The sequence below is a fragment of the Gossypium raimondii genome, chromosome 6 (assembly GCF_025698545.1).
Source record: "Gossypium raimondii isolate GPD5lz chromosome 6, ASM2569854v1, whole genome shotgun sequence".
NCBI classification, from domain to species: domain Eukaryota; kingdom Viridiplantae; phylum Streptophyta; class Magnoliopsida; order Malvales; family Malvaceae; genus Gossypium; species Gossypium raimondii.
Window position 1 is genome coordinate 35,058,177 of NC_068570.1, and position 72,089 is coordinate 35,130,265.

The 72,089-nt window shown below is 34.9% G+C and overlaps 4 protein-coding genes and 1 long non-coding RNA gene across 7 annotated transcripts; 2 read left to right on the top strand and 3 right to left on the bottom strand.

The window, feature by feature from the left end:
- The first annotated feature begins 6,227 nt into the window (after nucleotides 1-6,227).
- LOC105773661 (pre-mRNA-splicing factor SPF27 homolog) lies at nucleotides 6,228-13,416 on the top strand. 3 transcript variants are annotated; one of them, XM_012595732.2, is made up of 7 exons: nucleotides 6,228-6,563; nucleotides 6,652-6,830; nucleotides 7,184-7,267; nucleotides 10,686-10,758; nucleotides 10,851-10,984; nucleotides 11,066-11,124; nucleotides 11,266-13,135. In XM_012595732.2, the coding sequence occupies exons 1-6, from the start codon at nucleotides 6,324-6,326 to the stop codon at nucleotides 11,118-11,120; spliced, it is 765 nt and encodes a 254-aa protein (XP_012451186.1). In that variant the 5' UTR covers nucleotides 6,228-6,323; the 3' UTR covers nucleotides 11,121-11,124; nucleotides 11,266-13,135. The 3 variants fall into 3 exon arrangements, with proteins under 3 accessions (XP_012451186.1, XP_012451185.1, XP_012451188.1); XM_012595731.2 differs by lacking the exon at nucleotides 11,266-13,135 and adding an exon at nucleotides 13,142-13,416 and having other exon boundaries at nucleotides 6,229-6,563; XM_012595734.2 differs by lacking the exon at nucleotides 11,266-13,135 and adding an exon at nucleotides 13,142-13,416 and having other exon boundaries at nucleotides 6,229-6,563; nucleotides 10,689-10,758.
- A 6,755-nt stretch (nucleotides 13,417-20,171) lies between these two features.
- Nucleotides 20,172-40,441, bottom strand: LOC128041727 (uncharacterized). The gene is made up of 4 exons (XM_052632028.1): nucleotides 40,324-40,441; nucleotides 39,973-40,164; nucleotides 39,413-39,846; nucleotides 20,172-20,237 (listed from the first exon to the last, which is right to left on the bottom strand). The coding sequence occupies exons 1-4, from the start codon at nucleotides 40,439-40,441 to the stop codon at nucleotides 20,172-20,174; spliced, it is 810 nt and encodes a 269-aa protein (XP_052487988.1).
- A 6,086-nt stretch (nucleotides 40,442-46,527) lies between these two features.
- On the bottom strand, nucleotides 46,528-47,574 carry LOC105771923 (uncharacterized). The gene has a single exon (XM_012593301.1). It carries the CDS (start codon nucleotides 47,572-47,574, stop codon nucleotides 46,528-46,530), a length of 1,047 nt encoding a protein of 348 aa, XP_012448755.1.
- A 2,474-nt stretch (nucleotides 47,575-50,048) lies between these two features.
- On the top strand, nucleotides 50,049-50,812 carry LOC105771525 (uncharacterized). The gene is made up of 2 exons (XR_001126543.2): nucleotides 50,049-50,207; nucleotides 50,522-50,812. It is a non-coding gene; the product is annotated as an uncharacterized LOC105771525 (long non-coding RNA).
- A 1,970-nt stretch (nucleotides 50,813-52,782) lies between these two features.
- On the bottom strand, nucleotides 52,783-56,249 carry LOC105772901 (endoglucanase 25). Its single transcript, XM_012594391.2, has 6 exons — nucleotides 55,770-56,249; nucleotides 55,193-55,503; nucleotides 54,598-55,059; nucleotides 53,879-54,014; nucleotides 53,612-53,784; nucleotides 52,783-53,515 (listed from the first exon to the last, which is right to left on the bottom strand). The coding sequence occupies exons 1-6, from the start codon at nucleotides 56,143-56,145 to the stop codon at nucleotides 53,114-53,116; spliced, it is 1,860 nt and encodes a 619-aa protein (XP_012449845.1). The 5' UTR covers nucleotides 56,146-56,249; the 3' UTR covers nucleotides 52,783-53,113.
- Nucleotides 56,250-72,089: the final 15,840 nt, after the last annotated feature.

The window sequence follows — 72,089 nt, forward strand, 5'->3', positions numbered from 1 at the left end:
GTTTAGGCTGTGTTTTGATGCAAGAAGGTAAAGTAATAACCTATGCTTCTAGACAGCTTAAACTACATGAAAAGAATTACTCGATACATGATTTAGAATTGGCAGCTATTGTATTTGCATTGAAAATTTGGCGACACTACTTATTCGGTGAAAAGTGTCATATATTTACCGATCATAAAAGCTTAAAGCATCTGATATCGCCGAGAGATTTGAATTTGAGACAACTTAGGTGGCTTGAATTATTGAAAGATATGATTTTGGTAATTGATTATCATCCGGGAAAAGCAAATGTAGTTGCTAATGCTTTGAGTAGAAAGTCTGTGTTTACCTTACGAGCAATGGATACCCGATTGTCATTGTCTGATGATGGTTCAATCTTAACTGAGCTAAAAGCTAAACTGATGTTTCTATAGTAGATCTGCAAAGCTCAAAAAAGTGACAATGAGTTGCAAGCTAAGCGAGTACAGTGTGAATCGAATTCTGATTCAGAATTTCAAATAAGACTTGATAATTGTCTGTTATTTAGAGGCAGAGTTTGTGTACCAAAGAATTTAGAGCTTGTATAGAAAATTTTACACGAAGCTCACAGTGGTATTATATCTATTCATCCGGGGAGTAATAAAATGTACAATGACTTGAAACAGATGTGCTGCTGGTTGGGAATGAAACGTGATATTTCTGAATTTGTATCTAGATGTTTGATATGTCAGCAAGTTAAAGCTGAACATCAAGTACCTTCAAGATTGTTATAGCCAATGACGATACAGGAATGGAAATGTGAAAGAGTTATTATGGACTTTGTATCAGGGTTACCCAAATGACGATGCCATTTGGGTAATCATCGACCATTTAACGAAGTCTGCACATTTTATTCCAGTACTTATGGATTTCTCACTTGACAGATTGGTTGAATTATATGTTTCTAAGATTGTCAGACTGTATGGACTGCCAGTCTATATTATTTCTGATAGAGATCCGCAGTTTACATCCTAATTCTGGAATAAGTTACAAGAAGCTCTGGGTACACAGTTACATTTTAGTACCGCATTTCATCCTCAAACGGATGGTCAATCTGAATGTGTGATTTAGATTCTTAAAGATATGCTTTGGTGCTGTGTGCTAGAATTCGAAGGCAATTGGGAAAAATATTTGTTGTTAGTCGAATTCGCATATAATAACAGTTTCCAGTCAAGTATTAAAATGACATCGTATGAGGTTCTGTATGGTCGTAAATGTAGAACTCCATTGTATTGGACTGAGCTCAGTGAGAAAAAGATACATGGAGTTGATTTGATCCGTGAGACTGAAGAAAAGGTGAAAGTGATCCGAGATAGCTTGAAAACAACTTCTAATTGTCAGAAATCATATGTGGATCTTAAACGTAAAGAGATAGAATTTCAAGTTGGCGATAAAGTATTCTTAAAAGTTTTGCCTTGGAAAAAAGTCCTTCGGTTTGGCCGTAAAGGAAAATTGAGTCCACAATTTATTGGGCCATATAAGATTACTGAAAGAATTGGACCTGTTCCGTACTGATTAGCCCTACCACCAAAGCTTGATAGAATTCACAATATTTTTCATGTGTCTATGTTACGACGATACCGGTCAGATCCTTCACACGTTATTTCTCCGGCAGATGTTGAAATTCAGCCTGACATGACTTGCAGTAAAGAACCAATCCGAATTCTAGCATGTGAGACAAAGGAATAAAGAAATAAAAGGTAGCTTTAGTAAAAGTCCTCTGGCAACGACACGGAATAGAAAAAGCTACTTAAGAGTCTAAGGAAACAATGAGAAAGCAATATCTGAACCTCTTTACTGGTAAGATTTTCGAGGACGAAAATTCTTTAAGGGGGCGAGTTGTAACAGCCCGTTTTCAGTGAAATTGGAACAATAGTTTTGGGACCACAAATCCGAGTCTAGAAAAAAATTATTTTAATAGTATTTCATGGTCTGCATTCTGATAGAAATGTTGTGTGAAATTTTTGTAAAGAAATTTTTACCGATTACATGTTTAATTTGATGAGAAGGACCAAATTGCATAAAGTACAAAAGTTGAATTCTAGTAGCTAAAGGGATCAAATAGCTATGGAATTAAAAATTTGAGGTCCTTATATAGAAAATAGACCATTTAGAGGAGTTAGTAGATAAGTATGATTAGTCATCAATGAAAAATTTGATAAAGAAAAGGATGAAATTGGAAAGTAAAAGATAAAAAGATGATAAATAATAAATAAAATAAAATATCATCATTTTCATCATCTTTCCTAAATTAAAAAGATGGAAACCCTAGCCATGGAAACCTAAGCTCAAGCCAACTTATTTTGCTTAATTAGGTATGTATTCTTGTCCCGTTTTTAATAATTTTTATGTTTTCGAGATTGTAATAGCTTAATCTAGCTATCTCGGAATCAATTTGCAAAGTTATCAAAGTACTAGGGTTTTTCCATGGATGAGTATGCATGAATTATGAAGTTTTATGGTAGAAAATGAAAGGTTGTTGATAGATAAACAACTTTTGTTAAGGTAATTTTGATGAAATTATGATTTAGGGACTAAATTGAAAAGATGTAAAATTCATGGATAAATTTTGAATTTTGTGAAATACATGGGCTGTTATTGTTACATGTAAAAATCGGCTAGGCTTGGAATAAGGATTAAATTGCATGAAATTCAATTTTCGAGCCTAAAGACGAAATTGTAATTAATAAAAAAATATAGGGGCAAAATGGTAATTTTTCATAAGATGTGAATTGGATTGAATTGAATATGAATTATATTAAATTGAGCTAAATTTACTCATATAGATCCAGATAGACCAAATACGGAGTTAGATCAAGGAAAAGAGAAAGTGTCGAATTAGTAGCTTTTATGTACACGAACGCTCGTCAAGGTAAGTTCGTGTAACTAAATTGTATATTTATATGTTTAAAATTGAATGTTATGTATTTTAAATGTATATGTGCCATGTATATGATAGTAATCACATATCTACCGATGACTGATAAGTATTAAATCCCATTTGAATAAATGAAATTCGATGGATACAGGGTTCTCGAATTGGTTGTGGTCCTACATGTGTTGTGGACACACAACAGCTCGAAAGAGTGTCCAGCTATTAGCTCTCATGAGCATCCCGATATTTGGCTCTCACGAGCTTCCTGTTATATGGTTCTTGCGAGCTTCCCGTTAATAGCTCTTCGAAGCATCCCGATTAGTTGTGATCCTGCATGTGTTGTGGACACACCACAGCTCTTATGAGCATCCCGATATATGGCTCTCCAGAGCTTCAAGAATATGGCTCTTATGAGCTTTTCGTTATATGGCTCACATGAGCTTCCCGTTATATGGCTTGAAAGAGAGCTTCCCGTTGTATGGCTCGAAAGAGAGCTTCCCGTTTATGTGCTCGTATTAGCATTCCTAAATATAAATTGACGGATGATACATGGATTGACGGATTATAGTTTTGTACACTTCATGTGTACTACCCGTGTATCCATTGATATTTTAAATGGTTCAACGGGCAAACTTCTGATATGAAGTAACATGAGTTCAAAGTGAACTATTACGTGTGTGTATCTGAATTATATGGAAATGATTTTATTTGATATATATTGAAGTACGATATGCCTGACACAAGTATGTGAAACATGATAAATGACTAAGTTCATCCATGATTATGATTTATTACTTGTGATTACTTGGCTAATGTGATATGGATATGTGTTAGGCTATGGCCAAGTTGGTTTGGAATAAGTTGTATGCTTATCTTGTATGTGAAACAATGGCAAGTTAAATTCCATGTTATACGAACTTACAAAGCATTAAATGCTTACTCTATTTTATTTCCTTATTTTATAGTAACTCGGCAGCTCGTTAAGGTTGGAAGCTGGTCGGAGACACATCACACTATCCATCGGCTCAATTTGGTATATATAGTAACTTCATTTTGGTTATAATAGCATGTATAGGCAAAAATTTGGCCAATGATGGCATGTAAATGTTTAGTTGAAAATAGCCATTGGTATGGCTAATGTTGGTACATTTTAATGTACATATATATGTATGTGGTTTCATCAAATTGATGTGTGAGTATGGGTGAATGAATGAAAGTGAAAAGAGGATTATATATGCACTAGAGAATTTGGTAAGTAAGCAAGTATGTATACTTGGTTATATGTGATATTATATCACGTTTTAAACTTGATATTGGTTGGATTTGGATAAATTATTATGTCTTGATAATGTGCAAAAGTGTTGATGTAGGTTGAATATAAATTTGGGTGAGAAATGTGGCTAGAAAAATGACCTATTTCATCCACACGGGCAAAGACACGGGCCTGTGTCTCAGCCGTGTGTGACACACGGCCAAGCACATCCCTTGCATCTTAAAAATTTCAAAGCAACATGCTCAAAATTGATCACACGGGCTGGCACATGGGCACGTGTGACCCTTGCACCTTAATGATGTAAGTTAGTATGTTCACACGGCCTAGCACACGGTCGTGTGGCTTGGCCGTGTGACCCAATTTAGTAAGCTCCTAAATTTGGACACGGGCTGGGACACGGCCAGTGTGCCATACTTCGAATGCCCACACAGCCTAAGACACGGGTAAGTCTCTTGACCGTGTGAGCCACACAGTTTGACCACACGGACGTGTGTCCCCTGCACTTTTGAAAAATTTTGAAATTTTGCGAAAAATTCTCTGAGTACTCGGTTTAGTCCGACTTGTTTCGAATACATATTTTGGGCCTCGAGGGCTCATATAAGAGACAATATGATTGATTATGATTAGTTTTTGATATGAATGTTAAATGATATTAAATGTCTATATTTGATCTGTAAATTTTGGTAATACTCCGTAACCCTGTTTCGACGACGGATATGGGTTAGGGGTGTTACACGTTTTTGTCCATGTCATTCCAAAAGTAATCTTTTCATCTTGTGCAAAGACGACCGCTTTGTATGTTTTGGGAAGGTTGCACAGTCGGTTCACTAACTTACTGCGTCAGAGGTTGTCCAGCCCAAAAGACGAAATGCAATCGCCATTGAGAAACGATTATCTAGTGTACGACGGTCCCACAAAAGTGACGGTTGGCTAGAGTCAAGTTTCTCTAGATCGTAAGACTATAACCTAAGTGGAGCTAGTGGTCGTAGGCATCCTCTTCAACTATAACTGGCTTATTTGGTCATGAGAAGGATCACCTAAAAGGCTATGATTGAACCAAAGGAGGATCGAGATAACCGGAGGCCGGAATCCCTCAATCAAAAAACCTCTTTTTCTCAATTCTGCTTATTATCACAATTACGATTTCAATATATTTAATTTCAACTCAATCATATTTTTAATTCTGTTTTATTTTATTTTTTCCAGGTCAGTTGTTTTTCTTTAGCACAACTGTGCCCGATATTTCAAGAAACAAGGAGATGTGGTGATCCAGTCCCTGAGGATTTGACCTTACTCCCTTATTACTATTTTTTTTCGTTATTTAGAGATAGGATATATTTGGTGCTTTTAATGACACACCAGTTTGGCAAATACTTACGTAGAATATAATACTATCAATTCATACTCAGTCATATCTTAATTTAATACCACACATATCCATACCGATAGATCATCACATAGACTACTCTGACGAATTTCATGACGTGATATATCAAAATCACATAAGTCAAAATAATATTAACTCGGTTCGTAAATTTTTAGAAAAATATAATATCCCACTTTTAATATTTACAAATTATTATAACGGATACCCTTCTTGACATACAAAATACACATATCTTTTTTATGGAAAACGTTAAGACTTAATCCTCGTAACCCGTAACATATAACCATATATTTATTACAAATATATTATATTTCAAATTATGTTTGCCTTTTCCATCTATCAAATTTTTATTTATATATTTATCACTTTATTTACCGTACTTTTATGGTAAATAAAATAATATTATTTTATAATTTTATATTTTAAAATATTTTAAAAAGAAAATTTAGTGAGAAAGGTAAATAATTTTAAAAATTAAATAAAAATAAAAATTAAATTATATATTTAAAAATTATAAAAATAAAAAATACGACACTTTTCGCAAATCGCAATATAGACTTTTTCACCTTGTTATATTATATTTTAATATATATGATTAGAGGCAAACCCCGTTTTTTAATTAACTTTAATTGATTTTTCTCAATTTTTTATTAGCGTTTTTAAGCCCTACCTTTTAAAATTTTAAGTGGCTTGGTCGGTAACAGCCACTACTAACCCTTAAACGGAAACAGTATCAGAGAGTTGAAGGGGAAAAGCTAGAGATATACACAATGGGCGGCAACGGCGAAGAGATCCTTATGTTGGAGGCACCGCCTGAAACTGCTCGGCCATGGGCCTCTGCTTCCGCTGCCCAGACTTTGGACGCATTACCCTACATTGACGACGACTACGGGAACCCAATGGTCAAGGAAGAGGTTGATCGATTGGTCGAAGAAGAGATGCGAAAGAGTATCAAGAAGCCGGCTGACTTCCTCAAGGATTTACCCCCTCTTCCCTCCTTCAATTTTCAGGTTATTATCCCCCCCAATTTGGGCTTTTCTTTGGAATACTTGAGGTTTTTCTTTATTGAAGTGTTAAAAATCCATGTTTGGATCTCAGCATCACCCAATGATTGGCAAAGAATATGAGCGCGTCAGAGCGGGTAGGCCACCCGTGACCCTTGATTTTTCTTCACGGTATCAAGTTGAATCACCGCCCATGAATAAGAGAAACGATGAAACTGCTTGGAAACAGGCACTTCAAAGAGCTCAGCGCTCATTGCAACATCAAGTAATTAGGTCAGTTTCTTCTCTTAGTTATTTGAATAAGCAAGAAAGAATAGATTAGGATATTTTATGAAATTACCTTTTCTTGCTTTCATGCTATTGTTATTCCATGCTTCTGTGAATCGTTGAGAAATTAATTACATGCTTCTCTTCTATTTTACTGTGTTATTTCGTTAAGGATTCTAGTTTCTTGGAAGTAGTTGCTTTTTATTTAAGTTGTGATGAATGAAAATCCCTCATCAGTTAAATTTGGGGAAGTTTGGGGGCCATTCCACCCAAAATTTTACACTGTATACATATAACTTCTGATGCTGTTTGCATGCAATGTTAAGGTTTTTGTCTTGTATATTGTTGCTTGGTTTCAGGTTGGAAAATTTGGAGTTGATGTTAAAATATGGCCCTGATGTTTGGAGACAGAGCAACCAACGACTGGAAGGGTTTTTGGCCAGGTTTTTCCCTAATATCTGCAACATTGATGTTATTTTCATGGCAAATTGAAAGTGGCTTTGATTCTTGTTTGAATTGGTAGATTTAAGCTAAGAGGCTTGTGGGAATATGAGACTTATGGCAGAAATGCACACTTTCTGATATGATGGATATAGTGCTCCCAGTTGGCATATATTGAAGTTCTCAATCTACAGGAATCTAATTTTAGTTGTTTTCCTTGGCTAAATTGACAGCCTTAGGCTAGATTTGGCAAGCATGTCTAGCATAAAAACCAACCTTGTTTGATTCCATAGGGCCTCAACAGGTTGGCAGTTTAGCATTTTTGTTGATTTCTACCTTTACAGTCCAAAGTTTTGGACTTGTGGAGTCAGATAAAAAGTGTCTAAAAATATGATATGGATATGTAGGATAACTAAAAAATATATTAGTACAATTTCTAATACGTCAAATTTATTTTCTTTAGATACTTAAATTATTTTTAATAGTTAAACTCTTACACGTTAAACTCATAACCTGAAGTTGGACTTCATACGTCAAGAAAGATATAAAGAAGGTCCAGGTACAATTCTTTTGTCCTTTTTGGGCTAGGTTAAGATTAATTATTTACTTAAGGTAATGATTGTAGGCCTAAAATTTTGAAGCCCAATTGCAATAGAAGAAAATCTTACTCTATCATACATTCTACCTAATTTTCTTCATTTTGACAGCAGGTGTAACTCTGTCTTTAAGATAGTGTACCCATTTTCTGTTTGTTTTCCTAAGCTACCATGTTACCAGAGTAGAGAAGCCCATCTTACATCGACAATTTGCACAACTACATTAGCAAGCAATCTTTTCATTTGATGTCTCTTCCTTAGCTTTGTTATTATTCTTTGTGAGAAGAAGAGTCAATTTTTTCAGAGGAGTGTCTGATGCATATCTTGTGTCAGTACCTGTGTCATATCATATTGACATGAGTATGGTGCTGTTATGCACCTTGGTGTAGGATCTAGTCACGGGTCTAGACGAGGAAGAATTCTTGCTTCGACCTATGGTTACTCAAAGAGGCAGATTCGTCCTTGATTTAAACCCCTCCAAAAATAACGTTTCTTTTTTATAGAATAATTGCTTAACTCTTTATTTCATATTGGCAGCTTTTTATAGACTGTTAATAACAAAGGAAAGAGTCCTAATTGACGTAAAATAGAATTCCTAACTTAGAGTTTATGAAGGAAATAAAAACCTAATATAATAGAGAAAATAAGTAAAACTAAAACTCTTAATAAAACCTGATATAGTAAAGAAAATAAATAAAACTAAAACTCTTATTGCAATAAAAGCATCCACATCATTACTCCCCCTCTCGGAGTTGAGCTTGTCCTCAAGCTCAAATTCAGAATAAGCTTCAAAACTTATCCAAATCTACCTCATCATCATCTTGCTTGCCTTCAACATCTGGTACTGATATCCAAAATAACCTTTTACATTTGTGTCCCATGGAATAAGACTTGTCACAATTATAACACAACCCTTTAGCCCTTCTTTCCGCCATTTTTGCTCGTGTCAATCTCTTAATAAATGGTGCAGAAGAACCTATTTGTCGTTGTTCCCTATTGGTTCCGTTGTTTGTCCCCCTCCTTTTGCGATGCTCTTAGTTGTTAAAATGTTTGAATTGCTGCTAATGTTTTGGAAAGTTGGCCAGTTCAGGATGGCTCGAGACGACAATTTGGAAGAGACCTTTTGTTTACATTCCAATGTGCGAGTCATATTCATTGCAACTCCAAGGTTTTCCGGTTGTTGCATCTCAATATCAATTCTAAGTTCCTCTACCAACTCGGCAGTAAAGAGGTTTACTTGTTGTCAAGGTTTAAGATCAGTAGTCCTGGCCAATAGTGATTGAAATTGGCGTTGATATTCCTCTACAGTCTCAGTTTGTCTCAGGTTGGCCAGTTCCTCCAAGGGATTATTACTCATAGGTGGCCCAAACCTCACATGACAACACTCTTTGAAGCGCCCCCAATCAAGATTTGCCTTCTCTTCTTCCATTTGATCAAACCACAATTGTGCCTCTCCTAAGAGATGGAATGAAGCTAAGCCTACTTTGTCTTCTTCGTTAGTCAGTTGATTGCCAAAAAAATTTCAGATCTTTTCAGCCACCATAAAGGATCTCCAACAACATCATAAGTGGGAAATTCTATCTTAGAGTATCGTGGCATATGCACCCACCTTGTTGCGAGTCTAAATTCCTTTTTCTGGCTTCGCTGCTGCCTTGTTCCTGACTATCTGAATACCCTTTCGTTGTCTTTTGGACCAAAAGAGATAACACTGCCATTTGCTCCTCTAATGCTTGTTGCCTTGTAGCCATTAGTGCCATGAAAGCCTCCAGTTTGGCTGCCAAAGTCTCTTCGTCACCCATGATAGAAGGCTCCAATACCAAGTTGTTATGCACCTTGGTGTAGGATCTAGTCATGGGTCTAGAGAAGGAAGAATTCTTGCTTTGACCTATGGTTACTCAAAGAGGCAGATTCGTCCTTGACTAAACCCCCTCCGAGAATAACTCTTCTTTTTGATAGAATAATTGCTTACCTTTTTATTTCATATTTGCAACCTTTTATAGACTTTAATAACAAAGGAAAGAGTCCTAATTGACATAAAATAGGATTCCTAACTTAGAGTTTATGAAGCAAATAAACCTAATATAATAGAGAAAATAGGTAAAACTAAAACTCTTAATAAAACCTGATATAAAAGCATCCACATCAGGTGCCCAAAGCGGTTAGTTGATGTTATGTGGACTGTACAGAAAAGAAAGTAAATTCAACTTTAAAAAGAGGAGGATATTTGGTGTCACGTTTGGTACCCATTGTTTTAGTGAAGAGGTCTAGTTTGTATGCGGAAACAGCTTTTCCATATATGGTAAACTGTTGCCTTTGGTTTTGTAACATGGAAATGGACTTGAGGATGTTGATGCACTGCTTATTTATTCAATTTTCCCCTTTTCTCTTTTTCATTGTTTTTTTTTTTTTTTGGTGGGGGAGTTCCGTGCTTGTTAATATGTGTTACATTCCTTTCCATGATTCAATATCAATTTGTGTTAGGTAAGATTATCGAACTTAGGAAGAAGAATGATCCCAGAAAATATGCTGATCATGGTAACTTATTTTGGCCATAGTATAAAGTCAAAAGTTCTTAGAGAACCATGGCTTATGTAGATAATGTATTAACTAAAGCATATATGGAGATAATGGAAAAAGGATAAAATGTTTTCCATGGGAAAGATGTTTATGTTATGGTAACTGAAGTTGTACTTAGAGCTGAAATTTGGTGAGGTTGAAACTCTATAGTGCTAGCCTCTGAGTCTCTGATCATTCTATCTGCATATTTTGTTGTTTATGTTCACGTACTCACTATATTCTTTCTTTTTCTTCCCTTGTTACTCAGCAGAATGCAAAAACTAGCTCAACAGCAAAATGAGAAAATTGAAACTGTAAACCGTGAAAGAAAATTTCATCAGGTGATTTTAATTTCAAACACCCCCATCCTACCTTGATTTTGTGCAGTCTTGTAATAAAGCTGATAAGCATATTAATTCATCTGACTGATCAGCAAAACTCTGCATATGAGCTCAATGCTTTGTCCACGCAATGGAAGGATCTTTGTCTGAAAAACATTGAAATTCATGCTGCTTGTTCTCATATTGAAAAGCATATAGCAGAACTGAGGAGAGAAGCTGCTGAGAGGTATCTACCTTTTTGAGTTGGTGTGCATTTTGCATACCAGGCTTTTTCTAGCATCGAGCCTAATTAATCTTACCATTGCAGAGGCTGGAACTTGGAAGCTAATTTGGAGAATGGTGCTTTGTCACCTTCAACATAGCAAGGTATGCTTCCTGTCATAGTAGTATTTAATTCAATTTTGATGCTTTGCTCGGTATTGGTGCAACGACTTAAGTTTTAAGCCAGAATTCTTTTATTCCTTGCTACTTTTTCTTAAGTTTATAAAACTTTTTCTTTTACATTAGGACACGACCAGGAGGAAAAGACAGGGGAAAGGTTAAACCTTACATCTTGACCTATTAGTGGTACGAGCCATAACAAGCTCTAGGTCAAACCTAAGATGCTGTAATATTTTATATTTCTGCGAGGGTGTTATAGAAGAATGTTTAGGGGTGTTCTCAGTGTGGATTCACCCAGATCTACCTATTATTAGTCCATTTATTATGGGTATTATTATTTATGTTGCCTAGGTTTGGGGTTTGCCTATCCATATGTGTCAAACATGGCTCGACAGGTGCTTAAGAAAAATAGAGTCCGGGTAACTTATGGTTGTTTTAGAAAAGTAAAATTGTATCATCTTCTTAGCGATCTGAAGATACTAACATGGTATGTTGAAAAATATGATATTTTATGATAGCTAAGCAATTTCTAAACCATTTGTTCATGATTAGACCTGTCCATGGGTTTGGCCAGGTTGCGGCTGGTTTACTATTCATAAATTAATAAATATTTATATTTATATATTTTAATAATTAAATTTTAAAAAAAATATTTTCATTTTATTTAAATTCAATCTAGGCAAGTCTGAAGTGAAAGAACTCATGTCCAAGCTTAGGTTGGGTCGGGATTATTGAGCTAGATGGGTCACCTGATCCGTGGACAGATCTTATTACGAGGTAGGAGAGTTCTATTGTCGAGAAATAAGATTCAGTTTTCACTAAAAAATGTGAAAAATTAAGATTTGAGTAAATTAAAAGAAGAATTTAGTGAGAACTGCATTATTCAAAATTTTAGCTAATGTGAATAAGTTGATGATCATGTTGTTACTTAGATATTTACCTGTTGATTTGTTGGATGCACCAAGTATTGGAACCATGAACTTTTTATCAAAATGCTTGAATAAAGCTACAAATTGCCTACTTTAGTGGATGCTGTTTTAGCAATAATCTCCCTAAAGTAGTAACACTAATGTACTTGAGTGAGAGAACTGGGAGTGGAGGTAAGGGCTCTTGTGTTGATATGGACATTTGAAAAACCACATCCCAAAACTTAGTTGTCGAGGTTGTAGAGCCTAGGATCTTATAAACCCTACCAAGGAAATCCCATACTTGTCTAGGTGGGATCCAAGTACTATACCTAGCAGTTGGGAACCTGTTAGTCCACTATGCTCTGCAATCTTGGTGCCTATGTGAGTTGGCAAACACTGCCGCATTGACGTCACCATCTGAGCTGTGGGTTGACTTTGCCTTAATGTTTTCCAAGCCTTGGGTGAGCACGGCAATATCAATGTCACCACTTGTGCCGCATGATTGCAACTAAGAGACATTATGGCTGCCTTTAATACCAATCAATATGGACTTTGGGAGAACCAAACTCCAAAAGCTAGTTATTGAGGTTGGAGAGTCTAGGTTCATACAGCCTACAAGAAAATTGCATACATAAGTTCCTATGCTTTCCTATGTGGGATACAAGTCTGGGCACATATCATGTGTCTTAATAATAGTTGTAGGATTGACATCATTCAAGCAGGTACAAAAGGATTTATGACATTTACCACCCCCTCCATATTAGGATCTAGTTGGGAGTTATTTGTATGTAATTTCTTGTGGCTTGGAATCGTTGATTTCTGCCGGGTAGCTTGATTGCTGTACTGCACTATCACTGCTACAAACATTATCATTCCTTGTAGCGAAACACGAATGAACTGCTGAAAGTCAATATCTCCACAACAGAAGCAGAATTATGACTCCTTGAGTCAATATTTTAAGATTACCATTGGAATATAATTATGACATTATATCGAAAATCTGGAGTAAGAATAGTATAAAGGATTTATATATGGGTTAACATGAGCATATATGGAAATCATGCCATTATTATTTAATGCTTTTTACGTGACAGGTTTCAAAAGATTTGACATATATATGGCGTAGTGAAGCTCAGAACTGCTGTAGCGTCCTCGAAGCCACCTTCCCTGATTGTGCTTGCACATGGATGGAATGTTGTAGCAGTTTTTAGCGGCCAGGATTACATCCTGCATCTACTTGTGAACTCATTTACCTGCTATAAATGCATTCAACTGAATTGAAGTTTTGTTTGTACTATGACTCATTAATGTGTCAGACTGGATAGATGTTCCTTAGTCCCCATAAGAACTATGATTTTCATTTGGAAAACTTTTATTATGCTCTTCTTGATATGTGCCCAATCATTTTGGTTGTAGATGGTCACAATTCTTAATATATATACTATTTATTAAATATTTTAAATATTTTACTGAGTTGGTGTCACCCTCAATTGAGTAACCAACTCGGTTAAAAATTACAGAAATGTCTATTTGTAATTAAAATAAGTTATACTATTTGAGGGTATTTGCCTTATTATTAACAAATTAACTAAAATATGCATATGGTGGGATTTGAATCTACACAAATTGGATTAATAAAATCTTAAATTTATCACTTAACTAATGTTTCATTTTAAATGTTTTATACAATTTTATTTTAATATGCACAAGTTATTATCTCTATTAATTGTATATGTTAATAATATTATTAATTGAGTTCGTGTCACAAATAAACTTGACACTAAAATTTTTTAATAAAATCATGATAAGTAATTTTGTTTAACTTATAATTCAATCTTTTTAATTTTACTATCGTATATATTTATATGTTATTATGATTAATTAGTTTTAAACTATATGTTTCATTATTTATTTCATGCTATTTTTAAACATAAATGTGTTCTAAACCCATGGTTTTCACACTGTATGTGAAAGGATTTCTAGTATTAATAATATTAATTGAGTTGGTGTCACAAGTTAACTTGACACTAATGACAAAATCATGATAAATAGTTTTAGTGTATTTTGTATTGTTTATTTAATATATATATGTTAAAATTTAATTCTACTCACAATTTAATTTATTTTTTATTTTAATGTTGTACACATTTCATGTTTTATTATGAGTAATTAGTTTCAAATTATACGTTTTATTCTTTATTATATATTATTTTTAAATACATATTTATATTTTGAATCCATGATTTTTACACATATACGAGTGTAATAAGATTTTTAGTAATATAATATGATGATTTACCTTATTGAATGGTGAGTAAGTGGCATGAAGGGCTTGACACATATTCTACTTATGCATTGTGAGAAATGTGGAGAAGAAGAGTGAATCAAATAATTTGGATGCTTATCCATTTTCATACGGTTTGTTAAAAGAATGAACAATTTTCTTTTTACAAGCTCTTCATTTTTGTAACATCCATAACCTGTATTCGTCACCGGAATAAGGTTACGGAGCATTACTGTAAATGTATAACTCAAATCATTCATTTCTAACATTTCATAGTCATTGCAAAATCCAATAAAACACATGCATGACGTCCATAATTCGAGACCTCGAGGCCTTAGAAACACTTTAGAAACGATTCGGAACTAAATCGAAAATATTTAGAACTTCATAGAAAAAGATAGAAAAATTCACACTACAAAGGTCACACGACTGTGTGGCCAGGCCGTGTAACTCACATGACTGAGACACACGCCCGTGGCTCAAGCTGTGTAACATTCAAAATAGGGACACACGGTCGTGTCCCTCCCGTGTCTGTACTCATATAACTCTCTGACTTAGCCAGGTAAGTTCGTATGAACTATATTATGTATAATGTAGATTAAATTGATGTTAATATATGATTCTATTGAAAATGGATCAATATATATGTTATTATACAATTTATCATTTCATGAAATGACGTAAATCCAACGACGTACGACGATTATCGAGCCGCGTTTGAACCTTAGGAATTTGTAGGATACAAATGGCATGTCATAAAGGTTTACCAAGTTTTGGGTGCTGGTCTTGAGTGTCCTACCAGTGGCTAAGTTCCAACATTTGTTGTGAATACTCAATAGCTTTAGGAGCAACACCATGTAGCTATGTTCAGATCGACAGCTTGTGTGAGTAGACCTAGGTTGCCATGTTTCGGGTGCTAGTCCTGGATGCCCTACCGGTGGCCGAGTTTCGACATTTGTTACGGATACTCAACAACTTTTAGAGCAACACCGTGTAGCTACGTTTCAACCGACAGCTCGTGTGAGTTTCGACCAACAGTTTCGATATTTTTTTCGGATTTGTGGTCCGAAAACCATTGTTCTAATTTCCACATCGAGACTTACATGGCCTGGCACACGAGCATGTGGCTTGGCCGTGTGAACCAAGTCAGAGAGTTCCACAGGCATGGACACGGGCTGGGACACGGTCGTGTGTCCCTGCTTTAAATGCCCACACTGCCTGAGACACGGGTGTGTGTCTCAACTGAGTGAGTCACACAGCTATGTGACCCCTATGTGCGAAAAAATTTTATCTTTTTCTATGAAGTTCTAAATGTTTTCGATTTAGTCTTGAATCATTTCTAAAGTTCTTATATGGCTTCGAAAGCTTGTAAAAGGGATATTGTGTATGGGTTTGATTGATAATTGTCATGATTTATGAAATGTTCGAAATCAAATGTTTTAAGCTTTAAGTTTTTTGTAATGCTCCGTAACCCTATTTCGGCGATGGATACGGGTTAAGGGTGTTAGATTTAATGGTATCATAGCTACAATTTAGTTGGTTCTCGGGCTGAAGGTAACATGTATAAAGTCAAGATATTCATGCCATTATATAACTATGTTAGTGTGATGCCTCCTAACTTTGATGAGATTTGTTTTAATTATAGACAGAGATGTTTTCCAACCGAGCTAATTTCGATAATGCTGAAAGTGATATTCACGTGTATAATTAAAAAGTTGCTAAGGATTAGTAGAAACTCATGAAGGTATGAATAAATGTTTATAATGTTATGTTAATGATGAATGTTATGTTATGTATATATATGAGAGTCAAATTTAGAGGCTTTACGACATTCACCCCCTCACCCTCAAAATCTTATACAACGGAATTCACAAGATTTATGTCAATTAAGTCTGCAAAAGAGAAGTTAAAGAATTCAGCGATTGAATTAGTAATAATGTGGTCAAAGTCGATAATTGGTTAGCAAGTAAAGACAGTTCTAGAAGAGATATCATATTTTTCTGAAGATCATTCGGGGTACGCAATGTCGTTGTTAAATAAGAGGTTAATCATGGGTAATCGACTTATTCAGATTTGGTATTTAAAAGAACGGGTTAATCAGGTTTTCTCTTGAATTGATTTCTTTAGTCAAGCAGGATAATGTGGAGTCATAAATGACTTTAGTAGTCAGTAGGATGGTGTTTAAACTGCAAATGTATCTGAATGCAACGGTTATGGCCGAGTAACTTATAACAATCTCTTCTGGGTATTTTATGGGTTCTTTTATCCTCAGAGGCATATGCAATTGTTTATCTTCATATGTGATTCTTATCATAAGAGAATGTTAGTTAATCATATCATTAGACTGAGGTATTGTTAGTCTGGTTGATTATGATCGACATTGTTTTATCTTTCATTGGCATTCTATTCTATTATGTTCGGTAGAAGATTCAATGGTAAGACTCATATGATGTTATTTTATTTCTTCTATTGGTTGATGCTCTGAAATATGTATGCAATTCATGTTGTCTCTGTCACAACTGATTCCAGCGCGTATGAGCGATATTTTTCTTCTGGATTTTCTCTAGGGTATCATTAATCTCTTTATCATTCAATATGGGTTGTATTCTTGGAAATTCAGTATAGCTCCACATCTTGGATTTCATTATCTCAGTTTTCTTCTAGTTCTTATTGTTTAATCTATTAAACATGGTTCATTGGTAAGGGATATTCATTGGCCAGAGATAATTACATCTATTACGGTTATAATTCCTGGTTCGATCATGGGAGCACGGTGATATAGATCTCATATTTTAGAAGTTGTACTACTGCAGTGGTTGTTACTAGAACTACATTTGGTTTTTCTCTTTTATTTCAGAGTATACTATTGATGTTGAGGTATTGTTCTATCTATACGGTTAAAACGTCGGTATTATTATAGCACTATGGTTTTAATCCATCTGATGGTTGTGGCTCCGGTATGGTTCAAAGCTTCGATGTTAATAATTGAAATAGTTTTATTATATATCCCCTTTCTAGCTTCGTGAAAGGGTAGGCATCGACAAAAGTGTAGACGGTGGAAGATTGAGCTTAAACTTGTATATCGGTTCTCATTCCTCTGGTAATCTCGATTTATGTCAATGAGTTAAAACGGGATGTTATGTTTCGTTTGAGTTAATACAGTTTTTAAAGATCTTTGATTAGTATTATGAGGGAATTATGATAGATTGTATGTCTGGGTTGTCTTAACAACAAGAAGAAGGGGTGTTTCTGAAATGTTATTATCCGATAGGTAAAATTGACTCAGTTGTTTTAATCAGATTATGTTATTCATTTGAAAAGTTAATTGAGTTATATGTATTTGAGTTTATCCCTAGATTCGGGAATAAATTTTGCGGATTAACGGCTAAATAGACAGACAGTCTGAATGAAGAATTTATATTCTAGAAGACATGATACAGAAATCTATCAATCAGATCAGTTATAATTGGGAAATGTCATCATGGGTTAGAATCATATTGATAGTAACAGTTATCACACTTGTATTCAAATAATATTGTTTGAAACTTTTCGTAAAAAGGAATGATTATCAGTTGAAAGTTACAGATGCAGATATATCAGAAACATCAGTCAGAGTTTGCTAATTTGGGTTTCTTGGTTATGTTTCGACAGATGATTACTGGGAATTTCTCGGTAGTCATACTACTAATGATAAAGTGATGACAGGAGAACATCATAGCTGCTCAGTTAAGTTTAGATATAGTATTAAGTTTTAATATGAGTTCTGATGCGAGTTTTGAATCGAGATACAAGTTCTGATGTGATGACTTTTCTCAGGTGAGAAATTTTGAGGACGAAATTTTCATAAGAGGGGAGAGTTGTAACAGCTCGTTTTTCAGTGGTGTCGAAAATAGTGGTTTCGGGGCCATAAAAAGGTTTTTGATTTGATAATTTATGTTATATAAGCAATTTATAAAGTTTAAGTGGTAAGACCTTAAGGTCAAGTGGTTTTAGAAAATGAGGTATCGGGACCTCATTTCTATAAACTGAGCCATAAATATTTTTATAAATACTTACAGAATGTCATTATGGTGGTATTAAAGTTTCATTAAAAAATTTGAACGTTTTGATAGTTAATTTAGCAAAAAGCACTAAATCATAAAAGTTGAAAAAGTCAATCGCTATTAGTTTAAATATGTTAATCTATTAAAGAATTATAATTTGAGCATCTTAATGGGTAAATTACACATTATTAGGTTGGTGGACAGTTAAAGCTTTATCTTCTTTTAATTTTATATGTGATTTATATATTATAATGTTATTATTATATTATAATGATAAAATAAAGAATAAAATGGTTAATAAATTAAAACAAAAGCCATCTTCTTCTTTAACACACCAAATGGCCATGGAAAAACAAATGGAGAAGCGTCAAGCTTCGGCCTTGCTTTGGACGATGCATGTAAGTCCATTTTAGCCCCGTTTTTAATAATTTTTATGTTTTTTCAGATCGTCACAATTAGGTCTAATTAGCTCGTACCTTCGATTTTGAAAGTGTTAAAGATATTGAATATTTCCATTGATGAACCTTGTGATTTTAGATGTTAAAAGATGAATTTAAGTGTTAGTTGCTATTTAAAATTATTTTGTTAAGTGATTTTTTATGAATTTACCGATGAGGAACTAAATTGTTAAAATAGTAAAAGTACAAGGACTTGATGTGAAATTATTACAAATGTGGGTTGTTTTGTGGTCCATGAATATTTGGTTGATGTTAATTTACATTACAAATGGTTAATTTGCATGTGTTAGGCTTAAGGACTGAATTGCATAAAGGTAAAATGTTAGGTGCAATTTTTTAAAAATGTCAAAATTGCTAAATTGCATAAAATAAGTTGTTCTACTATCTAAATTAATAAATTTAATGAAATTATTAATGTAGATCAAGATCGAGTGGAAAATCGAGGAGAATGGAAAATTATCAAAATGCCCCTATACTTTGACATTTTTGCAATTTAGCCAGGTAAGTTCGTATGAATTGTATATTGTGTATAATGTTGATTAAATTGAATGTTAATATACGATTCTATTGAAAATGAATCAATATATATGTTATTGTACAATTTATCATGTCATAAAACGACGTAAATCCAACGACGTACGACGATTATCGAGCCCCGTTTGAACCTTAGGAATTTGTAGGATACAAATGACATGTCATTATGGTTTACCATGTTTCGGGTGTTGGTCTTGAATGTCCTATCGGTGGCTATGTTCCGGCATTTGCTGCGGATACTTGACAGCTTGTGGAGCAGCACCATGCAGCTATATTTCGATCGACAGCTCATGTGAGCATATATGTAAAGGAAAGGACAGACTATGGTTATATGTTTAGCACACTTCGTTTGAGCTATCACGCGTATCCAATGGTATTCTAAACGGTTTAACGGACATGAAAAATGAAAGGAAAGACATGTGTTTAATATGAACCAAGATATGTATGTATGAAAGACTTTGAAATGGTGAGCTTTTGGAAAACAATAATTCAAATGGCATGAAAACTCATGACGAAAACATAACCATTTCAAACCATTCACCAACTTAACTTGCAAAATTACTTCACTTTGCAACCCTACTGTATCTAACTTATACTAGCTTAAAATCTTTACATCTAATGGCATCAAACATGACCCAAAACCTTGCGTCAAATAAGTAATATACCAAGCTTATCATGCAAGTTCAATATTAGCCAAAAATTCAACCATAACATCCACATCAAGCAAGTGACCAATTACAGCCAATTACAGAACCAAAGACTTTATATACATGCCACAATTCTAAGACTCAAAATGAGCATAATTCTACCGTCTTGATGATAGTGTGTGCTTCCCGCTGATCCGACTTGGTGAGTTTTGCAAGTTGATGATCTACAAGTACAAGAAACAGTTAGAGTAAGCATTTAAATGCTTAGTAAGTTCAAATGGAAATTAAATACTTACCTTAATCAAAACTGAGCATACTAGCTATATTAGTTTTGACATACTTTTGGCTAGAACATGGTGTTGGGACCGCCGATATGCCTCGTGGAGTAGTGGAAAAATTATTCCGGCGATCCACAACCAAGGATCCATGTACGAGGAACGAATCGAGTTAAAATAGGGTTGAAAATATACCTTCTTTATTGAAAACGTTGAAAGGATGTTGTTGATTCGATGTCGATTCCAAGCCACAATGAAAATGTTCAGGCCTCTACTTAGTCCACCCAGTAAAAAATGAACATACACTTTCTCTTGAACTTTTCAGAGAGAATTAAAAACAATTGCTAAACCTTTTAAATTGTTAAGTTGGTAACATTAACACCCTAAGGGATTATCATCCTTTTATCCTCTTTGATAACACATTAAAAAGGAAAACCATGATTATTCTCTTATTAATAGAGAAGGCAAATGGAAATTTAGAAAAATGAATTATATTCTTTCCAAAAGAATATATGATTATTCCTTTTAATAGAGAAGGAAAATGAAAGTTAGAAAATGAATTATATTCTTTCCAAAAGGATATAAGATTATTCCTTATTAATTTTGTAAAATATATACAATTAATATTTTGCATGAATAAAATTAATTTATTAATTATATTCTTTCCAAAAGAATATTAATTTCCATTTCTTTTATATTTTGATGAAATTAATTAATATAATTGTTTATATTAATAAATTCGTAAAATATATACAATTAATATTTTGTAGGAATCAAATTCATATATTTATATCTATGTTCTCTAATTGTGTACAACAAGTTTGTACATATAATGTGTTTAATATTTAACTATCAAATTAATTTAATTCAACAATTAATTTAATTCATGTGACAAATAAATACAATACCAAGTGTATTTGGATTCTATTCATTTCAAACTATAGGGTGTGACCCTGTAGGCTTATCTAACATTGGTAGTAATACTAGAACGTTTTTATCATTACAATCAATGAGTGACATCTGGCAATGCATCATTGCCACCCAAGTTAGAAGAAGTCGTGATTCAACATAACCTTTCTTTGATAATATTTTCATGTGTTATATCATTTTATCCTTAATATCTAGATTGGACACAAGTCATGGAATAGTCACACTTGTATAGTCCATTCTCATATTTCTTGATTTTCCGAGCAAACTACAATAAACAAATAAGTGTGATATCTCATATTAACTTATTCGAGCATGACCATGCATTTCTAGTCTCACTCTATCAAGAGGCCTAAGATATTGCTCTGATTATGTAGGAGGGATAAATCCTCTCTTAACAAACCACATCCCACTACATGGATTATGGTATATCCAACATCAATCTTTATAGTACAACCTGTTACGGTAGACGTTTTGACTACATCAAAATAGATGACTCATGATGTTGGGACAATGATGATCTCAAGTGTGAGGATCATATACATAGTTATCACAATGAGTAATATTGTGACTATACATAATAATCCAATAAATATACTCATAGCAAGTAAGTCCAATATGTTGTTCTCTAACACATACTCATGTATTGATTTTGACACCCCTATTTCAATGACAATTCTTTGTCATCAATCAGCTACACATTAGTCTCAATGCATTATTATTGTCCAAGCCCACAATAATACTTGACTAAGGACCTTTTTCAGAATAGTCATATTTTCTTAGGACTTTATTACAATTCAGTTTATATATATATATATATACACACAAAAAAAGAAACTGAAATAATAATGACAATGCCTTATATTAATAAACAACATAAAACGAGTATGTGATTACAATCATCTCATGATTGGTCTTTGTGCATACTCTAACAACTCCCACTAGCACTAAGACTAATCAATCATATATCTAATATCGAGTGACATAACGTGACAATCATCCTTTTGTTGTGTTAGAGGCTTTGTTAGTGGATCAGCGATGTTGTTATCTTTTGGTACTCTCTATATTTCCACATCTCCTCGACCAATGATTTCTCGAATGAGATGAAAGCGCCTAAGTATATGTTTGGATCACTGGTGACTTCTAGGTTCCTTTGCTTGTGCAATAGGTCTGTAACACCCCTAACCCGTATCTGTCGACATAATAGGGTTATGGAGCATTACTAAAAAATCAAAGCTTAAAACATTTGACTTCTAACATTTCATAAATTATGACAATTAGCAATCAAACTCATACATAATGTCCCTTATTCCAGCCCTCGAGGCCCTAGAAACACTTTAGAAACAATTCGGGACTAAATCAGAAACATATAAAATTTCATGGAAAAAGTTAAAAATTTTCACGCTACAGGGGTCACACGACCGTGTGACTCACACAACACACGCCCGTATGGACATTCGAATTAGGGACACATAGTCGTGTCCCAGCCCATGTTCATGCATGTATAACTCTTTGACTTGGGTCACACGGCCAAGCCAAACGCCCGTGTGCTAGGCCATGTAACTCTTGAAATGGCCTCAAACGCCCATGTGCCAGGCCATGTGCTAGGCCGTGTAACTGCCTGACTTGCAATCCTTTGAAACCTACAAAGGACACACGGCCATGTCGCATGGCCGTGTGTCACACACGGCTGAGACACACGCCCGTGTCTTAGGCCGCGTGGACAAGAAATAGACCATTTTTAAGCCATTTCTTTCACCAAAAACATGCTCACATTTACAAGCCATTTACACCTATTTAAAGCTTTCAAAATGTACCTAAAACATGCATAATCAAGCTAGATCATAATGGTATTTATTCATACAACCAATGTGCCCAAAAAGGCACCTCAATCACAACAACCAAACATGTTTAAACATTTGCATAATCTAGCCATTAACCAACCATACATTACTAATCTAATTTCTTTACCAACTTACCACATTGATCACATGCCAAAAGCACGACCTATTTTGGCAACGGTTATTGGTTAGGGGTATTATAGAAATTGCTTGAAAATGGTCTATTTCTTGTCCACAAGGCCTAAGACAGGCGTGTGGACATTCGAAGTAGGGACACACAGTCATGTCCCAGCCTGTTGTAACGCGTAGGTTTGTGTAAGTGTACACAGTCGTTATCAAGTAATAAGTAAGTATCGAGTTATCGTCTCTCCAGGGATTGTATTTGTGCTAAATCACTTAATTTGTAAAATTATATTAACAATTTGGTAAATAAAAATACAATATAGTTGAGAAGTGGTAATTAAAATATATTAAACTAAATGCAATGATCCCTAATGCAAATTATCCTAAGTATGCAAACTATATGAATGAAATAGATTTTAGTAAAATTAAACACAATTTGCAACAATTATAACATAAATAAACTAGGACAATTATTTTAATTAAACTCAATTTATTATCAATATGCTTAATAACATTCGGAAAAACATTCCATGGCAACTCGATCTTTCATGAGTTTGGAAACCACATTAGGTCCTTTCGGAATCCTTTACGTAGTAAATACGCATTTAACTGATCCCTATTTACTAAGGGTTTCTTAGCATTCGTTTGAGGTAACAAGGACTTGTCAGGTTTGAAACAATTTAACCACACAAATCTAAAAACTATGCAGATAACAGAGCTTGGTCAGAGTTGTTACGGAACCTCCAATTTAATCGGGTCAGGATCTAAATTGAGCATGCACATTTCAATTATGTGTCCATTAGTCGTCGTCTGGTCAGGATCGTTCAGCTAATTCAGGTGCTTTTCAATCACATATGAACGAAATATAGAGTTGATTTTAATTGAAAACATGATCTATTGAGGCACAAACATTATAAACATGAATCAAATAAATACTATTTAATCAAAGCAGTCATCCTAGCTTAAATAAAATTAAGCTAACATTGTTGTAAACAAGAACAAAGAACACATAGCAAACATCTTTATATTAAATTAAAGAAAAGGAAGATTAAACCCAATTCAGAGTGGTTGTCACCCAAGACTCTGACTGACGAGGCTCCTTCGTTCCTTTGCTTTGCTCCTTTGCTGATGGCTCTCCAAGGTGGCCAACCAAGGGTTCTTTAAGAGGCTTAATTGCTAAAATCTCTATTGAGAGATGATGCTAGGCGTGGGAATGGAAAAGGCTAAGAGAATTTGGAGAAAAGATAGAATGATGAATGATGAGAATGAATGAGGAATGATTGAGGGATGCTTGAGGGATGGTGAATGAAGGAATGAAAGGGTCTTATTTATAGGTGAGGAGAGGGGGATAGTTTGCTAAAAATAGTGGATGTTAACCTTTTCAAATCTCCTCAAATTGTGGCCGACCATGCTTAGTGGGTTTTCACTTGATTTTTTGCTTGATTTTTAAGCAATTTTGGATGTCACACAACTCAGGATTGAGACTCGGTCAATCGTAAATCTTCGAGCAAATCTCTAATTTCTTCAACACTGCAAGGACCTTGTGTAATTAAACCAAAGAATGGTTTAAATGGACAATCATGTGTAGCCGAATATTGGGTTGACTTGGTCTCCAATTTGGACTATTTTGTAATCCAGTAAAGCTATCAGACCTATCCAGAATAAATCAACAAGTTAGAGGACCAAAGAATAAAATTTATCCAATTTAATTAATTAATTAAAACCCAAAATATTTTAAAATGAATTATTAAATATAATTTTATAATTTATTATTTAATTTAATCATGCATGACCCACTTTATGTCTTAAAATATATATATTCAAATTAGTATAAAATAAGTCATTTATTGCATGAAAACTATATAATGAAGCATAAAATCACATTTTAATAATTTCTATATCCTAATTTCATATTTTCACATATTTTATTAATTTATTAAACAATTACTTAGTTTTAACAATAGATTTAAGTAAAAAAGTGATAAATTACATAGGAAAAATCCTATAAATTTTTCTATTTACACATGTGTCTGTGCTCATCCAACTCTTTGACTTGGGTCACACGGCCAAGCCACACGCTTATGTGCCAGGCCATCTAACTCTCGAAATTGCCTCACACGCCTATGTGCCAGGCCGTGTAACTGCCTGACTTGTAACCCTTTGAAACTTACAGGGGACAAATGGCCGTGTCATATGACCGTGTATCATACAGGGCTGAGACACACACCTGTGTCTTAGGCCATGTGGACAAGAAATAGACTATTTTCAAGCAATTTCTGTAACACCCCTAACCAATAATCGTCGCCGAAATAGGGTTATAGAGCATTACCGAAAACTTAAAGCTTAAAAACATTTGATTTCGAATATTTCATAAATCATGGCAATTGTCAATCAAACTCATACACAATGTCCCATTTACAAGCCCTCGAAGCCATAGAAGCGCTTTAGAAATGATTCGGGACTAAATTAGAAATATTTAGAACTTCATAGAAAAAGATAGAATTTTTCACACTACAGGGGTCACAGAGCCGTGTGACTCACACGGCTGAGACACACGCCCATGTCTCAGGCCGTGTGGGCATTCGGAGCAAGGACACACGGCCGTATCCCAGCCCGTGTCCATGCCCATATAACTCTCTGACTTGGTTTAGACGACCAAGCCATATGCCTGTTTGCCAAGTCGTGCAACTCTCAAAATGCAACCTTTTAAGAAATACGTCGTTTTCAACCCAATTCTCTCACCCAAAACAAGCTTACACATACAAGACATTTGCACCAATATTCAAGCATTCAAAATGTACTTAAAACATGCATAATAAAACTAGATCATTATGGTATTTGTTCATACAACCAATATGCCATAAAGACACCTCAAACACATACATTGAACATACCTAAAGTTGTACATATTTAACCATTTATCAATTGACTTGTTTCCATACCAAAACATACCACAATTGACACATACCAACCTTACCATATTAGGTTCATGCCATAGCAAATTAACTTTACCATGTGGACCACTTCTCTCATGTATCAAAACCATATAAATGACACGAAACTAGCCATTACCAAATGGTTCCAACATCCAATATATATACATACCAAAACATGCCTTAAATGATCACTTTGCTAACATGCCAATACGTACCACTTTGACCATAAAACCATGCATCAATTTGATCGTATAAACACCAACCATTAAGCATCAAAGCGCCAAAAGCACACCAACCACCAAGGTGTCAAAATAACATAAGTTTCATAAATTTAAAGCAACATTTCAGGCCAATATTACACACAAGAATACTAATTTGGCCATTCAAAACATATCATCACTAAACCATTTCAACATTAGTCATCAAGCCCAAAAATGCCAAAATGTCATCAATCATAAACCATATTTAAAAGCCAAATATAATGGCCATATCATCAAGCATAAAGCACCGATACATGCCATTATAACCATGACTTAAAAACATCAAAATCTACCGATAAATTTGATGGATAGTGTGATGGATCTCCGACTAGCTTCCAACCCGATCGAGCTTTCGGTATTCTATAAAGTAAGAGAAAGATAATCACATAAGCAATGAATGATTAGTAAACTCGTATAAATCATAAGCATAATATTAGATTTCAGTAATGAACATTATAGGTTAAATATAAACCTATACCAATGCCTCATGATCTATCAACCATAAACATCAACTCACAAATGAGTAAGTTCATTAATGTCGCATACATATTAACCATTCATATCATGATAGGATTTCATGAGACATAATATATAATCACCAATCTTTTATGAGCTTATATATCTTTCTATCTACTTACTTTCCATTTTGTCCCCAATGCTTATCATAATCCTAAACAACATTATTAATTCCTAACTCAGTGTATTTATCCATGATTCAAGTAGATTCATCTATAGCATAAGCAGTTTGCTCAAATATAAATACACCATTTATCACATTAAACCTTTTATAACATCATAATACATCCCAATTACGTACTGACCATTTCATTCTCTTTTCTTACCCGTTTCATATGCATAGTACAAGCATAATCACAAATATCAATCATATCCACAAGCTTGTCATAAGCCTAAGCACATCAACAACACATGTTAGTTCATTTAAACATAATTCATATGAATTTATCATGGATAACCATTATATTTAAGCACGATTCAATTGAATTTATCATCCATCTCAACATAACATATTTTCCAAAGTGTTATAGATTTTATTTGATATGGATTTGCATGATTTTGTTTCAGTAACATTGACATATTCATAGTAGAACTAAAAATGTGTTTGTAGGAAGTGTGAAATATGTACTAAATGTAATTCTTGCGAAAATAGAGGCAATGTCATGACCACAAGTCCCAAACATCGTGACATATATCGATAGTAATTGACATCGCGACGTTGAGATTTCTAAATTCGTAACGTAACTCACTAACTGATGATGTCGCGTAGACTTGTTCATGGGTCGGGCCACCCCGCCTAGCCCAAAGGCCCTACCGAAACGTAGAAGAGTTTGGGCAAAAATATAGGGCCAAAAAATGGGCTTGGACAAAAAAATAAGGCCCGTTTAAAAAATTGGCTGGGCCTCGTGTAAGGCATTTTTAGGCTAGGCTAGGCCCGGCCCGAATTCGCTAAAGGATAAAAAATCTATTTTTTTGTTTTTAATATTATTTTCTTATTATTTTCTCCCTATTTTGCTACCATTTTACTATTATGTTGCTACTATTTTGTTGTTATTGTTTGGATATTGTATAAAACTTATTTTATTGTTAATTTTGTTATTATTTTAGAGGCATTTGCTTGTTAAGTTGCATCTATCTTAATTTTATTTAAGTATACATATTTTTTAAAATTTATTTTCAATTTGTTGAGAAATATTTATTTTGATGTTTTTAGTATTTTTGATATAATATATATTTTAAAATTATATAAAAATTAATATAAAAATTAATATGGGCAGGTCGGGCCGGACTCGAGTTTTAACATTTTTATCCGGGTCGGGCTTGGGCAAAATTTTAGGCTCATTTTTCAGGCTGGGCCGGGCCCGGACCTAGCAAACGGGCCTAAATTTTTAGTTGAGGTCGGCCCATGCACACCTCTAATGTCGCGACATCAACTTGTAGATTTTGAAAACTTTTCAATCAAGTCCTTAATCGTGTTCGGGTTAGCTAAAAAGCTTTAGTAAGATCATATAAGACCCAAAATTGATTAAACAGCATATTGAAACATGTTTTATTCTAAAAAGCATGCTGAAATGGTTAAAATGTATTGAAATTTGTTGTAGTTGCTCCGGTAACCGATGTATCCTGTAGCTCAGGTCTAGTGATCGGGTCAAGCATGGGGTGTTACAAGTCTTATTATCAATCTCCTTATTATATTTATTTTCCACTTCTGGTGGTGAGAAAAATTATTATGGTCATCCTTTTTACGATTATTATGGAGTCATTTACTATGTCAATGTCCAATATTGCGTCTTTATATATTGCTACATTCGCTTTAGGGAATAGAGCAAATTTAATACGACGAGATTTCTAATTCTTCATTTAACAACTTGTTATTTTTTTCAACCTTAAGTAAACATGATATTAACTTAGAATATCTATTAAAAAAAATTCACAGAATCACTATCGCAGGAGCACATTTGAAGCATGAAAAGTTCAAAAAGTTCTCTAACAAGTTCTCATTAATAATATTCATTCACGATATTTTAATCGAGAACTTTATCCTAAATATTGTAAAGTTCTACTCACATTTTTAAATTTTCAATTTCAATTGAAAACTTTATCCTAAATACTACTGAGTTCTACTCACTCATAGTTTTAAAATCTTGCAACTTCAAATGCATTCAATCATAACAAGCTTTAGATAGAAGTTTTATATTTCTTTTAAATCATTCCACAACTCAAGTGGATCTTTCACAATCAAATATTATTCTATCAACCCTTCATGGGGATGATAGCAAAGGAAGATAATAGAGATAATCACAATCAATTCAACTTAATAACAAAATAATAAATAAATTTTAATAACTCAAGCTTTCTTTATCATTTTCAGAATAAAGATAGGTATTCAAGTATAACGCATAATATAATTCAATAACAAAAAATTTCTCTATCAAATGATGTAGATATTCACAACAAGAGTGTTTTATACTAAATATAATATTTTTCTCTTTCACAATGTAACATCCCGATTTAGGGCCTAGTCGAAACAGTGGTTTCGGGACCACAAATCCGATGAGGAAAAATTTATTTTTACTATATTTTTATGGCTTACAATTCCACCGAATGATTTCTTGAAATTTTCATTCAAAAATTTGGACGTTTGGACACTCAATTTAGTCAAAAGGTCTAAATTGTAAAAAGTGCAAAAGTTGAGTTCTACATGTTAGAGGTGTCCAATTGTTATGAAATTTTAAATTGGAGGTATTTATATGGTAATTAGACAATTGGTTAAGTTATGGACAAAAATGGACATGAGATAAGTGAAATAGGAAATTTTTAAGTTAGGGGCATTTTGGTAATTTGGTAATTAAAATGAATTAAAAGGGAAAAAGATGGCAAATTGTGCTCATCTTCTTCATTTGGCCGAAATAAGCAAGGGGGGAAGCCATAGTTAGGGTTTTCAAGTTTCCAAGCTCCATAGTAAGTGATCCCAAACACCATTTTTAATATTCTTTATGTTTTTGAAGCTCCGATAACTTGATTTAGCTTATTCTAGAAATAATTTAACCTAGAGTTCATATTTGGAAAAATACCCATAGGTTAAATGTGTTTATTTTGATGTTTTATGGTAGAATATGAAGTCTTAAATTATGTTAAACGATTTGTGCTAAGCGATTTTAAGTGAAAACGAGTAAAACGATATAATCGGTAAAAATACCTAATGTTCATAAGCAAGTGTTAGAATGGGAATTTGATGTTACCGTAGAAGGGAAAAATGTTCAGCATGTTATAAAACATAAGAATATGGGATGAATTTTAATTTCCAAGCTTTGGGGTAAAAGTGTAAATATGTAAAAGTTTAGGGGCAAAATCATAATTTTGCCAAAGTTAGAGTCGAGGGCTGTTTTGATAAATGTGAGTATTAAATCAACTAAATTTTATATTATAGATCAAGAAGAATGAAATCCAGGGTTAGACCGAGGAAAGAAAAAGGTTGAAGACTAAGTTGATAGATTTGGCCATATTTTGTACCGAGGTAAGTTTACGGTAAATAAATGCAATATTTCAATAATTATTATTAATGCTGCTATTTTCCAACAATTATGTATTTATTTTATGAAATTATTTAATGTTGACTCAAGTATGAGATGATAAAGAATTAGTGTTAAAAAGTCCCGTTGAAACATAAGAAATATATCGGATACAAATGTCATGACATTTGGGTAAAGAGATCCCATGTAAGACCATGTCTGGGACATGACATTGGCATCATTGAGGTTATGAGAGGTCCCATGTAAGACCATGTCTGGGACATGGCGTTGGCACCGAGATGAGAGGTCCCCCGTAAGACCATGTCTGGGACATGGCATTGGCACCAATATGAGAACTCCCATGTAAGACCATATCTGGGATATGTCATTGGCAGTACAAGAAACATCCTATGTAAGACCATGTCTGGGACATGGCTTTGGCACGTTATTATCAGAAAAGAGACCCAAGTATCCTTATTATTCCAATGTGGCTCAACGGGCTAGTAAACAAATTATGTTCCATGAAAGTTCAGGTAAAAGCATAAATAGAAAATTCATGTGAGTTATAAGAGTTAAGAAAATATTATGTTATCAAATGAGAACCAACATTTCAGCAAGAGAAGAGTAAGTTATAATCATGAGTTATCTAAGTAAACAAGTAAGTGAACGAGTAAGAGATTAAGTAAAGAGGAAATTAGAGATCATGACACTTGAGTATATTTATTTGTGTTAAATGTTGTTATTTATTTGCTTGTAAACTTACTAAGCCTTATGCTTACTTCTTTTATTTTCCTTCTTTTATAGTATTGCAAAGCTAATTCGGGGATCTTAAAGACATCGGAGAGCGCTCACAGTATCAACAACAACAACTCGGTATTTTATGATGATCAATGTTTGAGCTATGGCATATATAGGGACTTAGTCATTTTGAATGTATGTCCTTATGATATTGCTAAAGGATGATGTGAAAATATGTGATAATTTTTAGCTATTAAAATGGCTAAGTAAGAATAAGTTTGTTATTATGAATGCCTAGGTGATAGTATATACCTAGAAATTACGAAAGAGTAAAAGTTTGCAATGAAACAGTTTTGGGACAGCAGCAGTGACGTGACTTTGAAAAATCACCAAGGATAATATAAAATGAACTAGAGAGTGAATGATATATATAATTAAATCTTATCGAGTCTATTGTCATAGAAAAATAACAGTGTGGGTAAAGGAATTTTATATTCTGATATATTTGAATTTTGGTTAGACAGGGTCAGAAGGGTTTTTTGAGTCCCCTATTTTGAATTTAGAAAATCATTAAAAATTGTACAAAAATAATTATGAGTTATAATTTATATGTATAGATTCCTTAGTTAGTATATTTTCTGTATAAATAAGTAAGAACACCATATGAAAATCATATGATGAGAAAATTTATTTTTAGTGAATAAAGGTCATAACCTTCAGGCAGTGAAATATGGGAGAATTTAATGAATAAACTGTACTAATTGGTTAAACCAAAAATTCTGAAAATTTTATGGTAAGATAATATATGAGTCTAGTTTCAGGTAAAATTTACAAATCTAAATTTTGAGTTTCGTAACTCGAGTTATAGTTAAATTAGTGACTGCTGCGCAGGTGCACAACATTATGGTAAACGGTGAAATAAATTTTAAAAGCAAATTTTTATGCCCCGAACTAATAAGTTAAGTCAAGTAACGCCCCATGCTCAACTCCAGCAACGGTCTTGGGTAAGGGGTGTTACACACAATCTCAATATGATATACATTACAATGAATATGTTTTAAAACTAATGCATTAATCATCATAATATTTGTTCTTTTAGATATTAATACATTATCTCTTTTGGAGCTTTCAACTAATTGTGTACTACCAAATATTACATTAATATTGGTTTTTTCCAAAACTGAGACTGACTAAAATAGAATCCATTAATTATCACTTTGTTTCTCTAGATAACAATGTATCGCTCTTCTAGATCCTTGTACCACATAATCCATTAATTATCACTTTGTTTCTTTGGATAATAATGTATTAGCTCTTTTGGATCCTTGTACCACGAAAGATTAACATATTTCATTACCATATTAAACATAGGGTAACAATATATTAGCTCTCCTGAAGCTTTAAATTAAATTTGTACTAGCAAAGATTGGTTTATTTCATTACCAAACAGAAATATGTTTTTTATCCCTAAGGATAATATGCATTGTTGTATTATCTATGAGATATTTCTTTCCTTTTAAGAAATATTAATTAAGTAATAAGTTATTTAGGTACAATAGGTAAATAATCAATGATATTTCATATATTGAGAACATAAGTTGCCTCCCTTCTTTGAAGGGTTATATTGAGAACTCTGTTGTTCTCTTATATCTCTGCTTTTCACTTCTAATGGGTAATGATTATATCCTTTAAATTTTTTTATGATTGCATTCACTTTGGGGAATATAACAGATCTAGTAGGAAGGATTTCTAAATATCTCAATTGATTCTTTAGTTAAAGAGAACCAATATCACAATATTTGAGTCAACAATCAATATATATTTAAACAATAAAAGAATTTTTTTGAGATAATCCAAACAAAAATTACTAGATGAACTCGAATATAAAGTATGGTATTAATATATTTTCACCAAAACCCATATTTTTTAAATATTAAAAGAATATTACTATACAACATTAATATTTTTTCAAATATTATAAGACATTAAAAATATTTGAAAATAATATACTATAAAGGTTCATTAATGAACCTTATGAACTTATCAATGTTTAATAATCCAACTTAGTAATTTGATCATATTTAAAACAACTAATAATTATAGTGATACCTCAATTAAGAAAAGGCCGAACCTCCTTACCAATTTAAAATTTACCTGATAAAATCAAGATCGAGAACCAAATCAATTATGAGATCAAATCTTTCACCATCCTTGAAAACTAAAAATAAAATAAGTGTCGGAACCATCTTTTAAAATTGAAAAATGGGGATCGACTATGAAAATGGAAACGGGAGTCGCCATCGATCTTTTATTGAGATGTGATCGGATCACCTTGAAAATAATTTTAGGTCTGCGAATTTTGAGAAGGGAGTCGGTTACGCACGAGGAAGGGTTAGCACCCTCGTAACGCCCAAAATTGGTACCAAATTGATCATTTTATGTCTTAGTGTTAAAACTTTGGAAAACCTTATAAAATATGATCCTTCCCGTTTCTTACTAATTTCCTAAAAGATGCATGGATAAATCGATGCGAATACCAAAGACCTCCTTATCTTAGAGTAATAAAATGGCACACCCAATACGTTAGGGCACGACATTTTTAGTCCTCGGGAATAAGTTTGTCCTTTGCATTTCAAAATTTGCGAGGTGAGATTTAAAAGGATATTCAATTGCTTTAAGTCCAATGAAAACATTGAAACCCAATACATTAGGGCACGATTTCTCAAAGTTTCGAGCATTGAATATTGCCTTGATTATTTTCTTAAAAAAACCTTATTTCGAGAAATCGACGCATCACATCCAATACATTAGGACACGACTTATCGAATTCCCGAAAGCGAGTTTTATGTATATTGATTAAAGAAAACTTTTGATTATTTGGATTCAACTAGGAAAATTGGAACCGAATACATTAGGGCTCAATTTTCTCGAAGATCATAAATACTAGGCTTTTTTTTATATGAAATAGCATGACAAAGGTGCAAAGTTTGATAACGTAATGTAAAACGATGAATGATAATTCAAACATAAACTAAGATGTAGTCAAATGAGCAACAAATAAATACAAATACAATGGCAACAATAATTTACTCACATTATACAATATCTAAATATATAATTATGTCTAATCTACCACAATGCGTATTAATAAATGATAAAATTTAAAACCATATGGCAAATTAAAAGGGTATATATATATGTAAAAAATGAAATAATATTTAATGAGTTTAGGATGTATTTAAATATAATAATTTGAAGGGATTTAGGTATCATTTTTAAAATATATATGCATTAAAAGCAAATTTGAAAGTAGTATTAAGCTAAAATTTAAAATAATACTAGAAATAATGAATATAAAGTTGATTCATAAAAACTTTTGAAATCGAATTTTATTATGTAAAGACCCCTTTTTATAATTGAAAACAATAATTAATGGATTTTAAATCAAAATTTAAGTAAAATTAAAAAGATAAAAGAAAACAATAAACCCCAAATATTAATGCAAAACAATTTAAACATAAAATACAAGTTAAAATAATGATTTATTATATTTTAAACTATAATAAAATTAAACACTATTAAAATTAAAACAGTTATACGAAATGAAATCATTTTCAATCTTAAGGGACTCAATCAGCAATTTCACAAAACAATAGTATAATAGCAATCAAAGTAAAAGCGGTGTCGCTTTACTTTGGATCAACATGCAAACAAAATTAAATACGCAGATAAATTAAAAGAACTAAAGTAACCGAATTAAGACTAATTCAAACTAAGAGGTCTCGGGCATAAATAGGCCAAACGATTCCATGAAACGCGGATCCTTCCTTGATGGGTCACCACTTGGATCGGGTCTATGAACGGTGTCGTTTGATGCCATTGTATTGGCTCGAACAGCAGCGCTTTTGAAATCGAATACTTAAAATCTAAAACCTAAAACCTATCATTTAAAATAAGAAAACCTAAGCTAAAGAAGGGCTCTGCGCGCATCAAAATCAACAACCCCCATTCGTTTGAGCCGCTCGCGTACCAAGGGCTCATGGAGAGTCTCGATTCGACCTACTCTCCGATGACGACGGAGGAGGCCAAAATCCTCTGCCAGTACACTTTCCTCCTCTCTTTATCATTTTCTTGCTTTAAAAAAACTAAAGATTGAACGTAGAAGAGAAAAGAAAAAACGAAACCGAAATTGTAACGAGAAAAAACTGGGAAATCACCTTTTGGAACTTTTTTGATTTACGATATCAAAAAATCTGTATTGAATGCCTAACCCTTTTATAGTGTCCGAATAGCCTTCTTATACCGATTTACGAAAATGAAGAAAATTGTGAAAAAATATCAATCCCCAATTTTCCTATCTCATTATTTTCCTATTTGTTTGTTGTTTTCGTCTTCTTTGCAGTACAAAGGCCACTGGTGTATGGAGGTGGCCGTGCGGAGGCATGCGTCTGGGCAAGGTATCACTCAGCGTGAGGAGTGGCTCGAAAGAGAGCCCGTGCGTGGCGTGGCGATTGAAGGGTTCGAAACCCTAGTGATTTCTAGAATACTCTTTCCGGATGGGCTAATTAATTTGAATCGGGCTTGGTTAGGGTAGCGAATTTGGGCTTGAATTTTGGGTTTAATGATCTGGGTTTATATTTTTGTAAATGGACATTTTGGGATATTTAATTATTTTTTGGTCTTTATTTCTTAATGATTTTGGGCCCGGGGAAAGTGGGCCTATTACAGCTGCCCCTCTTTACTCGTTGTCGTGTAACGAGAATAGAGTAAAGACTAAAGAGGACCAATCTTGCCCGGTCGTGCTTGGACTTTGGTGCTCTTCTACAAGTAGCCTCATTCCATCCTACTGCATCTTCAGAGGTATAGGAATTGGTACTTCAATCCACTTCACTGTAATATCAGGGAGATAGGATTTGTAACTCGTAACTTTTGGAAAGTAAAATTCGCTATTGTGGCTTTTAATCTACAATATCGGGGAAGCATGTTTCGCTGTTGTGGCTTTAATCTGTTCCACTACATCGCTTGTGAGATAAGATCTGTGATTCCTCGGTCTATTTTACTGTAATCTCAGGGAGATAAGACCTGATGCGATCTACTCTGCTGTAACTTCAGAGAGATAAGATCCTTTATTTTAATTCGCTCCACTGTAATCTCAGTGAGATAGGATTATTAGATTCAATCTGCTCCGCTGTAATCTCAGGGAGATAAGATTTCTGGCTTCAATCTGATGCGATCTACTCTACTGTAACTTCAAAGAGATAAGATCCTCCATTTTAATCCGCTCCACTGTAATCTCAGGGAGATAGGATTACTAGCTTCAATCTGCTCCGCTGTAATCTCAGGGAGATAAGATTTCTAGCTTCCATCTGATGCGATCTACTCTATTGTAACTTCAGAGAGATAAGATCCTCCATTTTAATCCGTTCCACTGTAATCTCAGGGGGATAGGATTACTAGCTTCAATCTGTTCCGCTGTAATCTCAGGGAGATAAGATTTCTGGCTTCCATCTGATGCGATCTACTCTATTGTAACTTCAGAGAGATAAGATCCTCCATTTTAATCCGCTCCACTGTAATCTCAGGGAGATAGGATTACTAGCTTCAATCTGCTCCGCTGTAATCCTAGGGAGATAAGATTTCTGGCTTCCATCTGATGCGATCTACTCTGTTGTAACTTCAGAGAGATAAGATCCTCCATTTTAATCCGCTCCACTGTAATATCAGGGAGATAGGATTGCTAGCTTCAATCTGCTCCGCTGTAATCTCAGGGAGATAAGACTTGTGGCTTAAATCTACTTCCTTACACTTGAAGATAAGATTTGCCGTCTTTGATCTGCTCCGTTATTGCTTAGGGAGATACGATCTGTAATTTCCCAGATCTGTTCTCTAGGGAACATGACCTGTATGCCTAATGATTAGGATGACATGATCAAAATGAATCAAATGCTCCTAACTAGACATGTGAATAATGTTTGCATGAATGCAGAGTTTTATTTTGTTCGAAAATGATCCTACTTAGGTTGTCGTTACTCGAAATTTATCAAGGCTTTAACACTGACGTGCTACAACGCCTTCTCGCTTGACTGGCTTTTCTGAAAACATTTAGCTAGGTTGCCCCCTATTGTAAACCTTAAAGTTTAATCCATTAGGGCGCAGAATTTGTGCCATCATTCTCCCACTGCAATCCAAGGGTAGAAATAGGTGGCTTTTCCTCAACCCTCTCTTATCACAATTCAAGGATATAGGATCTGAATCATTCTGGTTTCTTACACCATTTTCAAGGTGTCACACCAGGGACTTATGCGTAGATGAAAGCCCTTTCGAAGTAACCTCTTCCTCTTACCTAGTGGTCATTGTTTGCTTGTTTACTTAAGCTTCGTCATCAATATGGCATCTTGCCAATCAATGCATTTGACAACAAAATCCAAAGAGAAAGTCCAAATTTAGACTCCTCTTTCTCAAATTTCCAATCTTTAAATTTGGGTGTGTTCTAAACAATAGTCCTGTCTCAGGCTCCTATATTATTTAGAAACTTTTAGAGTAATATGCAAAACTTCTTTTCCGAAAGTTTTATTAGTCCATTAATCATTATTCTAATGCAACATGTTTGCATAAAAGGTCATAGCAATAGATAAGAATAAATTTGGTACTGAACATAGTTAAAAATGAATAAGTTATCACAAATAGTAAAGGAATTGATTGGGAATGTATATCTTGGAAAAGAGAAAAAAATATTCCAAGAATCAACAAATTCAATAATAGGAGAATTAAGTTCCTCATATATCGCAGCTTGAACTTCTCTATACAAACTTTCTAAAGGCCATTCTGAGTTTGACATGTGTTTAGGAGATCTTCAGTACTTTGTCGATGCCCTAAGACGTCGCCTATCCCTTCATGTTGATTCAGGCATAGCAAGATTGCCACACGCCCCAATCTGATCAAGATACAAGCTGCTCTTAAACACTTCATGCCCCATTCTGACCAAACATTTGAGCCGCCCTTTTCGGGTTTTCAACTCAAATCCTCTTTGGCCTAAGGTGCCCTTTGCGGGTTTTCCCCTTAGCCTCTCCATTTTTATCATCATTTTTTTTGGGATCAAAGCGCTCTTTGTGGGTTTTCACTCTGGTTCCTTTTCTTCAAGTGAAGTATTTCTTAACTGAGTCTGAACTTACGGGATTGGGCAAGTCTTTTCCATCTATCTCACTTAGAATCAAAGCTCCACCAGCGAAGGCCTTCTTTACGACATAAGGACCCTTCCAATTTGGCATCCATTTTCCTCTAAAGTCCTTTTGCATAGGAAGAATCTTTTTTAGCACCAAGTCTCCTTCGCTAAATTCTCTGGGGTGAACCTTTTTATTATAGGCTCGCATCATTCGTTTCTGGTACATTTACCCATGATGAATAGCTTTTAACCTTTTCTCCTCTATTAGATTCAGCTGATCATAACGAGATTGGACCCATTTGGCCTCGTCCAACTGGAGTTCAGATAATACCCGTAGAGAGGGGATTTCAACTTTGATGGGTAATACTACCTCCATTCCATAAACTAGAGAAAAAAGGTGTTGCCCCAGTAGAAGTTCTAACAGATGTTCGATTGGCAAGGAGAGCAAATGATAACTTCTCATGCCAATCTTTGTAAGTCTCAGTCAGTTTCCCCACAATTCTTTTAATATTCTTATTGGCCGCCTCCACTGCGCCATTCATTTTTGGATGATACGGCGATGAGTTATGATGCTTGATCTTAAATTGGCTGCAAACCTCAGCTATTGTGTTATTGTTCAAATTCAACGCATTGTCGGATATGATTCTCTCAGGCATTCCATATCGACAAATAATCTCATTTTTCAAGAATTTACTAACTGCTGACTTCGTGACATTTGCGTAAGAAGCAGCTTCTACTCACTTGGTAAAGTAATCAATGACTACGAAGATGAAACGATTCCCATTAGAAGCCTTCGGTGATATCGGCCCAATGACATCCATACCCCACATGGAAAATGGCCATGGTGAGGTCATAACATGAAGTGGCGAAGGGGGTGCATGCATCTTTTCTCCATAAATCTGACATTTATGGCATTTCTTAACGTAATTAATGCAATCCCCTTCCGTAGTGGACCAATAGTACCCAAATCTCATGATCTGTCTGGCCATGGTGAAGCCATTGGCGTGTGTCCCACATATACCCTCATGGACTTCCTCTAGAATTTTCTTAGCTTCCACGGCATCCACACATCTTAACAGTACCTGATCTTTTCTTTTTTTGTATAGCACTTCCCCATCTAAGACATATTCGATGGCTATTCTTCTCAGAGTTCTCTTGTCGTTCTCTGTTGCCTGGCTAGGGTACTCCTGATTCTTCACATACTGTAGGATACTCCGATACCAAGGGTGATCATCTTTTCCCTCCCCCTCAATATTGTAGCAATGAACTGGGGTTTCATAGATACTCATCTGAATAGGCTTCATTACTTCAAGCTTGTTCACCTGAATCATCGAAGCCAGAGTAGCCAATGCATCAGCCATTTGATTTTCCTCTCGTGGGAGATAGCTGAAGGTGATGTCATCAAACTCGTCAATCAGTTCAAGAACCAGTTCTTTATAATTGATCAATTTAGTGTCTCTGGTTTCCCACTCTCTTTTGAGTTGGTATATCACCAACGCGGAATCTCCATACACTTTAAGCACTTTGATTTTACGTTCAATGGCTGCACGAATACCCATAATACATGCTTCATATTCTGCTATGTTATTTGTGCAATCGAAGTCCAACTTGCTAGCGACAGGATAATGATCTCCATTTGGGGATACCAAGACTGCCCCAATTCCGTTACCTGTAGCATTTGAAGCTCCATCAAAATTTAACTTCCAGATGTGGTCTATTCGGGGGTTTTCCTCAGTGTTTGCCACGTACAATAAGTCCTCATTTGGAAAATCAAAGTTCAAAGGCTCATAGTCTTCTAGGGCTCTGCTGGCTAGAAAATCAGCTATTGCACCTCCTTTTATAGCCTTCTGACTTACATATACTATGTCAAATTCAGAGAGCAGAATTTGCCATCTAGCCATTCTCCCATTTAAAGCAGTTGATTCCATCATGTACTTTAAAGGATCTAACTTTGAAATCAGCCAAGTCGTATGGTACAACATGTATTGCCTTAATCTTCAGGTCGTCCAAATTAAAGCACAACACAACTTTTCAATGGACGAGTACTTCATTTCACAATCAGTGAATTTCTTGCTGAGATAGTATATTGCTTTCTCTTTCTTCCCTGTTTCGTCATGTTGGCCCAAGACGCATCCCATGGAATTGTTAAACACCGTTAGGTATAATATCAATGGCCTATCTGGACTAGGCGATGATAGTATTGGCGCATTAGCCAAGTATTGTTTTATTTTGTCAAAAGCTCTCTGCATTCCTCATCCCATTCCCCCAGATTATGCTTTTTCAGAAGGCGAAACAGTGGATCGCATTTCTCGGTCAATTGTGAAATGAAACGAGCAATGTAGTTCAACCTTCCTAAGAACCCTCGGACCTCTTTCTGGTTGTTTGAAGAAGGCAGATCTCGTATTGCTTTAACTTTATCCGGGTCAATCTCAATCCCCTTCTTACTGACTATGAAGCCCAACAACTTTCCTGATCTGGCTCCAAATATGCATTTTGCTGGGTTGAGTTTGAGCTGGAATTTTCTCAATCTCAAGAACAACTTCCTCAAGACTCGGAGATGATCCTCTTCAGTTCTAGATTTTGCAATCATATCATCAACATTTATCTCAATTTCTTTGTGCATCATGTCATGAAACAGGGTAACCATTGCCCTTTGATATGTTGCTCCTGCATTCTTCAATCCAAATGGCATTACTTTGTAACGAAATGTTCCCCATAGGGTAATGAAAGTGGTTTTCCTCATGTCCTCCGTGTGCATCTTTATTTGATTGTATCCAGAAAAGCTGTCCATGAAAGAAAACAAGGAGTAGCCAGCCGTGTTATCAACCAAAGTGTCAATGTGCGGCAGCGGAAAATTGTCTTTTGGACTCGCCTTATTCAGGCCCCTGTAATCCACACACATCCGTACCTTTCCATCCTTTTTAGGAATAGGGACGATGTTTGCTACCCATTCTGAGTACTTAACCTCCTGTAAGAACCCAACATCGAACAGCTTTTTGACCTCCTCTTTTATTTTCAGCACAACATCAGGTCTCATTCTTCTGAGCTTCTGCTGAACTGGTTTGAAATCCTCTTTTATAGGTAAACGATGTACCACAATGCTAGTATTTAACCCCGACATATCCTGGTAGGACCATGTGAAAACATCTTTGAACTCTCGGAGTAACTCAACGAGGTTATATTTCGTCTTAGAAGTGATATCAGTTCTGATTTTCACCTCTTTCCCTTCCTCTAGGCTCACAATTTCTAATGATTCCTTATGAGGTAGGATCCGCTTATCCTCTTGCTCCACCATTCTCAACAAGTCCGGAGGTACACCACAGTCTTTATCATTTTCAAAGTCATGAGATCCTTCTAAACACATGTCTTGCTCAAAAGGAGACTCCGTGTTTGAAACAACATCACTCATGTCATTGATATCTGAAGACCTATGGGGATACACCAAATAATACGCAAAGTATAAATTTATGAATAATTATTTGTATGATTAGGTTATAAATAAAAAAATATTTGGAACACAATTAATCAAATGGAAGATATTTACTTGCTTGGAAAGAATAAAAGAATAATTGCTCGAAATGAATGCAAAAATGCATTTTATTAGGATAAAGATATTCAGACTTAAGCCTACTTCACAAATGATTTCTTGTCATTCTTAGGCTAAAAACAACAATAATGTTTTGAACATTACTCTGCATATGCTCTAAAGACTACAAGTATTTCTTTCGCAGTCCAATTGTTTAGCTCACTCCCAGGTTCGTATGGGCCGATCTCCAGCAAGGACCTTCTTTCAGCTGTCTCTATAGCATTGATATGAACTTTCTCCATCATTCCTTCAATGCCTTCACTTCTAGACACCCCTCACTCAGGGTAAATAAATCCCCTTGACACAAATGATTCAGATATGTGAGGAAAGGTCAAAGGCTCCCACTTGACTTCCTCTCCGCTTAGTCGTGCCCTTCTTCTCTCTTGCCTTTTCTCCACTTCTTTTCTCCTTTGTTTCAAATCTGGCTTGTAACCTAAGTCAAAACGATCAAACTTCCCTTTCAGCATGGGTGCTTCAACCCTTCTTTGCAAGTACTTTCCCAACCCTTTTCTTGGCGAAGCTCCTCTTCCTACCAACAACTGCAGACCCATTTCAGTAGTCTTGGATATTTTTGGTACCAGGATCCTGTTTCCTTCAGTGATAAACATTGCGTTCACAAATTCCAAAGACCGGAAAGAACATTCCACTGCCTCATCATTGGTCTCTACATAAGGCGCATCACCCGTTACCATTGCGATAATATCCTCCTTTGCATTTATTGTCACCAATCGACCCTCTGATATTAGCTTCACCTTCTGATGTAACGATGAAGGCACTGCCCCAGCCGAGTGTATCCACGGTCTCCCCAATAAACAATTGTAGGAAGGCTTAATATCCATTACTAAAAAGTCCACCTCATAAGTAATTGGGCCAATTCTTAACGGTATTTCAATTCTTCCTACAACTCTTCTTTCTGTTCCATCAAATGCCCTTATTATATTATGGCAGGGTTTCATATGAGAACTGTCCACAGGTAATCGATTAAGAGTGGACAAAGGCAATACATTCAATGCGGATCCATTATCAATCAAAACCCCCGGTATTGTGTCCCCCTGGCATCGGGCAGTAATGTGTAGAGCCTTAGTAGAACCCCTACCTCCAGACGGTATTTCGTCATCGTTGAAGAAGATGAAATTGTCACCACTTATATTGTTGACCAAATGATCCAATTTATTGACTGAGATGTCCTCGACCATATATGTTTCGTTTAGTACTTTCATCAGCGCATTTCGATGTACCTCCGAACTTAGGAGCAAAGCTAATATAGAAATACGGGCCGGTTGTTTGTGCAGTTGCTCCACAACACTGTATTCACTGTGTTTTAAAAATTTCAAAAACTCATTTGCTTCCTCCTCTTTTATTGGTTCATTAACCATTGGCTCAGATTCCACCGCTTTCCCTTTCCTCTGCTCCACCGTCAAAGTCATTTCTCTTGGCAATTCTACTCAAGTGTCATAGCGCTTCCCATTACGTGTATAGGAACCCATTTCCTGGTATTATTTTACCATACTGCTCTCAACTTCCTTTCCTGAGATTGTCACATTGCATCCGTAATTCCACGGGACCATTTTGTCATCCTTATATGTGAAACTTGACGGTTTCGTGATTACAATTTTTGGTGTTACTTGAGCCCTAGCCTCATTACTCTTAGGGCATGAGATAATAACTACAGGATGATTTATTTTCGGGGTCCCTGTTCCCGACTTTGTCGCGCATATGCTCCTCCTTTCTTCCGCATCCTCATAGAACCCCATCTCCCTGTTATCCATCATACTTTGAACCAAAGCCCTGAATCCTTCACATTCTTGGATTTCGTGCCCTATTTTATGGTAGAATTCACAATAATTTCCCATCTCATACCCTTCCTCCACATCTAAAATAACTAACCCTCTTTTTGTCATCTCCTTCCATACCCGTTTCAATGGAGTTCTTACTTCAGCGACGTCAGTCTTAACTCCTTCTCCCGTACCCACGCTCAACATATTCACTCCCTTATCATCATGATAGGGCAATGGACCCTCGGTGCTGGGTGAGTCATCAAATTTGACAACACTAATTTTATAAGTCCTTCTACAACATTCTTGAAAGCGATACAATTTCTATTGAGTGTCCTGTAATCCCCGCATGGTAGTCACACTGAGCGTTCGCGTCATACCATTTTGGATACGGGGGTTGTAGAGGACTCAGGTAACGAGGGGCAACAACATGTGCATTAAATAACTTTTGATACAGCTCTTTATATATCATTGGAATGGGAGTGAATTGAGGCTTCTCAGTATTTTGCCTCGTTTCCGATTCTGGTTTCGATGAGCCTTGCTGGTTAGCAACCATCTTCCCTGGTTGGTTCACTGTAATTGATTTACTATATGCGTTCACATTGTTTACTTCCCCTTCTCTTTTCTTTGAAGCTGACCTTTGACTATTCTCCCCACCATCTATTTTTCCACTTTTAATGGCGTGTTCAATCATTTCACCATTCATAATTATATCCGCGAAACTCTTCGAGGCACTTCCTAGCATGTGCGTGATAAATGGCGCCTTCAATGTGTTGATGAAAAGCATCGTCATTTCTTTTTCCAAAAGTGGTGGCTGGACTTGAACTGCAATCTCTCGCCACCTCTGTGCATACTGTCTAAAACTTTCATTTGATTTCTTTTCCAAGTTCTGCAAAGTAATTCTATCAGACATTATTTCAGATACATGACTGTACTGTCTCATGAAAGCCTGTGCCAAATCTCTCCAAGTGTTGATTTTGGCCCGGCTTAACTGATTATACCATTTAAACGCCGCCCCAATGAGGCTATCCTAAAAACAATGTATTAACAGTTGATCATTGTTAATGTACCCGGTCATTCTCTTACAGAACATTGTAATATGGGCCTCCGGGCAACTGGTCCCACTATATTTCTCGAATTCCGGCATCTTAAATTTATAAGGAAGCACCAAGTCTGGGACCAGACTCAGATCTTTTGCATCTATTCCATGATAGCTTTCAGTGTTTTCTATCGCATTGAACTTCTCCTCAATCCACTTCCATTTCTCCTCAAACTATTTTGGTAATTCTTCTTTTTCTTTATCCTTCTCGGCTACTTCATCGAAGTCCAAGATAGCGAGATTAACTGGGTTTTCACCAGGGTTGGAACCTGACCCAACTTAGGAGTTCATCGGTATTGGAATATCGGCTTGAAAACGTTGAGGTCTTATTGAAACAGAGGATCTACGTGGAGGCACCTCAGTCTGAACCTGCGCATGCGGGGGCGTAAAGCCTGGAGGATAGGTGGGTCCAGTCTTGTATTCTTCTTCATCATTGATCATAGGGCCTTTCCCCTTATTTAATCCTTTTAATAATTGCGTCAGCTCAGTCATCATATCTTTTTGAGTCTCCAGCATCTTTTCTGTCATGTCATGTTGAATTTTTTCCAATTGTTCCTTCATTTGTATCTGTAACTGATCTTGCATTTCCTTTTGAAGTCACTCCAACTTTTCCAATCGTTGATCCATAATTTTTTATTTTGCACGGGTACCGTAGCGGTGTTTGGTTGATGAGTTTTTGTTAGTTTCCAGATTAACTGTAATGATTAATCAATTAGGTTCTTTCAATGGACCTTAATGCATATGATTCAATGTAATGCGATGCATGAATGCAAAGAGGCGTCGATTCTGATTCAATTTCATTTAGAAAACTTTCACTAGAAAATAAAATTCTTTACATAAAACAGGTTACATATATGCTCTTGCCCTAATGCTCAGAGCTTTAATTTTCCTAAGTAATGAAGCTAATTCCTATTCTCGAGTTGATTCCAGTTCACACTTGACGCTCAGTGCATCGGCCTGTACCGCCAAAGTCTGCAGGTGATTAGCTACCTCCCAGATCTGAACCACGGCTTCACCCATGATACGATCTCTATTTTCAACCTAATTCTGAAGACAGTAAAGTTGCTCATTCTGACGACTTTTATTGGTTTCCAAGTACTCAGTCCGGATCTCACAACTTCGCAATGTCGATTCCAATTCTTCTATTCTTCCTTTCATTTCTTCGATTTTTCCCAAGCTCGCCCTTAATTTCATCACGAAATTTTGACTTCGATACTGATGGAGAGATCTTTCCAACTAAACCACTCTATCCTTTAATTCGCATTTTTCCTTTTAGCTCTCTGATAAACTCCTTTCTAGAGCTCCATTTCGTGTCTGAACCTCTCGAAATTTCTTTTCCCATCCATCAGCCCTGATCTTTTCTTCCCGAATCTCTTGGCGCCATTGCTCTGGAGTTTTTCCTAGCCCAACGGTTCTTATTGATAGCCTCAACTTCTTGTAGTCTGTCTTCAAACTATCCAAGTCTTCCTCAGCCTTATTCTTTCCCTTTCTTAACTTCTCTGTCTGTAACTTTTGAACATCCACGTCTAATCCTAAGTGCATCTTTTCTTCTTCCAACTGCTCGATCCTTTTTTCAAGCTCTGCATTCCTCTTCTCAAAATCGTGTTTCATAATTTCTAGTTCGGAGGGAACAACCCGCAAATGTTCTTCTATTGACTGACTATCTCCTTGACTTGGCCTTGGGATGTTATCATTGATTCTTCTGACGCACCAATCATTATATTCAGGAGTCATCATCGGGCTTACGACTAATCTCTTCATCCGTCAAGTCTGGTCCCATGCATTGGTTATCTCTCGAATCTTATTTTTATATCCATTGTCTCTATATGAGAATTTGAACTCAGCTAAGCCTTGGGTTGCAGGTATAAACTGCCTTGACCTGTACTGTCTTAGCACCAACAATGGAGCATAACCAATCGCTCCCCAAATTCCAAGTAACGGGACCCAATCAAAGTTACCACATCGGTACAAGATTTCATCCGGAAGCAACCATGGGGCTCTCCACTCAACGTCCTCTTCACGAAGATTCTGAAGAATGAGCAGCCATTTCTCTTCCGAGATGTCATTTCTCCTTGGTGTAGCTGCTATCTCCTTTAACAGCGAATAATTTTCAGAAAAAACTCGATACGAAACCTTATCAACTTTCCAAAAATGACTATAGAACCATGCCAGTAGAAGTTGCACACACCCAATGAATCTGCCTTCCCCTGCCCTTCGACACGCATTTAATGACCTGAAGGTTTCTGCCAAAATTGCTGGAACAGGTGTAACTCTCTTATCAAGTCGGTCAAAGAGATCAGAGGTTGCCTCATCTACGTGCCCTAGTGCCTTAGGGAAAATTACTAGCCCATAAATGCTTAGAGCAAAGGTATCGACCCTTTTCCTCGTATCAGGGTGCCCCAAAATCAACTCCTGCAGGCTTTTCCAAGGGATACATTTGCTTTCCCCCTTCTGCTTGATCCGTGCCGTGACCCATTGCTCACTCATTCCAGTGATGTTCATCAACTTCTTTATAAAGGTCGGAACATTAACGACCCTAGAGTATATTTTATCAACCTGGATCTTTGGACAACGTAGCAAAGCTATATATTCTTCTATAGTGGGTACCAAATCAACCCCACAAAAGGTAAAGCAATCATATGCGGGGTTCCAAAACTGAGCGATGGCCCGGAACAAATGCACATCTACCTCAATGTCGAGTAAATGCGGTAAATCTCCATAACTTGAGTTAAACAATTGCTTGGTTTTTTCATTCCAATGGTCCCATATTACCTTTAATTCCTGAAGGCTATTTGCGTCACACTGATACATGTGTAGTCCCATAACTCTGATGTATACCCCCGGCTAGACTATCTCCTTTTTCTGATTGTGTTTTCTCTGACCATACACAGACAGCAGCATTGTCCTATACTTTATCAAGAAATCCGTTCTCCATGCCAAGCTTTCTAACTTAGTAATCAAACCTGAATCAACACTCTTTTGTATATGAAATGACATGCAAACATAAAAACATAAGTTAGTGCAACACAAAAAAACGCAACTTTAAGTAAGTACAAAAATTAAACACCTATCAGGGCAATTGCTAGGGTTTCCGTAGTATAATCAAGGATGGGCTCCTAGGTCTCTCTACATGCAGCTTGGTTCTAAAGTCGAGACACCCGAACCAATAGATTCCTCGATCCTCACCCATTATAGGCTCATATGGACCGAGTTCAGTTTAGGGGAACACATTTCCCTATGACTGCACGGAGATGAAAATCTCACGAAAACATAGGTATGGATGTATCCCGGAAGTGATCCACTATCCTGCACGGAGGTGAAAACCTCACGAAGGACTAGTTTCTCACTTCCACTTAAGAGGACAAGACTAAAATGTCTTATGCAATATGATGCCAAAATATACAACTCAATTTACAATAATCATGCAAGCAAGTGCAAAGAAAAGATCGTAAATTTTTTAAATCAAATCTCGATAATAAGACAAAAAAACAATCAATTTTATAGCCTGACTCTCTAATCGTCCCCAGCGGAGTCGCCAAGCTGTCGGAACCATCTTTTAAAATTGAAAAATGGGGATCGACTTTGAAAATAGAAACAGGAGTCGCCACCGATCTTTTATTGAGATGTGATCGGATCACCTTGAAAATAATTTTAGGTCTACGAATTTTGAGAAGAAAAAAAGGTTCGGGAGTCGGTTACGCACGAGGAAGGGTTAGCACCCTCGTAACGCCCAAAATTGGTACCAAATTGATCATTTTATGTCTTAGTGTTAAAACTTTGGAAAACCTTTTAAAATATGAACCTTCCCCTTTCTTACTAATTTCCTAAAAGATGCATGGATAAATCGATGCGAATACCAAAGACCTCCTTATCTTAGAGTAATAAAATGGCACACCCAATACGTTAGGGCACGACATTTTTAGTCCTCGAGAATAAGTTTGTCCTTTGCATTTCAAAATTTGCGAGGTGAGATTTAAAAGGATATTCAATTGCTTTAAGTCTAATGAAAACATTGAAACCCAATACATTAGGGCACGATTTCTCAAAGTTTCGAGCATTGAATATTGCATTGATTATTTTCTTAAAAAAAACTTATTTCGAGAAATCGACGCATCACATCCAATACATTAGGACACGACTTATCGAATTCTCGAAAATGAGTTTTATGTATATTGATTAAAGAAAACTTTCGATTATTTGGATTCAACGAGGAAAATTGGAACCCAATACATTAGGGCTCAATTTTCTCAAAGATCATAAATACTAGGCTTTTTTTATATGAAATAGCATGACAAAGGTGCAAAGTTTGATAACGTAATGTAAAACGATGAATGATAATTCAAACATAAACTAAGATGTAGTCAAATGAGCAACAAATAAATACAAATACAATGGCAACAATAATTTACTCACATTATACAATATCTAAATATATAATTATGTCTAATCTACCACAATGGGTATTAATAAATGATAAAATTTACAACCATATGGAAAATTAAAAGGGTATATATATATGTAAAAAATGATATAATATTTAATGAGTTTAGGATGTATTTAAATATAACAATTTGAAGGGATTTAGGTATCATTTTTAAAATATATATGCATTAAAAGCAAATTTGAAAGTAGTATTAAGCTAAAATTTAAAATAATACTAGAAATAATGAATATAAAGTTGATTCATAAAAACTTTTGAAATCGAATTTTATTATGTAAAGACCCCTTTTTTTATAATTGAAAACAATAATTAATGGATTTTAAATCAAATTTTAATTAAAATTAAAAAAGATAAAAGAAAATAATAAACCCCAAATATTAGTGCAAAAACGAATTTAAACATAAAATACAAGTTAAAATAATGATTTATTATATTTTAAACTATAATAAAATTAAACACTATTAAAATTAAAACAGTTATACCGAAATGAAATCATTTTCAATCTTAAGGGACTCAATCAGCAATTTCGCGCAAACAATAGTATAATAGCAATCAGGCGTAAAACGGTGTCACTTTACTTTGGATCAACATGCAAACAAAATTAAATACGCAGTATAAATTAAAAGAACTAAAGTAACCGAATTAAGACTAATTCAAACTAAGAGGGGCTCGGGGCATAAATAGGCCAAACGATTCCATGAAACGCGGATCCTTCCCGGACCGGGTCACCACTTAGATCGGGTCTATGAAACGGTGCCGTTTCAGTGCCATTGTATTGGCTCTGAACGGCAGCGTTTTGAAATCAGATACTTAAAATCTAAAAACCTAAAACCTATCATTTAAAATAAGAAAAACCTAAGCTAAAGAAGGGCTCTACGCCGCATCAGAAATCAACAGCCCCCCATCCGTTTGCGCCGTTCTGCGTACCAGGGGGCCTGCGGAGAGTCTCCGATTCCGACCTACTCTCCGATGACGACGGAGGAGGCCGGAATCCCTCTGCCAGGTACGCTTTCCTCCTCTCTTTATCGTTTTCTCGCTTTAAAAAAAACTAAAGATTGAACGTAGAAGAGAAAAGAAAAAAAGAAACCGAAATTGTAACCAGAAAAAAACTGGGGAAATCACCTTTTGGAACTTTTTTTGATTTCTGTATATCGAAAAAATCTGTGTATTGAATGCCTAACCCCTTTTACAGTGTCCGAATAGCCTTCTTATACCCGATTTAGAGAAAATGAAGAAAAATAGCGAAAAAAATATCAATCCCCCCAATTTTCCTATCTGTTATTTTCCTATTTGCTGTTGTTTTCGTCTTCTTTGTAGGTACAAAGGCCAGCTGGTGTATGGAGGTGGCCGTACGGAGGCATGCGTGGCGGGCGAAGGCATCACGCGCGTGAGGAGTGGCTCGAAAGGGAGCCCATGCATGGCAGCGGCGGCTGAAGGGTTCCAGAAGCCCTAGTGATTTCTGGAATACTCTTTCCAGATGGGCTAATTGGGCTGAATCAGGCTTCGGGTTAGGGTAGCGGATTTGGGCTTGAATTTTGGGTTTAATGATCTGGGTTTAAATTTCTGTAAATGGACATTTTGGGATATTTAATTATTTTTTGGTCTTTATTTCTTAATGATATTGGGCCCGGGCAAAGTGGGCCTATTACAATAAGTAAATCAAATCAATCATAATTAATCATAAATTAAAATTAAAGTAAATTTTAAAAGAAAATATTTAAAAGAAAATCTTCTTGAAAATCCCTACATATTACGTCTCACCTTAGAGAATAAATCTGATTTGAGATTATTATTATTATTATTAGTCTAGATTTGATTGCCTTCTATAGGTTTTTCACAAATAATGTTAAAGTTGTATCAATCAAGTGGTAAAATGTTGGTGGTAAGTTTTGATGGCAGTAACGAGAACTTTTTTAGTGAATTATAATAACAGGGCAAAGCCCGAATAACAAATGTAACTAGTGTGACTCAAATTCAAGTCACACCTAGAGCGGTGAACACCTTAAACCATCAAACCATCACATGGGGTTCAACGAGAATCTTTTTTTTCTTTCTCTGCAGTGACTATTAGTTTTATATACTTACTGACGTAAAACAACAACAATGGTAAGGATCACCTTTGATTTACGAAGGTTGCAAGATTGAATCCTACACCTCAAAATTGGTTGGGTTTTTTTTTCCCGAATGTTAGACATAAAGACGTTTTATAGATTTTCTCAAGTGTAATGTCTAAAACCTTAGGTCAAGTGAGCGGTTAAGAGAAAATCCTCGAGTTTGGAGGAATGGGTTCGAAATAAATACAATTTTATCTAAAGATTGGAATTCAAATGGAACTTAAAGATAAAAGCTTAGAAGACGATAAAAAAATACCATATTGGTAACATGTTATGAAATAAAGAAAAAGAATAAAATAACAAAAAAATAAGTGAGCAAAAAAGATCGTAGTTTTATTCATTAATGAAAATGTTTACAATACTTTTTCAACTTTTTCGTTGCTCCTTATCTAAGCCTTCACATGTGTGTATGCTCCTATCTTAATTGGTTAATGTGTTATTTTTGTAATTATTACCTAATTGATTGGAGCATCTTTATTTATCTCAAAGACTATATTTATTGTTTGATATGTTTTTATTTAGTAAGTTTATGCTTACTTATAGACTCAATGTTTATTGACTTACTCTTTGTTAGGTTTACAATTTGTCCATTTGACAACCTTTATTTCTTTTAAGGGCTTATTCTTCTTTGGGCCTTCGAAGCTATTTATTTTTAAGTTTCGGAAACTTTATTCTATGGAATAATTATTTCAAAACATTGTAAAAATTAAATAGAATTTGGGTTTGAATATATTTGAAGGTAGAAATTATTTTATGGACCCTTCTCCTATAGTCATGGTCTCTTTTCACTTATTTGATGACATTTCAACAATTTTTTATGTTATTAACACATAAATTTAGAAAAAATTTTACCTCGAACCTCCAACCCTAAATCTCGGGTTCAGGTTCGAGGTTTGGAAAATTTAAGATTCAAAGTTTGGGGTTCAAGGTTCGAGTTTGGATTCGAAGTTTGAGGTTCAAGATTTAGGATTTAAGGTTCGTTTTCAAAATTTAGTGTTCAAGTTTCTGAGTTTGGGGTTTAGGATTTTGGTTCAAGTTTAAAAAAATTACCAAAATTATATGACATGAAAAAAATTACTAAAATATCATTAAATTATTGGAAAGAATCATAAATAATGTGGTGGAAAATATTCATAAAATAATTTCACGTTAGTACTTCAAACTTAATCTAACATGCATAGGAATGGGCAAAGAAGAAAAAATATGTAGGAATCACTCGAGCCTCCCTCAACTCAAGATGTAGTTTCGTTGCAACACAGCTACCAACTTAATAACCAATGCTGTTTTCAGACTTAAGCAAAGCTTTTTCACATTAAATCAAATAACTCATCATTTACATTTAAAATTCAAGCGGAGAACAAACATTTACAACTCTAACTCTACTTTCTTTGCTATAAAAAGCAAAACCCATGAAAGAACAAAGAAATAAGGAAAGCCATGAAAGAGGTAATAGCAAAGGCCAGATTTCTGCAACAATTAAACACAAATTTATTGTCAATGGATATTGGTGTGTTTCAAATAATACAACATTAATATCATACATGCACTCCGTCTGTCTGTATACCACAAAATCCAAATAGACTTCATATACAAATTATCAATGTTTGAATGCTTGTCTGACTCCCCAATCTGACAGACGAACCACCACCAGTTTTGTGCAGGTTGTCTCATCACTCATCTCCTGTCTTGCCTTTTTGCGTTACTTACACTTCCAAGGTCATTTACGTACCAAAAACTAATTCCAAAATCATCAGACTGTAAGTCACACATGGACAGAAGAAAGATCAAAAAGTTTTCATGGTTTCCAAGGTGCCGGAGGTGGTGGTGGTGTGGGAAACATTGGTGGAACTGCAGAAAAAATGGTATTCTTGTCAATCCCGGTTGCCTTGTCACCAGACAATGCCACGAGTGCAGCAACCAACCCTGCGTTGCCTGCTAGAGTTGGCTCCGTGTAGTTGTAGTTGGTGCGAACATCACGAAACCCATCATGCTTGTCAGGTCCAGCTACCATGGCTCCCACAAGTGTGTTGGGGTTTGGTTTTGACGTATCCCTCCATTTCCATCCCCCTTTACAGTTATATTTGATCTTATTCTTAGGGATAGATGCACCTCTATGGTGAACATGCTTTGGATAATGGTTACCAAAGCCCACAACATAGCTCATTTTTCGAGGATTTTTGCCAAGGATATAATCAATCTGAACAAAATGACAGGCATAAAACAGAATTATTGGCCACCATGCCTTAGTATGTCCCCTAAACTATGGTTCGAAAAAGAACAGCCTACAACATACCTGGGTTTTGGCAAATTCACGCAGGACATCAGTTGAATAGAAATTGGGACCACAATACCATCCAGGTGTATCAGCAGCATCAAGATAATCACTATATAGGGCGGCTAAGAAGGCTGCATTGACTACGTATTGCAGTGGCTGAGGCCTTCCATGGTTTAACTGAATCAAACCTCCTGTATTATATCCAAAGTTAACATGATCATGGAAAAGAAAATAACCAACACATTTGAGTATTACATGGTCAACAAAAAGAGCAGATAAGTTTACCTTTTGTTCTATTAAAGCTAGTGAAAACTGGAAGGAATGAGCACATAATTATGCTGGTTTGATTATGAAACGTACTCAATATTTCCTCATATGGATACCCAGGACTCAAAAACAATCTCAATCGGCTCAGAAGCACCTAAAACACAAATTTGGTTACATTAGCAACGAACAAGGAAGCTATTTCCAAGAAGCCTGTAGATAGACAATCACAAAATTAATAACCCTAGGCTAGAGGCAAATTGTGGCAAGTACAATACAGTTGCTGCAAAAATAGATGGATAATTGGCCCATCTAAATAGATTGCATATCCAAGTAGCAACTTTAACAGCCTTGAAACTAGTAAATATGATCCTGAAAATGTGTGATTGTAAATATCATACAATACAAATAGTTTAGGCTAGAAAAGACAAGGAGGCTACAAGATACGAGATAACTGATGAGTGGCGGCGTTGCTTCAAATAAAGTTGAGACTACACAATATAGAAGATAAACAAGTTGTTAATGAAATTGAAATTCAATATTGAGTCATACTACGAACATAAGGGAGAAAACTGGATGAAATTTTACAGATGCCTTAAAAGAAAGATAATTGATTGAACCAAGAAATTTAACAAATTCCAAGTTAACTTTAGCTGGGAAAATGTCTTTATATCAAATAATCAGAACATAGCAGAAAGCCATACAAGGAATAGAATTAGAAAGACAAGCACAAGAGTTACCTGAGCACCGGCAAGCTTATTATCCCAGCTAAGAACACCATAATCTGGGCCGCCCCAGAAAGCACCAGCATGCTTGGCAAGTTTAGGATGAGTAGCTAACTGAAGATAGGATGAATTCCCAGTGGCATAGTATAACCAGGCTCCACCCCAAACAAACTCATCCCAGTAACTTGAGGAATTATAAAAGAGGGCAGGGTCAGAACCACCAGCACTATATCTGCCTCTTTGATCCCTAGCAAACTTAAAGAGTGTTCGGGCACCATGGACAAGCTTTTGAGAGTATGCTTTGTTGTCTTTGAAAACGATGGAAGCAGAAGCCAAAGCAGCAGCCATTTCAGCAGCAAGATCGGAGCAACTATGACATTCATATACAGGACGGGGGTAATCAATGTCCTCAGGGCGCATCCAGCAATAATGATCATTTGGGGCTGAACTTCCTCCAGATGTATCTCCTATCCCTACCTGTGAATCCATAAGTTAGCATATGATAATGGGCAAAAGAAGAAGAATAAAAAAAGGAATAGCATTAGTATTATGGTCGATTGCTAATATGGTAGCAATAGGATTAACACAAAGTATAACAATAAAATTATACCTGCGCTGCAATCCTGTCAATGGTATCAGCAGTATTGTTGAAGGTCTTGAGAAGATAATCAGTACCCCATTTGATGATCTCTTTAACATGATTGAGCTCACCGGCAGCCTCGTATTTAGCACTGTATTCGATGACACTCCAGCTCAACATAGTCATTGAAAAGGATGCAGGAAAGTTAAACTTGATAGCATCTCCAGCATCGTAATATCCGCCGACCAGATCTTTCATCAAAACGGAGGGATCGGATTTGCCATCTTGGAGGCCCGAGTTCCCTCTCCACGACACATTATTATGCTTGGGCAGCTTTCCAGCTACAGTGGATTCATATTTATAAGGATTATAAATAATTCAACGATACACAATCAGTAAATTGTATGTATCTACTGCTATTATCATGTTCTATAATGCAGGGTTGATTAGACACGTGAATCTAATAAATACTCAATTTAGTAATCATGTTTATTTCCATTTTGCTTAAATGGGATGGGATCGTATAGAAGTTGAATCTAAATAACATAAATTGAAGCTAAAAAGAGAAGAAAAGAAAAAAACTAAACGAAGGGGAGAGAAAACGTACAACGCTGAGCATTAAAGAACATGAGCGCCTTGTGAAGAGCCAGAGTGTAGTTATCGGGCGGAGAGTGGCGGTGGTGATGACGTGGGACAGTCTTGACGATGAGGGTGATGAGTCCGGCCAGGAGGGCGGAGACGAGCAGGGTCCCCACGGTCCATACAAAGATCTTGCGGCTCACAATGATACATCCGAGATCGACGTACTTCTTCTTCTTCTTTTGCTCCCCGGGGCCAAGCAGCCAGCTTTGCTGAGTCTCGTCCAAGGGGCGAGAGAGTGCAGCCCTATCCAGGTCCTGCAGATTCCTGCTCCTGTCGTCGTCAGTGGCAGAATCAGTGGCGTTTATCTCCAGGGGACCTCCCCACGGATCTCTGCCGTACATGATGAGGATTTGGAGGAGTAGTGGGCGGAAAATGCAGGAGCACCGACAGATCTGATCTACCAAGACGAAGCGGAAGGTGTGTTTGATAAATAAAATGTGTATAAGTAGGCAGTAGGTGCTTTCTTTATTGGTTTTCCAAAGTGGACTTGAGTTATGAGTTAATGACTATTCAGAGATTCGGATGGTAATTTTTGAGCTGTATGATTTGGACGGTTGCTTTGCTGTACCCAATCATACACCTTATTATTATTTACTATTAATTATTAATTTATTAAAAAATCTTATTTTTGATTATTTAACATTTACTTAATTTACAAAATTTCCGTCTTTTGTAATCTTCAAACCAATTAAAAAACTGAATTAAGAAGTCACAAGATATAAATAAAAATATATATTAATATTAGGCGCGGTTGATGAAACTGAAAACAATACAAAGTCTAAGGGACAACGACAGCCAACCAGTTTGCCGTAACGACAGCCAAACCGAAATCTTATTATTATTATTATTATTATTATTATTATTATTATTATTGCATTCCACATTTCAACTAACGGTAGGTAAGATGTAACCTAATTATCTAGGTTTTAACACATGCTTTGCATTTCTCTGCTTTCTCTTATTTTTAATAAAATTGCTTTGAATTAACAATGTTATTAAAATTGTAAATTTTAAGATTTGGGAAAAATCGGTTGAAGAGAATAAAATTTTAACTACTAGAATAAATTAGGTTTATATATCGAAGATAATTTTCATCATTCATTGATTAAGCGGGATTAAATTAAATTTATTATCTAGATTTAATTGAGGCACCGGAATATTTATTAAAGGTATTGTTAGTTTTTTTGTGATAAATTTATGTTCCTTTAAATATAAATTACTATTAAAAAATTCTCTTTATGTCGAATAAATGAACTATTTATTTTTGGCCAAAATATGAATTATTTAATAAATTATTTTCATAAATAACTTCAACTTTTAATTTTGTTTGAACGTATAATTCTAACGAGAGCAAACATACAAACTCCATAATGATGTTAATCATCTCTACCCTTTTTTATTCAACCGACACCAGAAGGGCATTCAGAAAAAAATATCTATACCGACACTAGAAGACGTCCGTTATGACTTTTATTTATTTATGTATTGTATTGTAAGTTTTGGATGAATCTACCTGATTAAATAATTTAATTTTTATATTATTAAAAAATTTAATAAGTCTATATTTCAATAGTATTGATATTTATTGTTTCAAAATTGTCATTTATTATTAACAAAGTAAGTATTTTGAATTTTATGATTCTCAAAATTTTATATTTAAAGTTAAACTGTAAAAAAGATATTTCTTATCATTTTTAACTGTAGATACTTTATTACAAATTGGGGTTTATTTAATCCCTTTTAATAATATAAAATAAATTAATAAATTTATTTGTAAATGGATTAATTTGATTCAATTATAATAAAGGGACTTTACAAGTGCTTTCACCATATGTTCTCTTCCTTCCATCTTCTGCTTTGACACTTCGGCTAGGTCCAAAATGGCATTATTTCTGTGAGGTTCCAAAAATTTGATATACAATTTGTGTCATTCCGAATTAAGTTGTTATGATCCGAAATTCTTGATGTTAGATTTCATGAAATTTTAGTTAAATACTACGAAGTTTATTGACAATCAAATTACGAATTGAATACCAAAATCGAATTTTCAAAGTTAAAAGTTACTTTTGAAGTTTTTTAGGAATTATCGGGCTTTTAATAGGGTTTGGATTATTTTTAAGAAGATGCATGGTTAAGAAACCTTGAAATTGAGGACTAAATTGAAAATGAGAAAAATTGGGGAGGCTTAATGAAATTAATTACACAAGAAAAGAGGTGGTGTAACACCTCGTACCCGTATTCATCGTTGAAACAAGGTAAGAAGTGTTATCAAACGATCAAATTATTTTTTTTTACAAAAATTTTGACATAGTTTCTTTTCATAAATATTCAATTCCTCCTGCAAATTTTTGAAACACAATCTCAAGCAACATCAATATTTCAACCAAATACAATCATATATTCAGACACGATTAATCCATTCATAACATCCTAAACTATATGGACAATAGATTTAGGAAATAATTCATCAATTATAGATACTAACATTTTAAACCAAACCACATTTTATACATTTATATATAAGTTTATACTACATTGCATTAAGTCATCTATACATGTCATTTTTCAAAAGGATTGGTTGCAAAATACCCAAGAGTTGATGATGATAGTGAGGATGATGTTCGACTCATCCAATTCGAGCTGATTAATATCACTATAAAACAAAGGAAAAATAAGAGGAGTAAGCTTATAGCTTAGTAAGTATGTATGTAATTGATAAATAAATTTCTAGAATAATATCATATATTATATAATTTATACCACACATAAATCTATCATTTAGTCAACTTCCAGCAAACTGTTTTTCTGCATTACAGTCGCTAAATTATTTTTATCCGGAGCTACAGAACTCAAAATTAAGATCTGTAAATTTTCTCTGAAACTAGACTCATATACCTTATTATCATAAAATTTTCAGAATTTTTGTTCAGTAAATTAGTACAGTTTATTCTCTAAATATTCCCCTATTTCACTGTTTGACACTTCTGACCTCTCATCACTAAAATTTATTTTACTCTTTGTAAAAATTCAAACAATGTTCTCGTTTCTTTCTCTTAAAAGTAGACTCATTAAGGAATTCAAGAATGTAAATTTCAAGCCATAATTATTTTTTTAAAAATTTTGGTGATTTTCCAAAGATGGAATAGGGGATTTCGAAATCAACCCAACCCTGTCTCAATAAAGTTTAAATATCCCCAAATATACAACTCCTTTGCTTACTTTGTTTCTTCCATATGAAAATAGACTCGTTCAGCTTCAATTTCATATATTATTTAGCCTCTAACTCAATTTCTATAGTTTTTGGTGATTTTTCAAACTAACATCACCGTCACTGTCCAAATCTGTTCTATTCCAATATTCCTTATTCACATAGCACTATAACCATTTATTTTATAACACAACACAAACTTCATCACTTCAATCACTTTTCACAACTTATTACATTCTGATCACATACTCATATTTCATCATCATGACGGTTTAAAAAAATATTCGGAGATTTTCACACAGTACAACTCATATTATTTTTTATCATTCGATACACGTAGTAGCCTTCACATAGTACTACACACGTGATCAGTTTTACAGTTCACGTAGTAGCCTTCACATAGTACTATACACATGATCAAGTTTTACGGCTCCCGTAGTAGCCTTCACATAGTACTACACACGTGATCAAGTTTTACGGCTCACGTAGTAGCCTTCACATAGTACTACATACGTGACCAAAGCTTTTCGGTACCCATTGTAGCCTTCACTTAGTACTACACATGTAACCATAGTTTACCGATACACGTAGTAGCATTCACACAGTACTACACACGTGCTCAAAGCTTTTCGGTACACATAGTAGCCTTCACTTAGTACTACACATGTGACCATTATTTATCGATACACGTAGTAGCGTCCACACAGTACTACACACGTGTTCATCGACACCTTATTCAAATCTTTACTCAAATAAATTTATAATTTGTCCAAAACACATTATAATATTAACCTTTCACGTATATTGTTACGAAACATAACAAAAATAATTATAACAATGTAATAATTACATACAACTTACCTCGATACAAAATGTAAAGATTTTGCAATTTAATCCTCAATCTTCTCTTTCCCCCGATTAAGGTTGATTTCTCGTCTTTCTTGATCTATAACAGCAAATTGAGCTTGTTTAATATTCACATTTATTAAAACAAGCTTCGACTCAAACTTTTATAAAATTACAATTTTGTCCCTAAACTTTTGCATAATTACATCTTTGTCCCCAAGCTCGAAAATTAAATTTCACACCTTATTCTTATGTTTTACAACATTTTGAACACTTTTCCCTTCTATGGTAACATCAAATTCTCACTGTAACATACACTTATGAACAATAAATATTTTTACCGATTATGTCGATTTACTCGTTTTTGCTTAAAATCACTTAGCAAAAGTTGTTTAACATAATTTCTAGCTTCATATTCCACCATAAAACAGCAAAATAAACACATTTCACCTATGAGTATTTTTCCAAATATAAACCCTAACATGAATTATTGATAGAATAAACTAAACCGAGCTACGAGGATTTCAAAAATACGAAGAATATTAAAAACGGGGCTAAGATGCACTTACTATGAGCTTGAAAAATCAAAGAAACCCTAGCTATGGTGTCTTCCAATTTTTGGCAGCAACTTATGGAGAAGATGATGATTTTTGCCATCTTTTTCCCTTTTTGTTCTTTTTATTACCTAGTGACTAAAATGCCCCATTTAAAAAAAATCCATTTCACCCATTTCTTATGACTATCTTTGTCCATCAATTTACTAATGGTCTAATTACCACATAAAAACCTCCAATTTAAAATTTCATAACAATTAGACACCTCTAAGATGTAGAACTCAACTTTTGCACTTTTTACAATTTAGTCCTTTTGACTAAATTAAATGCCCAAACGTCAAAATTTTCGAACGAAATCTTTACGAAATTTTTCGTGAAATTATAGACCTTAAAAATATAATGATAATAATATTTTCCCTCGTCAGATTTGTAGTCCCGAAACCACTGTTCCGACTAGACCCAAAATCAGGCTGTTACAACACTCCCCCTTAGGGATTTTCGTCCTCGAAAATCTTACCAGAAAAGAGGTTTGGGTACTGTTTCCTCATAACTTCCTCCGGTTCCCACGTAGCCTCTTCCATTCCATGTTTTTGCCACAACACTTTCACTAAGGCTACACTTTTATTTCTTAACTGTTTGATCTCTCGGGCCAAAATCTTTATCGGTTCCTCCTCATAAGTCATATCTGGCCGAATTTCAATCTTAGTAGGAGAAACTATATGTGAAGGATCTGAATGATAGCGTCGCAACATCGATACATGAAATACATTATGTATTCTTTCCAACTCTGCCGGCAAAGCTAACCGATAAGCTATGGGTCCAATCCTTTTAATAACTTCATACGGTCTAATAAAACGTGGACTCAATTTGCCTTTATGGCTAAATCTCAAAATCTTCTTCCACGGAGATACTTTTAAGAACACTTTATCACCCACTTGAAACTCAATTTCTTTTCTCTTTAAATCCGCATATGACTTTTGTCGATCTGAAGCAGCCTTTAAGCAGTCACGAATTACTTTCACCTTTTCTTCAGTTTCTTTCACCAAATCAACTCCGTGAATCTGATTCTCACTGAGCTCAGTCCAATACAAAGGTGTTCTACACTTATGTCCATATAATGCTTCGTACGGTGCCATTCGTATACTCGACTGATAACTATTGTTGTAAGCAAATTCAACCAATGGTAGATATTTCTCCCAACTGCCTTCAAATTCCAGAATACAGCACCGGAGCATGTCTTCAAGAACTTGAATCACTCTTTCAGATTGTCCGTCGGTTTGCGGATGGAATGCAGTACTAAAATTCAATTTTGTACCCAGGGCCTCTTGCAACTTTATCCAAAACCTCGAAGTAAACCTCGGATCTCTATCCGATATAATGGACTTAGGCACCCCGTGCAATCTCACAATTTCAGTAACATATAGCTCCACCAACCTATCAAGTGAGTAATCTATGCGTACCAGTATAAAATGAGCCGACTTTGTCAATCTATCAACGATCACCCAAATAGCATCCTTCTTCCTTGGAGTCAGAGGTAATCCTGTCACAAAATCCATCGTGATGCTGTCCCATTTCCACTCTGAAATCATTACCGATTGGAGTAAACCCGATGGTACTTGATGTTCAGCTTTCACTTGTTGACAAATTAAACACTTTAATACAAATTCCGAGATATCCTTTTTCATGCCCGACCACCAATACAATTTCTTCAAATCAGTATACATTTTTACACTACCTAGGTGAACTGACAAATCACCACTATGTACCTCACATAAAATGGTCCGAATTAATTCATTATTTTTCGGTACACATACCCTATTCCGGAACATCAGGCAATCATCTGAACTAATTCGAAAATCTGAGTCAACACCTGCTTCGCACTGAGCTCTCCTAGCTTGCAATTCACTGTCATTCTTTTGAGCTTCCCAAATTTGCTGAAGGAATAATGGTCTAGCCCTCAATTTAGCCAAAATTGAACCATCATCAGATAATGTTAATCTCGTACTCATAGCTCTCAAAGCAAATAAAGATTTTTTGCTCAAAGCATCAGCAACCACATTAGCTTTTCCGGGATGATTATCAATCACTAGCTCATAGTCTTTTATTAGCTCAAGCCATCTTCGTTATCGCAAATTCAAGTCTTTTTGATTCATTAAATACTTCAAGCTCTTATGATCAGTGAAGATTCGACATTTCTCACCATACAAATAATGGCGCCAAATCTTTAAAGCAAAAACAATGGCAGCCAACTCTAAATCATGCGTTGGATAATTCTTCTCATGCGGTTTCAGCTGTCTCGAAGCATAAACTATTACTTTGCCTTCTTGCATTAACACACATCCAAGACCATTCAATGATACATCACTGTAAACTACAAACTCCTTCCCTGACTCAGGTTGTACCAACACTGGTGCCTCCATCAATAATGCCTTCAATTTCTTGAAACTTTGTTGACATTTATCGATCCACTCAAACTTAACATTCTTTTGTAGCAACTTAGTCATAGGAGAAGAAATCATTGAGAATACCTTGACAAAACGTCGGTAATACCCGGCTAAACCCAGAAAGCTTCTAAACTCAGACACATTCTTTGGTGGTTCCTAATCCACAATTGCTGAAATTTTGTTCGGATCAACCCGAATACCGTCACTTGAAACTATATGTCCCAAGAATCCAACTTCACGAAGCCAAAACTCACTTTTGCTGAATTTAGCATACAATTTCTTCTCCCTCAGAATCTGCAACACAGTTCTCAAATGTTCTGCATGCTCAGATTCATCCCGAGAATAAATTAAAATATTATCTATGAACACCACCACAAACTTATCCAGATACGGCCGAAAAATTTGATTCATCAAATCCATAAAAATAGCCAGAGCATTAGTTAAACCAAAAGGCATTACCAGAAATTCATAGTGTCCATACCTCGTTTTGAAAGCGGTCTTTGGCACATCGGACTCCTTAACTCTCAACTGATAGTAACCAGATCTCAGATCAATCTTTGAAAACACTGTTGCTCCTTTTAGTTGGTCAAACAAATCATCAATTCTCGGCAAAGGATACTTGTTCTTTATAGTCACTTTGTTGAGCTGACGATAGTCAATACAAAGTCTCATAGAGCCGTCTTTCTTTTTCACAAATAATACAGGAGCACTCCAGGGAGAAAAACTCGATCTCACAAATCCTTTATCTGTTAATTCTTGTAGCTGAGCTTTTAATTCTTTCAACTCAGTCGGAGCCATCCGATAAAGAGCAATAGAAGTCGGTGCAGTACCAGGTAACAAGTCAATAGCAAACTCAACTTCTCTAATTGGAGGTAACCCAGGCAATTCCTTTGGAAATACATCCGGAAATTCACAGACTACCGACACTGATTCAAGCTTCAACCCGGTTATACCAGTATTTAACACATAAGCGAGATAAGCTTCACATCCTTTTCTCATGTATTTCTGGGCTGACATGTGTGAAATCACTATAGGCGATTTATTCGGCTCTTCGGCTTCAACCCGAAGAATTTCACCATTTCCACATTTCAATTCAAGGATTTTCTGTCTACAATTTACCTTGGCATCATGCAAAATCAACCAATCCATCCCCAAGATAACATCGAACTCATCAAATGGTAAGAGCATCAGATTAGCCGAGAAACAGTAACCTTGAATCGTCAAAGGACAATTCTTGCAAACCTTATCAACTAAAACATATTTGCCTAAAGGGTTTGATACTTTTACCACAAATTCAGTGTTTTCAACAGGAAAATTTTTATTAGATGCTAAATTCACACATACATATGAATCAGTAGACCCAGGGTCAATCAAGGCAACAACATCAATATCATAAAGAGAAAATGTACCAGTAATCACATCGGGAGATGATGCATCCTCATGAGTACGTATGGCATAAGCTCTAGCAGGTGTTCGAGGTTCTGATTTTGTAGCTGTACCCTTCATTCCACTTTTACCACTATCTCTAGTTCTGGTGTTTCTCGACGGTCTACCTCTGCTAACAGTATCACTCGATCTAACATTCTGAAATTTTTCTTCTTTAATTTTCTCAGGGCAATCTTTAATATAATGTTGTCGAGAACCACACTTGAAGCAAGCCCGGCTAATTAACCAGCATTCACCAGGATGTTGTCTTCCACAATGCTGACACTCTGGTCTACTAGGCTTCATACTACCCACGCTTGATACCGATGTAGCTTGAGCTTCGAAACCCAAATACAATTTTCCCCGGTCTCGACGTGAATATCCAGTTGAAGCAGTCACTCTAGGATTCATCTCTTTAGACTTTTTTGACTGAGTTTGAAATGGTTTACTCATAGGCCGCTTCCTTGTATCTCGAGTCTCCATCGCAACTTTTCTCTTTTCTTTATTCAATTCTTCAGCCTTACAAGCTCGATCAACCAATACTACAAATTCCTTCAGTTCCAACATCCCAACAAATATTCTAATGTCTTCATTTAAACCATCTTTAAACCTTTTACACATAGCAGCTTCGGTGGATACACATTCTGGAGCATATTTACTCAATCTAACAAACTCTCTTTCATACTCAGCCACAGACATTCGACCTTGCTTCAACTCGAGAAATTCCTTGCGTTTTTGATCGATGAACCGTTGGCTTATGTATTTTTTTCTGAATTCATCCTGGAAGAATTCCCACGTAACCCTTTCTTTCGGAACCACAGATACCAATGTTTTCCACCAATGATACGCTGAATCTTTTAACAAAGATATTGCACACTTTAAACATTCTTTGGGAGTACAAGACAATTCATCAAATACCCAAATGGAATTTTCAAGCCAAAACTCTGCCTTTTGTGGGTCATCATCTATATTAGCTCTGAAATCTTTAGCTCCATGCTTTCGGATTTTGTCAACAGGAGGCCTACTTGATCTTACCAAGTCAACATTTTGTGGAGCTGCGGGAACCAGTTGAGGAATAGGATGGGGTGGAGGGGTTGAACATTCAGATTTGCACGAACAAATTTTGTATACCAATTACTCATCATTCGAAGGAAAGCTTCCTGAGCCTCATCCTGACTATGTGTCTCATGTCTACTTTCTTCATGCGCGGTCCCTTGTGCGGGAGCCGGCGCGTTACTTTCAACATCATCTGCCACACTTCGATCAGGATCCATTTACTATATAAAACAAAATTTTAAATTGTCAGAAATCATCTCACTATCACAATATTTAAATGGCATGTATAGATAGACTTTTATACACATTATACTAATCCGAGAACTAGCTAAACCATAGCTCTGATACAGGTGGCATTACAGGTGGCGTTGTTGTTTTTATAATTCTCATCATCATCATCATTCAATAAGATTTATATATAATTTAAAATTTATAAAATTTTTTAATTAATAATGGTAAAATTGTATTTTGGCCTCCCAAAAATGATAAAATTTTAATTTAAGCCTTTAAAAATTATAAAATATAAACTCTTAAAATTGTGAAATTACTTGCTAGAGAACCGCTTACTAGTGATTTATCTTTTTCATGTTTTAGATGTTTGTTTCATTTCTTTAATATAAAAATTAATAAAATTACATTTTAATATCATAAAGATATATAATTTAATTTTGATGCTAAAAAATTTTCGACTTCACACATGTATATAAAGGTTTTATTAAGAGTTTTATTGTTGTTGTTATTAATTAAGAAAATAATAGAGTTTTAGTTAAATTTGAATCCTCTGTGACCAAAGTCAAATTTATTTTCATCAAGTTACTTCAAAAATCAAAACTCTTAGTTTTTCTCCAATACAAAATTTTCATTTGTTTCCTATAATAAGGACTTGATAAGCACTTTCCAAAAATAAAGTTTTTTTCAAATTGAACTTTTCACAAGCACTTCTTATAATAATAATGTCAAATTAACTCTCATATCACAATAATTCTCTTACACTCCACCAAACCCCCATTTCTCAAACATTTACAATCATGCATCATATATATAACGTATATATATTCATGTAACTTCTGTAACATCTCAAAAATTGGGGTTAGTAGAATCGGGTTTGTAAATCAAGAGATAGTGGTCATGGCTTAATTTTTAAGATTATCTATGCATTTTTAAGAAATAAATGAGGTATTGGTTTGTTGGATAAGTGCTAGTGAAACGTTCTTTGGAACCGAAGTTCAAATCTCTTCTCTCTCACCATTTTTATTATTTTGTAAATTTTGCCTTAAACCCTAGTATGCGACATGCCTTGTTTTTAAAATAAATATTGAAAAATTATTTCAATAATGAGGAAGAAGCTTAATATTTAAAAGAAATATGAGAAAACATGGAAATGAAATGAGGTCCCAAGTTTAAATCATTTCTCTTGCGAAGTAATTTAAATTTTGGCAAAAATCCCTTGTTATTATTGAGTGTGCCACCCAAGCCTAGTAACCCTAGGTATAAATGTTAACATTTCACAAATAATCAACCTTAAATCCTCCTCTTCATTTCCCTAGTTGTTCATTCCTCCTCTCCCTTTCTTTGATCTTATTGTTTTTCCTTTCCTCTATTAATGCCGTCGCCTACACCTCCCATTTTACAATCTTTTTATTTTTATTTTTGCGTCAAGATTGTGCACCATCTTCTTTATTATATTGTTTCCATTTATCATCATCTAAATCAGCCCCAAATCTGAAATCTTGAACACCAAGAACGGAACATTGTTAAGAAAGTGTCATTGTCGTTTCTCTCAACTAGCTTGGGGAGAAAAGTTCTTGATCAATTAGCCAATTGGATCCCACAAATCGTGAAGTGTGCTGACCTAAACGCACCAAATAATCAATAAAGGAGAAGAACAATTGTACATACAGTTCGCATCGATACAGTGAATTATTAAGGAAAATTAAAAGATTCGCTAGTGTGCTGCGAGGAAGTGAAAAATAAGGTATGGGTCTAAACTCATAAAATTGTTTGAAAATGTTAAATATCATGCTATATTTGATAAATTAGCCTACTGATTGGATTGGCTTAATATCCAAATTATTGATTTTATGAGTCGTCGAACCAGGTATGTTTCGAGACTTAAAAGATTGACATGTTGGAAAAATTGCTAGTTTGATAGTATGAATGTTTGATTGAGTTTGTAATTGTATATTTGAGTCATGAGATATGAGAATTTTTGACTGAATGATATAATGTATTGACATATTAAGCTTATGTATGATTTAAATGCATGAGATATTTGTTATATTGTGTATTGAAAATGGTGTTATATATGCACATTGAAAATCTGTAAAGTATGTGAAACTGAACGATATTGATTGATACCAACACAATAGTAATTTGAAAGATTGGAACACTATTTCCATTTACTGAAAGTATGTGATTACAGAGGACATGCTTAGCATGTCAAATGGATGTGAAAAGTATTGAGATATGACTATGTATGAGATTGTGTGACATATGGCATATGCATTGGGTTGGGATTTTGTGGTTGATGGAGGAGTTTTGTGGAGTACCAGTGGCATATTAAGTCCACATTATTCGAAGTCAGTGCACTGCACTTGGAGTATCGAGGGGAATGGCGATTTATCGCATTTTTACTGGCAACTTGTCTGCATTCTTACTGGCAGAATTTTCTGCATATTATTATTGGTGGTTTTAACCATAACGGGTTTAAGCCTATAATGTTTTGGAGTCCGGCTAACAGGTTCTGGGGAATTCATAGTGTGTAGTGGATGGTATGGGTATGAACCTTTTTGTATTGCATCATGTGCACGACATATTCGAATGTTATTGATTTATGCTACGTATTGTATTTTGTTGTATTGAATGGTATCAAAATTAATGATTGTTACTCGAATGAGTGATGACCTATACTCATACATCGTTGGGCATCAATTAGATAATGGTTATGTAATGATATGAAATTCCTATGATCATTCTGTATTCTTTTATTAATGCTAATTTATTTCATTTTATTCAATATTTATGCTTGTTTAAATGATTGTTCGACTCACACTAAGCTTTTCATAAGCTCACCCCCAATACTATTTAACTTTTCAAGTAAACCTCAAAATTAGGACCAGACTCGGCATTTGGAGATCACCTTGGACCTCAGATTATTTTTTTAATAAGTATTAATCAATCTCTAATGGTTTTGTTGTAATTTTTAATGACTTTTGGTTTGTGGCTTGGTAATTTTTCTTTTGGGATATTTGCATGCATGGATTACTCAAGCATAATAATAGGATAATGCATGATATCGGGCTTAAGTAAAATTTGATATTGTTTCCTAGTTTCCCCTGCATTACAAAGGAACCGTTTTTGAAAAACAAATCAATAAGGCAAGTAAGTTTCCAAAATGACTTGAAAAATGGTTTTTCCGCTGCATTAGTTTAACATTGAGTATTTTTTTTTTAAAGAAGAGCGACAAGCAAATGGTGTTTTCTAAAACAATACTATCAATAATAAAATGAATCTTAAGCATACATGACCTAATGAATGAATGCTTTTGAGCTAATTCAAAGTACAACTACGATTTTGTCTAAAATGAGTTTATTTAAGGTATTCAAAAGTAACGTAAGTTAGTTGAGCCATTTCGATGGCTAATGTAGCATTCTCAATTTAGTCATAACGTCTAGGCCGGGTTTTGGAGGTTACATTTAGTGGTATTAGAGCCTTGGTTTAAAACCTCGTACTGAGTTTTTAAATCTATTTAAGTAAGTCTACATGCATGCATACATGAAAAAGGGGAAATTTGGAAAAACAGGCCACAAGATATTTTGAAAATGATATTCTAGAAAGAAAATCAGGTTTGAGACTCCGATGTTGGTTGCCATAGAAAAGATGTGAACTTATAGGTAAACACTTGAGGTGTATTACTGTAGACATAGAATTGAAATAGTTAGTATTTAATTTTTCTTTGAGATTGTAAGATAGGAAACTAAAAATTAACTGAAGTTAGCTAGTGATTGTTTTTTTTTGAAATTTAGATCAAAATTAAGACCATAGGATAGATAATGAACTACTGTAGAATGGGGAACCATGGGGCTCAGCGTCGAGCTGCCAGATTGCGTCATTTTCTTTTTAAGGAATTGTGCCTATTCTTTTTAAGGAATTGTGCCTAACCCTGAGACGAATGACATCGTGATTGCGCTTACTTCTAAAGGTGAAAACCAGGAGGTTGGGGATGATGCAGTGTCCCAAGCGATATTGGGAGTCTTAGAAAAGGTTTTCAAGATTATGGTTGAAAGGACTAATATGGAGGGAGAGAGTAAATGCTTAGAGTGCAAGAGAAAGGAAAAGATTAAAGCTCGAAAAAGGAGAGTGTCTACTTGCACTGGTCCAAATCTACGACCTTTAAAGTGGGCTAGAGGAGTCAGACCACAACGAAAAGTTGTAGTAGTTATTATTGGAGAAATTGTTAGATCATCTAAGGTTTCGATTTGTAGATATTATGGTAAGCATAATCTAGTAGATTTTCTGCTAAAATTGAGAATTGGGGTAAAGGAATTTGTTAGTAATGTTTCCGTAATTAGATCTGCAAGATATATGTTGGGAATTTTAGAAGACGCATTGTTTGAAATTATGTTGGAATCAGAGTTGGATGGCAAAAACTTGGTGGCCCAGTTTGAAGGAAAATGGGTAACATATTTTATAACTAAGAAAATTTCGAGGACGAAATTTCTTTTAGGAGGGGAGAATTGTAACATCTCAAAATTCGGGGGTTAGTATAATCAAGTTTGTAAATTGAGAGAGAGTGTTCATGGCTTAATTTTTAAGATTATCTATGCATTTTTAGGAAATAAATGAGGTATTGGTTTGTTGGATAAGTGTTAATGAAACATTCCTTGAAACCGAAGTTCAAATCTCTTCCCTCTTACCATTTTTATTATTTTGCAAATTTTACCTTAAACCCTACGATGCAACATGCCTTGTTTTAAAAATAAATATTGAAAAATTATTTCAAGAATGAGGAAGAAGCCTAATGGTTAAAAGAAATATGAGAAAGCATGGAAATTAAATGAGATCCCAAGTTTGAATCCTTTTCTTTGCGAAATAATTTAATTTTTGGCAAAAAATCCCTTGTTTTTATTGTGTGTGCCACCCAAGCCTTGTAACCCTAGGTATATATGTTAATTTTTCACAAATAATTAACCTTGAATCCTCCACCTCATTTCCCTAGTCGTTCATCTCCTCCTCTCCCTCTCATTGATTTTATTTTTTTATTTTCCTCCATTAATGCCGTCGCCTACACCTCCCATTTTACAATCTCTTTCTTTTTCTTTTTTGCCTCAAGATTGTGCACCCTCTTCTTTATTATATTGCTGCCATTTATCCTTATCTAAATAAGCCCAAAATCTAAAATCTTGAACCCCAAGATCGATCCTGAACATTGCTAAGAAAGTGTTATTGTTGTTTCTCTCAACTAGCTTGGGGAGAGACGTTCTTGATCAATTAGCTAATTGGATCCCACAAATCGTGAAGCATGCTAACCCAAAGGCCCCAAATCATCCGTAAAAGAAAAGAATGATTGTACGTATGGTTCACATCAATACAATGAATTATTAAGGAAAATTAGAAGATTCTCTAGTGTGTTGCAAGGAAGCGAAAAATAAGGTGTGGGTCTAAACTCATAAAATTGTTTGAAAATGTTAAATATCATGTTATATTTGATAAATTAGCTTGTTGATTGGATTGGATTAATAGCTAAATTATTGATTTTGTGAGTGGCTGAACTAGGTATGTTTCGAGCCTTAAAAGATTGACATGTTGGAAAAATTGCTAGTTTGATAGTATGAATTTTTGATTGAGTTTGTAATTGCATATTTGAGTCATGAGATATGAGAATGTTTGACTGAATGATATAATGTGTTGAGATATTAAGATTATGTATGATTTAAATGCATGAGATATTTGATATATTCTGTATTGAAAATGGTGTTATATATGCACAATGAAAATCCATAAAGTATGTGAAATTGAACGATCTTGGTTGATACCAACACAATGGTAATATGAAAGATTGGAACACTATTTCCATTTACTGAAAGAATGTGATTATTGAGGACATGCTGAGCATGTCAAATGAATGTGAAAAGTATTGAGATATGATTATGTATGAGAATTTGTGACATATTGCATATGCATTGGGTTGAGATTTTGTGGTTGACAGATAAGTTCCGTGGAGTACCGGTGGCATATTAAGTTCGCATTATTCATAGTTAGTGCACTACACTTGGAGTATCGAGCTTGTCTACATTCTTATTGGCATAATTTTCTTCATATTATTATTGGTGGTTTTAACAACAACGAGCTTAAGCCCATAATATTTTGAAGTTCGGATGATAGGTTCTGGGGAATTCATAGTGTGTAGTGGATGGTATGGGTAGGAACCTTTTTGTATTGCATCATGTACACGACATATTCGAATGTTATTGATTTATGCTACGTATTGTATTTTGTTGTATTGAATGGTATCAAAATTAATGATTTTTACTCGAATGAATGATGACCTATGCTCATACATCGTTTGGCATCAATTTGATAATGGTTATGTAATGATATGAAATTCCTATGATCATTCTGTATTCTTTTATTAATGCTAATTTATTTCACTTTATTCGATATTTATGCTTGTTTAAATGATTGTTTGACTCACACTGAGCTTTTCATAAGCTCACCCCCAATAATGTTTAACTTTTCAAGTAAACCTCGAA

What these genes read in the sequence shown, in the direction of transcription:
- LOC105773661 (XM_012595732.2), top strand. Translation starts at nt 6,324, where the DNA reads ATGGGCGGCAACGGCGAAGAGATCCTTATGTTGGAGGCACCGCCTGAA. An exon ending in CTGGAAGGGTTTTTGGCCAG is followed by an intron (nt 7,268 to 10,685) that starts GTTTTTCCCTAA and finishes CTTGTTACTCAG; the next exon opens with CAGAATGCAAAAACTAGCTC. An exon ending in GTGAAAGAAAATTTCATCAG is followed by an intron (nt 10,759 to 10,850) that starts GTGATTTTAATT and finishes CTGACTGATCAG; the next exon opens with CAAAACTCTGCATATGAGCT.
- LOC128041727 (XM_052632028.1), bottom strand. Translation starts at nt 40,441, where the DNA reads ATGGGATGCGTCTTGGGCCAACATGACGAAACAGGGAAGAAAGAGAAA. An exon ending in TGGAGCTTCAAATGCTACAG is followed by an intron (nt 39,847 to 39,972) that starts GTAACGGAATTG and finishes GTATTCGTGCAG; the next exon opens with CCATTGAACGTAAAATCAAA. An exon ending in AATATGTCTTAGATGGGGAA is followed by an intron (nt 20,238 to 39,412) that starts GTGCTATACAAA and finishes TTGTACTTGTAG; the next exon opens with ATCATCAACTTGCAAAACTC.
- LOC105771923 (XM_012593301.1), bottom strand. Translation starts at nt 47,574, where the DNA reads ATGTATCAGTGTGACGCAAATAGCCTTCAGGAATTAAAGGTAATATGG.
- LOC105772901 (XM_012594391.2), bottom strand. Translation starts at nt 56,145, where the DNA reads ATGTACGGCAGAGATCCGTGGGGAGGTCCCCTGGAGATAAACGCCACT. An exon ending in GTTCTTTAATGCTCAGCGTT is followed by an intron (nt 55,504 to 55,769) that starts GTACGTTTTCTC and finishes AATCCACTGTAG; the next exon opens with CTGGAAAGCTGCCCAAGCAT. An exon ending in GTGAATTTGCCAAAACCCAG is followed by an intron (nt 53,516 to 53,611) that starts GTATGTTGTAGG and finishes CATTTTGTTCAG; the next exon opens with ATTGATTATATCCTTGGCAA.